Raw genomic sequence first — 72,089 nt, 5'->3', positions numbered from 1 at the left:
GACTGAACTCAGCCCAAGTAAATTCCCCAGCCAGTGAGACCACATAACCAAGCATCACGATAACTAAAGAAATACATCCTAATACTAACGTCCGTATTACACAAGGAGAAAGCTACTGCCCACAGAGTCAGCAGAACACAGGAATTGCATGCATCATAATACAAGGAGACAAGCCCGATATGGCTTTGGCTATGTAGTATCTAAAGCTTTACCTACAAATTCAAGGATACCATATGAATATTTTCTCAGGAAATGCCACTTCGTGTGAACCTGCCATTAGGATGAAAACTTAGCAATAGTATAATAAATTTCATGACTGGATATGAATATTCATGTGACCTTGACTATAAAAGGGTTTTACTCAGAGGGTCTATGCTAGGGCATATACCTTAAGGCAGGGAAACCTTAGCAGCAGCCCTCGAAATGGCCATGACTTGGTAATGTCTACTGCAGTTCTTGGGAGTCAATCAACGGTGACTACTTCCTCACATGGTCTGTTGCACAGATAAGCACCACATGTGATGTAGCTAGAAAGAGTGCAAAGAAGGGCAACAGCAACTCAGGCAGGGGGACAGCTTATAAAAGTGTCTGGGAAAGAAATGATTCACAAATTTCCTAAAATATAATTCAGGGACCTGCGAGCTTATGAAAAGAAACCTGTATAGTCCACCTGGATTCAGACGTTACACCATTTACTTGAAAACTGAAATATGTATCTCTTGTTTTAAGCGGAAAACAACAGGCACCAATTAAGTTAATGGAAAAAGAGGGCCTCAGACTAGTGCGACGACCCCAGTTGGACTACACCAAGTCCCTTGAGAAAGGTCCCAAACATAGAACTACAGGAACATGTTGAGAGACCACCAGTTATCCATCAAATAAGAATCTAAGCACCTATATTTAGTGCTTTCGAGCGCCTCAGTTTTTACCATATTTTGCTTCAATAAATGTGAACTACTGCTGAATTATTTTATAGCCCACTAGAAAAATGTTGCTCCATGATATTAAATTCACCAGCACAGAGATGCTTTCTGGAATATCAAGCAGGTACTGAGTCTTGAATTTGTGCCACAACATTGCAAACACAAGCCACAGTTTCTTCTGCTTCACACTAAGAAATCAGACGGTGCTGAGGGAGCAAATGCTCGTTCTTAAAGGACAATGTCATCTTCACAATGGAACCAAATAAAGGAAGCCCTTGATCCTATCTCAGAGTTGAGAAGTTCTAGACATTATTCTAGAACTTTTATATAGAACAATTATGTCTATATAATTTACATTGATCACAAGTTGCTTTCTGGACTACAAGGAGGATGCATGTGCTTTGAAGTAGTGGACAGAGAGAAGACATTGTAAGAGTCTTAGTGTAAATAGTTACGGCTGGTGGGAGTAGGAAACAGGTGGTTGGATAAACAGGACCTGAACTTTCTGACAGGAAGAGCAAGGAGAATCCCAGCCTTATTCACACGAAGTCAGGTGTCAGAACCTTGGTAGAGAGGAGGTATCCAGAAAAGGATATCCAGGTTCAGGAATATGACCCCTCGTAGCCAGAACAGTGTCCAATGATTTTTTTCTCCAAATAGGAAGGAGACCAGGACGAGGCAAGAGAGCCAAGCATTGCAGATTTACAGGGGGGAAAAAAACCCCCAAAACTGCTGACAGAGATAGAGATACCTCAGTATAATCCACACTTCCCCAATTTCCACAATATCCCACAGAGGAGTGCAACTCAAAGGTATGAAAAACAAAACAATTATCTTTGGCTCTCAGCCACCAACCACAAAATAGACTTTTTGTGACACAACCATAGTTGTATAGTAGTTACCTGCAACTGACAGATCACTAGATCAGATGGTTTCTGACTCAGAGTCTAAATGAGTGAATCAGTTTTGTCTATGCTGATATTGGGCAGTCTGTGATTATTTGAACTGTCCTTTGCCTCCAGCATTTAGTCAAGTGGAATGGATGATGTGGATAACAAGGATTATCACTTTGAAGAAAATTGCCATTAAGACTCACCGGGTTTCTTATCACTCCAGTATCAACTGTCCCATATTTAATTTCTAAAATCAAAGTCTGTCCAGGGAAGACAAGATGATGGTGCCTCACTTGGCTTCAGCTGTCTCAAGTAAACCGAGAATTCACAGGACAGTCATTAAGGCTGCTCCCTTACCCGTACCTCCCTTCACATTTTTTTTTTTTTTTAACAGATTGGTCTTTGCAAAAAACTATAGAGTTACCAGGGTTGTTTTCTGCCATGGGTGCTGAGGAATCCAACTTTCAAATACCCAGTACAGCGTGCAGATGGGCCAACAGCTCTGGAATGGCCAACTGGAAGATGTTTTCCCCCAAGGAACTAAATAATACCAGAACCATTAAAGTACTTCTCAGACTTAACTGAATATTCAATGTTCATTTGAATTTTGTTCATTGAATTTTGTTCAATGAACAAAATCCAGTGTTCATTTCAATGAGTATTTTTTAAAAATTGTGGTGAATTATAGATAATTAATGATAAAATCTATCATTTTAACCATTTTAAAGTACATCGTTCAATGGCATTAAGTACACTAACATTGTTTTATACGCTTACTTTCCATCTGAATATCTTTGATGAGGTGTCTGTTAAGGTCTTTGGCTCATTTTTCAATCGGGTTGTTTACTTTCTTGTTGAGTTTTAAGAGTTCTTTGTATGTTTCTTACTCCCACCCCTACCTCTGCCTCAGGTAACCACTGTTTGGATTATTTTTCACTGTGGATTAGTTTTGCCTGGACTTGAACTCGATATAAATGAATTATACAGTACGTACTCATTTGAATCTGCCTTCTCACTTCAACTGTAGCCTTGCCTAAATTTCCCATAATCGTAGTACTCATTGCCCTAAAATATCCCATATTGGGTATAAATGCTCTAACACAGTGAATAATAAGTGAATATCAAAGTAAGTCCTCAGCACTTATAAATTGGCTTGATAAATGAGACCTTATGGACTCCCAGTTAACATAGTTAATATGACCCAATGCATATTAAAACAGAGCCTTCAAGGATAAAAACTTACTATATAAAACCTCATTAACGGAAGGATGATCTTTCTCATGACTTCTCCATTTAACAGCCCAGTTTCACCTGTTCTTAAACCTGGAATAAAATAAAGGGCATCCCAAGGTGGATTACTACTTAATGCTGGCATCCTATCCATTAAGGCCTCATACTCAATACCCAATATTATTAAACTTACTGACTTCAGTCAACAACTATAAATATTTTGCTCTTATAGATCTGGCTAACATGTTCTGTTCAGTGCCTACTTCAGCAGACTCTCAGCTGCTGTTTGCCTTTACCTCCAAAGGGACATCATGCCTTTTCCAGGCTACCCGTGGGGTACCTGCAAAGTTTTGCTAAAGCACACAATCTTTGCAGACAAGGTCTTAACCATATACACCTTCCTCCAGGAGCAGAGGTATGAGAGTACATTGATGACATAATCCTCCAAGGAGATTCATTTCACACACTCACCTTTCTTTAATAAGAGACAAATTCTGAGGTGTTGCTACAGAGGCCAAGAGCAGGCCAGGATTTCAGGGCCACAGGTGGCTACTGCTGTAGGAGCAGAAACTTAAAAAAAAAATCCTTCCATTCTATAAGGAACAAAAACTCTTAATTCCTTGTTTTAACAAGTCAATGGTCCTTAGACTAGCCCCTTTATCACCTATTACCAGTTATATCTAGCCTCCAGCTAAACTAACCAGTCCCTTATCTGCCTTGATCCTATGGAGTGGGGGAGAGGAGATCAAAGGACAAATATACCATGCTTTAATATTTTTCAAAGTTTTTAGCATTGTCGCATGTGTAGTCATTCAGTCATCTGTTCATTCATTCACTTACATAATCATTCATTGACAGCTGACAGTGCTGGGTCCAGTGCTCGGCCCTGGAGTATGAACAGTGGATGAAGCACCACTTCTCTCTCTAGGAGCTCAGTTACCATTTGAAGGCTCTTCTCAAAAGAGGCAATGAAAAGGAAAGATGCTAGTTGTTTTTCCTCAGTTTTTAGTTTTATCCAAGTTATAACTTAAAAAGTCAAATTCTTCTATACATTTCTGCTTCTATCTAGTCATGACAGAGTAATGGGCACTGGACTTGCCATCCCACTGAAAACAAGGAGAAAATGGGACAAAATATATGAGACAACTTTTTCAGGCACTGAGGACAGGCAGAGCAGAATCACAGCCTCTGAGACAGGAACCACAGGTAGGTGAGCCTGCGGCAATTTTGCTTCTGTTGCACAGAGAGGTAAGTCCCAAGTAGAGAGAGGTGAGACAGGTGGTTTTCCTGAGCCGAGAAGGCACAGACTCAAGTTCCAGGTAGCCAAAGCAGCTGTAATTTATGGGGCGGGCTACTTAAGAGGAGGCTTCTACCCAACAGGGTGGGAGAAAAGGCCTGAGTGGGGGGTGCAGGGTAAGAAGTAGGGGTGGGGTTAAGACCTTCAGGAAAGCCACACCTTAGTATACAGACCACACCCTAGAGTAAGGGCCCTGCCCTAAAACTAAGTTCATAATGAAAACAGAACCGCCCAAACAATAAAACCAAAACCAACGAGATCAAAAGAATTTCCTAGTAATCTAAATGACTGTTGGGATAAAATGAAACACTCTTTAATAGAAGATGTCATAATCAAAATTCATTACAATGTTATCCCACACAATATGCAGCATAAAATCTTAAACACTGAGGTGTATACATATAATAAAATACTTGGTACGCTGAATGACTGAACTGCTGTTATATGCAACACAGGTGAATCTAAAAGACACTGTCTGAGGCCAGAATCAAGTGAGTACACACTGTATAATTCAGTTATATAAAGTTCAAGTGCAGGCGAAACTAATCTACAGTAAAAAAATAAAATAAAATGATCAAAACAGTGTTTACCTGAGGCAGAGACAGGGGTGGGACTAAGAATTGACTGCAAGGAGACATGGGAAACTCTCAGGAATGATGAAATTGTTCCATCCCTTCCTTTGAGCGGTAGTTACATGGGTGTTTACCTTTGTTAAAACTCATCAAACTGTTCACTTAAAAACTGCATTTTATTGTATGTGAATTACATCTCAAAAACTGATTTAAATTTAAAGAGAAAAAAAACAGCAAAGAAAAATATAGAACCATGTTTCATATAGCAACACTGAGTTTTTCATGCAAGTCAGAGAGGAATTTTTTACTTAGAAAAAACAGGTACATTTACTGAAGTCTTTATAAGTTGATTTACACTGCCTTGAAAGAAGTGATTGTTAAATTTTAGGAACTTTGGAAGCTAGCTGTTAAACTATTGCTAGCTCAAAATTGGCCATGGTAGAAGTCTTTACAACACATTACAAATCAGGCCTCCCCAAATCCACTCCCACCCCAAGAGCTGGTTTATTAGCACACGACTGGATTTATGATTTATATTAAAATAAAGATCTGCTTTGCATGTCATGTCTAGAGTTATGGTCAATAAACAAAGCAAATCTTTCTACAAAGATTACTTGTAATAATGGAGACTATCAATACCTCCTTCCCTGCTCCCCTTTTCATCTTATCACCACTACTCCCAAGCAATGATTTCAACTCTTTTGGCTGTTTACTTTTGGATTTGCCTTCATGTCACTAAATGATACGCTCATGCTGCTACTTATTTTTTCAGTTTTGGCATTATCTACTGACTTCCCAATATGGAAGATATGAATTTAGTCTTCTTTTCCACAAAACACCTGCCACCATCAAAAACACATTTCACACCACTCCCATCCTTGCAACATTGTGTTATACTTTTAGTTAGATCAATATTCAGTATTTACACTAATATGGTTATGAAAATATCCACAGCTGATCTGTCTAGTACTATGATTAGTATTACTTTTCCTTCCTTGCACAACTTTTTGTTTTCCCTGGAGTTAGTGATATCCTTGCAGTTTGCTTCTTTCATTTGCTTAGTTTTCTATGCACTTATCACTGATTTATACCAAAAAATTTATCCCAAATGTTTAAAACTTCTCTCAATAGTTCCAACATATCAGGTATTCTAGCAATTTAATCTTCTTGGAAACATCTCTCTGGAGGCTGCTCTCATTTGGATTGACTGCTCTCTAGGCTGGTACATAGTTATGATTCCGGAATTTACCTTCCCCGAATCTGTGAGATTCTCATCACCTCTCTTGTGAATTGTTAAACCAACTGTTGGATTGTTCATCCAAGTATCGCTGTTGTTGTTCCTTAAGCACAAGGACCATATCTTAGTCACCTATGCCACAACTATCATGATATCCTGATTAGTAGGTGCTAATTTTTCACTTTAAAATGTAGGGAGAGATAGTCAAACTGACTGTATGTAAAGGATAAGAAGGTTATACTTATTTGGACATTTTAATTTAGAGTTGACAAAAGCACCGAGAATATGTCTCTACTAATATAATTTATAAAATATTTTGAGAAAGAGGAAAGTAACTCAAAGCAAATCCGTTTGTGTAAGAAATATGCTATATGAGTACATACTATGTGTCAGGCATTGTCTGAGGCACTGGGGAGATTGCAGTGAACAAGAGACCAAAATCCCCTACACTCTACTCGGAATGATAGATGGTGAATATGACAGAATCCATAAATAAGTAAAATATATCAGATAAGTGCTAAGAGACAAATAAAGCAGAAAAGAAAGACAGGAAGTATCAGGGAGCCTACACCAGGGCAGTAGCCATGGTGTAATGAGGAGAGGTTCCAGATTCTGCATATATTTTGAAGGTACAAACAACAGGATTTGCTGATGGATTGGACACATGAAGTACTGTAAAATATTCAACTATTAGGATATTCTTGGAGTCAACAGACATTCAGCCCAGTTTCCCTTCATCAACAGCACTGCACTAGGAAATACTCCAATCACTTAATTCATAAAACAACATGAATTCTGACATCATGAATTCTATAGATGTTAAATGATAAGGAGATAGGAATTTTTAAGTAAAGCTTTAAAGGAAACACATACCTGGTGATAAAGCTGATTGGCAGGTCAATTACCAAAGATCCTAAGTAGAGTGACTTCACTTTATTTGATGGACCAATAATTCATGACTGGATATTTGAAGACTAAAGACAAAGACTAAATAATCAAGATTAACACACCCAGAAGTTATATAAATAATCAACAACTTAAACTAACATCAACTTTTCATGTGGTCTCAGGGTGAAAGTCTGTTACTTATATTTTTTAACTCAAAAATAAAGAAAATGTGTTGATTAACGAATAAGGCTCTTTTAAGTTTAGCAAAAGTAAAAACAGTACTGTAACGTTACTGAAATTTCACTTTTATGTCCCTTAAACTTTATATTTTCTCAAGGGTACATGTGACACTAATTTGAAAATAAGCATCAAATACATGGTATTTGAAAATTATGTATGGAGCAATTGGAAAATATATAGAGAGAGAAATTTTAAATTTATACTTACATAAATGGGGAAGGAAGGAGGGAAGAAGGAAAGGGAGGAAGGGTCACTCTTACAATTTTATCATCTTGTTCAAGGTGGTACCAGAGAAATCCAGCAGATGGCACTCATACATTTTTCTAAATATGATGCTGAATTAAAAACAGAATTGTTTAAACTTTGTATTTCAGACAAGAAAGACCGAATAAATCACAGTTGAAAGCAAACACATTTCAAAATTTTCTATTACCATGGAGAAATAATGCTTTTAAGCTACTCTAATGCACATTCATGGCTTGCAAGTAACTTACAATTTTCACTTCCTATTCTAGCAGCTGGTGGAAAGTAAGCATTCATAATCATTACCTGCCAATCAACAGCTTGATAATAGAAAGCTGTAAGTTGCCATTGAGAGACTCACAAACTTTTCCCATGATGGAATATGGGATCATTATTTTCTTCCAGTCTCTTTTCAATGCTTTTACTGGTTATTCTATATAGATGGGTTCTGAAATTAGGAAACATTATTACTACCATTTTCAACTAAGTAAACAGAGGCTCAGAAAGAGTAAGAAAATTAGGGGATATGGTAACTCAACCAAGAAAGAGAATCAAAAATAAATGAACCCAGTTTCTTTAACTGGATAATCAATAAATCCTCAATTAATAAACATGGGTTAAATGAACAAGTTAATTCAAGTCATACTTCAACGCACATTTATTGAACACTTCCTGTATGCTGACACTGTTCCAGGCTCTGAAAAAAAGTGGTGCGTAAGACAAATAATACCCCTGCTCTCATGGAACTTGTGGTTTAGTAGTGATAAATAGAAACAAACAAACAAGAAAGAGATCAGAAATCACAAATAGTATGAAGAGAATTAAACTAGAGTGTGTGATGATGTGAATACTTACTGACTGTTTAAAGGAAGGCTTCTCCTAGGAGGTGACATTTCAGCTGACACCTGGACTACAGGAACAGACAGCCATACAAAGATCAGGAGGAGAAGCGTCCCAGGCAGAGGGAACACAGCTTCCAAAATGATCCCAAGGCCAGAGTGAGTCGGGCCTATTTGGGAGCAGAAAGAACGGCAGTGCGGCTAGAGAGGGATGGGCAAGGAGGAGAGTGTATGGCGTGAGTTCCAAGAGATAGCTAGGAGCCAGGATGAATGGATGCAAGAATGGATGGAAGGAACAACACATAGGGAAAAGAAAGAAATAAGAAGAGTGCTACTTTTAGGTTAATCAGAGATTCTTTTACATGTTGATCTTTCTGGAAGTTCTCCATTAGTCCATATTCCTGCCTTAGCAGGTACTGAAAAAATGAATATAACTCTTATTATTTGATATTTTAAGAAGATGCCATCCCTCAGGTTACCACCTTAAATTATCAATGACCACAGGGTAGCACTGAAAAAAAAAAATCTGCAGAAAATACGAAGTAGGGTGAATAGGTATTAATTTCAAGAGATACCCAGAAGGTGAATTTTCAATAGTACTTGATTTGAGTCTGTTTTGTACTGATTTGCCTCTTTCTTCTCATGGAGTGTAAAGGATATTCTTAATTAATTCAAGATTCATTCACTGATTCTGATTAATCCATGTTTTCTGGTACCAAAAGAGTGATTTAAATAATTCTCAAATTTCTCTTATCTTCTAATATTTACCTGCTGTGTAAAAGTTTATTGTAAGCATATTTTCAAAAGCAATGTATTTCTAAGATTTTTGGAACTGAAGCCCAAGCAATTAGTAAATAAAGAGGCCCACTGCCCTCTGTGACCTCACACGAACCAGATCATTAATCAAAATCTCAGTTCCTCCTGAAAAAATCTGGGATATATGCTTGGTCTCCAACTAGAATCTCAACAGAGATCTTTGATTTTATTGGATAAAAATATTTTTATAAATGTAACCTTCATTTTATAAATTTTAATTGGCACCAGATTTTAGAGGTGACATTACACTGACTCTATGATTGCTCTCATGTCACCCATGCCCAACCAGGAGCTTCTTTGTCTAAAGTCATGAAAGCTGCCAACATCATGTCATGGTGGTTTGAATTTACACCTTCTCTCAGCAATCACAAAGCCCTATCCAGAAATATTTATTAGTAATTGTATTTGTATCTATTAAACGTAGATTGAGAGGATTTTATTTTAACAAGATTTTATTTACCAACTAATTAGAATGACAATTTATTACAAGTATGACAATAATTAACTTAGAATTAACAGAATAGTACAGCTTTTCTGGTTGTAAGAAAAAAATAAAATCATTTTTCTCCCCCACTATGGGCCTCATTTTGCACAGCTACTTGTATCAGTCATGGTTATTAATTTCACATTTTTATTTACTCTTTATTTTCCTAGACATTTGAATTCTGCTGCTGTCAATTTCACAAAGGTCTTTTAAAGATAAATTCGCTATGTACCAAAAGTAGTTGTTTAAATGAGCATTCGGTTCTGACAGCTTTGCTCTTGATACTTTTCATAGCAGCAGCTAGGAGAGCATTTTACCATCAGTCATGGTTTTCTTTGTTATGCTTTCTTTTTTTCCTCCAATCAAAGTAAATATGTTCTTACAAACAGCATTACCCTAAAAAATTTTCCTCATGTTTAACGAATGTGACCCTCAGTACAATGAATAACAACAAAGCAATGAAATCCCGATTTTCCCTAAGAGACAAGACAGTTATCACATTATTTCATTCATATATTAGTCAATGCTGTCTCAGTATTATTCTTTTGTCAAATGTCAAGTTAATAAGAAAATAAAGCTTCTTCACTGGTATGATGATTTTATCGTTAACAGGCCAAGCAAAAACTTATTTAAACTTGAAAATACAATGTTTAGAAAGCACAAATGCAACTAATTATTCATTTCCTACCTCCAACATTTTCAAAGATAACTTCATTCTTCCCATTCTTCCATAAAAAGAAAAATCTGTTGTCTTAAAAACTCCAAGACCTAATCCCTGCTTCAGACTAATGACAAAAAATATTTTTCATTTTTAGTTCACATCTTGAAAAAAATTCCCTTGACAGAAAATGCTCTGAACTAGACTCTGAAAGGCAAATGTATTTGCTTCATTTAAGTTTTTCAGGATGACAAAGGAGAGAAGAGGAGTCAAGAAGAAACATGAAAGTTGAACTAAAATAATCTGCTTCAAATATTAAAATATTTTTTAGTATAATGAACTTTAAATATCAAATTTCATACTATAAATAAATATTTGAATGACAGAACACCTTGCCCTTCTACATCCAGGGTTAAAAACCATATCATATTTATTTCTAATCATGTCACTGAACTGCTACTGTTTTCTGGACTGCAAATAAATGACATATTCATAACAATGTGACACAGTTATGTATGATTGATTGGTATGAAATAGAAAGGGACTTTGTCCTCAGCATAGATTAGAACAGGGCCTGTCTAGTGCACGCTGTCTGTATATCTGCAGCTACTGATTGCCCTTCTGGTAAAAGACTCAATAGATTTTTCTTAGCATAATTTCCACTCTACAATAAATTACCAAATCTCAATTCACTCTGTTTTAGAGTCATTTCTAGATTCTAATTCATTACAGTACAAAGACTTCAAACTTATCTCGGACTTTAAGAATCTCATCATGGTTTTACACGTTTCAAGAGAAAAAAGATAGGCAGACAATGTGCTCCTCAATTTTCGTTTCTTTTACAGAAGAAAACACTACTATTGATAAAACAGTGAGTACTTTAGAAATCTTCCTGACTCTACACACTTTAAAACTTCTCCTTTTCTTTGCTTTTTCCTCCCATTTCAATAATTAGGCCAGGGAATAAAGAAAGGAATTTCCAGTCCAGTGGTCATGCTCTACATCCTATCATTTTGTTGCTGTCTTCCCCCTAGCCAAATAGCTCCATTAATCAGCAGGAAAAATATGCAGCAAACTATCTATACATCCTAGTATTATCCCCAGTGGAAGGCTGATAATTAGGAAGTTGCTTCTGAAAGAACTTCCATTAGAGTAAAGAACTATGGTGGCATGCCAGGAACCTCAGAGATGTATCAGTGTTACTCTGGGTTAGTTAGGCTTTGGTTATAACTAAGTATAGGGAAAAGTTAGTGAATTTATTTAATGAATGAGCATTAATTTAAAATTTGCCTTTTTATATAGCCAAAGTCTTTACTTCCAGAGTAAAGTCAGTCTGAGACACACTTTTACTTAGATAATTTCAGCTATTTTTCCTACTTAAGAGTTGTATGAATTACGAATTCTTAAAACAACTAAAAGCAGACCTAATCTGCTGGTATACTGACAGTGTAGGTCGTACACTGCCATTTCTACTGGTTGTTGTCTTTCCTTTCCGCAGTGAACTCGCGCCTTTGATTGCATTGATTCTAACAGTCCCAGGTATTCCGGCTGGTATCACACGGGCAGTGCACGGTATTACTCTACCGTGCAGCTGCCGAAACAGTCATTCGATTGTTTGAAAAAAAATAGTTTAAATCTTAAAATATGCATGTTAAGCATTTTGAAATAATGAAAATACGTTATGAACCTCCCATTTTGTCTCAAATTCAATTCATATGAATTCTGATTCATTACTGAATATTAATCTAGATATTCTATATGATGTGAAGACATGACAAGACTGTTATATCAGTAAGAGTTTATTCTGCATATATGCCATTGTGTGTTAGTTGTGCAAATAACTGGCAGATCTCTAATTCACATTGATATTTTAGCTACAAAACCAATAATGAACAAAAATTACTGTGAAAAAGGCTTTACATGTAAACTTAGCCTGCATATTAATGATGTGATACACATTTAATAATAAATATTCAGAAGACTTAGAACTTAGAATGTGGTTAGATAAATGGGCTAAAATAAAACAACTGAAGTCAAGACTAATTCCAGTAACCATTTCCCACTCTGCGTTTGCATATAAAACAGACTGCAATTCTCTGGTACCATTCATTTTTTTTCTTAAGCAAAAGTAATTTACTCTTAAATATTTAAAGAATAAAAATAACTTTTGAAAATACAAATTATTTAAACAGATGGCAATTGGTACACATCTCAAAGGAGAGTTTTAACTTTGCTACTTTTTAAAAAAATAAGGATGTAAAGCAACCTATACAAAAAGCTATGCCTTAATAAGACTTGATTTGAAACAAGACTACCTTAACATTAATAGATCTAAGACATTTGTAAACATCTCATATTTGATATTAAACTAATTCAACTAGAATCATAAAAGAAAACATTTGCACTCAGAACTTTAAGTTATATCCTTAAAGTAGCTTTTGTTCCCCTCCCCCGCCTACCACAATTTAGGGCCTTGTTGAATAGTTTCAATATACTTTTTTAAGAAACGTGAAAATACACCTTTCTTCCTAGTTAGGACTGCTAACAGCAAAAAGAGATGTGATGTTGGAAATTTGGTGGCAATATCATGATTGATCCAAACATAAGTACACTGTTTTCAGTTGCAATATTTTAGGCCACCAGCAAAAATGAATCCTGATGGCCATAAGGAGACTATGTACCTCCCCGAGTAGATGACTTATTTCATTCTAACCAACACTGGCATTAGGAAGAAAACTGGCAGGCACAAAGTGCTGGAAAGTGGCTGCAGGTGTCCCAGACTTAAATCTGTAGACACATTTAAAGAAAAGTGGAGAAAACTGGCTTCTGTAGATGAAAGGCCTCAGAAGGCCTCTGTCAAAAGACATCTTATGATTACAGAAGGATTAAAATGAAAGTAAGCATCTTTGTTGGTGCAAATGGCACTGACAAAATTGGGTCAATAATCTGAGCTTTTCTTCCTACACTTGATTGGATCTGAGGCAGACTGCAACAAAGAAAGAACAACATCAGAAAGTACAGATCAGCTTAAGGGTCAGGGGGGGAATAACGAGCCTGAGAACACAATATCTGTTTCTCCTTTTTTCTTCCTTTAGAAATAAAATCAAACCACATAAAAACCCTTAAGTTTCAGCAGGTAACAAGACCAAAAAACTACTTTTTTTAAGTGCTAATATATCAACTCTAGATATCAACAACTTTGAACATTTTAAACCTCACGTTTTCCGCAAGAAATGGGCATCATTCATGCATCTACCACAAAGATCTGATACTAAGATGCTTGATCAAATATTAGATAGCTGATCACTTCTCTACAAGTTATTAGTTTCCTGAAGATCTTTCTGTGCCAATGTCTGAAATGAAAACATACAATTATTCATGAGAGAAATGAAATTCTTAATAAAAGAATTATATAAAATTCATGTAAATTTAGCACAACAATAACTGGGCATTTCTAAATTTTACTATTGAAAGTTTTTCTAAATATATAAATTCTATAAAATATAAATCCTAACATACCTATTGGATAATCTTAAATAAGAAAATATTTCCAGAAAGTAAATATGGAAGAAAATGTAGTGTATTAAATTAAACTATATTTTAACATACTTTAAAGCTAGCTATAAATGTCTTCTATTAAAATAGAGCATGACAAATACTGTGTTCATTTTATAAACAACCAAAGTAAGAGGTTAAAAGCAATCTGAAGTGCTCCCACACTATCTGAAAATAAGTTTCCAATAATTGAATCCAAAGTTCTGGAAATCATAAAAATTTGTAATAAGGAAGTTTTAGGATCAAATATAATCAAAGTATAATTTATGCCTATCAAAACCAAAAAGCTTTTAAGCATTATGATAGTTAAACTTCTTCAGTGCATTAATCCTCTAATAACAGTTTCAGTCAAGGGGATGTTGTGAGGTCAGGTTTGAATTTTTTTTAACTTCGTTTGAAATTGTACATATTCTCTTTATATATTGATATAACTTGCCTTATGCAGCATCTAATTCTCCAAGACTCAAAACATTTCACAGATTTATATCATGACCTTAGTTTTGTTTGTTGTTGCTGCTTTGGTTTTTATTTATTTATTTTTGGCTGCGTTGGGTCTTTGTTGCTGTGCGTGGGCTTTCTCTAGTTGTGGTGAGCGGGGGCTACTCTTCCTTGCGGTGAATGAGCTTCTCATTGCTGTGGCTTCCCTTGTTGCAGAGCATGGGCTCTAGGTGCACAAGCTTCAGTAGTTGTGGCACGTGGGCTCAATAGTTGTGGCTCGCGGGCTCTAGAGCGCAGGCTCAGTAGTTGTGGCGCACGGGCTTAGCTGCTCCGTGGAATGGGGGAATCTTCCCAGACCAGGGCTCGAACCCGTGTCCCCTGCATTGGCAGGGGGATTCTTAACCACTGCGCCACCAGGGAAGCCCTGTTTTGTTCTTTTGTATCTAGTGCAAATCCATGTGAAGGGTACAATACTAATTCAGTGAGATGTGTTCCAGTAAAACCATTCTTACCAGTAAGTAAAAACAAGTGCTGAACAAAAGTTAAACAATCAATTATGGCTTACCAACTGCAAAAATTCTATTTCTGTTTGGAGAGCATCATAAACACTTTGCATGTCATCTTCCTTATAAAGTTCTAATTCTTTTTTAAGTCTGTTTTAAAGGAAAAATTCACTCTATTAATTAGTTCATTAGTAAACTTTTATAATAATTCTTTATTACATGAATAGTGCCAGATTTGCAGCTTCTATTATCGGAATTTCAAGTTAACAGTAAAGAATTTGGAAAGAAATTTTAATTCTCTATAATTTTGTAAGGAACCAGCCATTAAAATTAGTTTAGGAAAGATAATTGGAGGAACAAGAATTTGAAAGAAGAAATAAAGCTATCTCGTTTTTCAGGTAATTTGAAAACATACTTGGAAAACCCATGAATCAGTGATAAAACCAACTCAAACAATAAAATAATTCAGTAGGGTGACAAGATACAAAATTAGCAAACAAAACTAAGTAGCCTTCATTGTCACCAGCAATAATTAACATGACTTTTTCATGGATAGGACATCATAAAAATGTTAACTATCCCCAGTTAAATAAAACTTAATTTGACCCTAATAAAAATACTAACACTTTTTTCCGCTGGTGCTAGGCAAATTTGATTCTAAAGTTCATATGAAAAAAGAAAAAGAACATTCTAGAAAAGCCCTTGAATTTTTTTTTTCCAAGAAAGCCCTGAAAAAAGAGAAAACAAAGAAAGGTGACTAGCCCTGTGAGATATTAAATCATACCATTAATCCTTTATAATTAAAAGAGTGCAGTAGTGGCATATAAATAGAGCAGTGGAACACAGAAGACAGAAATAGCTTAAAAGGGACAAGTGGACATTTAGCATATGCTAAAGGAGCTTCCTCAAACCACTGTAAAAGACTGACTTTTTAATAAGCTGTGTTAGAAAAACCGGATAGCTATGTGCTCTGTGGCTATAGATGGATTGTCAAAGCTAAAATTGGCTCTGTATCTCATAGCATACACCAAAATATACTCTAACTGGATCAAAGATTTAAGTGTAAAAAATGAAACTAAGGACAAAGTGAAAGAATAGGGAAATTCCTTTATAAGCTGGTTGTGGCCAAGAACTTTCTCACTATGGCTCAAAATATAAATGAAAAATGAGTACTCAATTCAACTACATTTAAAAAATTGTATAGCAAAACACATGAGTAAAGTCAAAAGATGACAATCTGAGAGAAAATACTTGCCACATACCTCACAGATAAAAGTGTAATCTCTCTAATATGTAAAGGGACTTTAAAATCAAGGGGAAAAAAGACCAAAACTCTGATTAAAAAATGGGGGAAAGTCATAAACAGTCACTTCACAGAAAAAAGTATAAAAATCATCCCTAAACATCTGAAAAGTGCTTAATATTACTCGTGATAAAAATATGGTCAATTTCACTCATAATAAAGACTTGAAAATTTACTACACAGGTATATAATTTCTCATCTATCAGATTGGTAAAACTCCAAAAACTTGATAACACACTTTCTTCATAAGGTTGTGGATAAACACCTGTACTCAGACATTGATGGGGGAATTTAAAATGGTTAAACTTCAAAGGAGGAGAATTTGGCAGTATATAACAAAACTACATTTATATTTTCCTTTTGACTTTGCCAATCCACATCAGTAATACACCCTATAAAAACAAACAACATATGCACAAAGTTATTGTTGCATTATTATTTGTAATCACAAAGTATTGTCAACAACCTGTGTCCATTCTTATGAGACTGGTTGAATAAACTATAGCACATCCATATAATGGAGTATTATACAGTATAAAAAGAATGAAGATAAAGATGAAAAGAAACACAGAAAGGATAAACCAGTAACTAGTGAAATGGTCACCTACAGCAGTGAGTGAAAATGGGGTGGAATAGATATGGAATGAAATGAAACTCATCTGGGTATATCTTTTTTATATACTCCTGACTTTTGAATCTTGATGATTATTTACATATTTGACAAATAAAATTAAATAAATAAAGTTGAGGAAAAGACCATGAAGTTTAACACAAAATAACAGTTGAGTTAAACACAAACAGAAACAAATAAACCTGTTTTTCAAATTTATAATCACAGATTAAAAAAAAAAGAATTCAAGTAATTTTCAAACATAGTAGTCTATAACCCTCAGTGGGATATGTTGTAAGGCAATAAGAATTATAAAGGAATCTTAAATTTTATTTACTACTTTTATTGTTAGTGAAGGTACACAGCTAGTTAATTCTAAAATTATTTTACAAGATTGTAAGAAATGGATAATTACATTGATGCTGTTAAGAACCAGAGTTTTCACTAGAAGAAAGAAGATATACATAGAAAATGGAGGGAAGAGGAGAAAAAAAACCTGTCATTTTGGATGTGAATGGAAGGGATCAGTATAAAAAAAATCATGATTTAAAAAAATGGTATTTTTATTTCTGTCCGTTTAAAGTATTCAGAAGCAATGACACCCAGTAGTAATGAGCACATCTAGCATGCTAATCTTAGCTTCTAAAACCAGTACCAACTAAAAGATACCAGGACTCCTTGAAATAATTGGTCCCAGGGCTGAGGTAGGTATTATAATATACAAGATGAGCCTAGAATATTCTGTTGCACAAGAAGGAAGGAAAGTGACCAAAAACTGATGGGAAAATGTCAAAAGACACAAAATTTTTGTTCAAGCGACTGCCTCTAGCCAAATCTGGGACAATTTGAGCATCAAAAATAGTGACAATAATGTATTATAACACATGAAATAAAAAAGAAATCCATGAATCCATAGAAAATCTTAAAAAGGAGAAATTAAAAGGATGGGGTAAGAGGAAGGGGAACTTCTGTCTTTTTTTCCCCCAGAATTTTACTAGCTAATAAAACACCATCAATGTGACATCTATGACTAACTTAACTGGATGACCTTTTCACTGAAGAGGCAACAGCACTGATTTACTACTTCATATAAATGCATTTAGAGTCTCTCAGTAGCAGGTGTATATTAACTTTTGTGCTGTTTCCATTGCAAACGTGCTGTTCACAAAACCACTCTATCTTCAAATGTTCAGAAAGAAAATCCCATGCTATTGACTTTGTGGCTTCATTTCTGAAACAAACTTCCTGCTGTATTAAACAAGTATAAACATTGGTTATAAAAAGTGTAAAACCATTCTAAGAAGAAGTGTTGTAGGTAAAAAAATGCCTGAAATGTTTCAAGTTGTCTGGTATGTTACTGTTGCAGTAAATAAAAAGTCATGATGAAGAACTGTATTTTGGTGACCCTGGTGTTGAGTAATAATAAAAAATAATAGGTGTTGGGAGTTTGAAGTGGTCCAGTATATACTGCTATTCTTGCCCACCTGAATTCTGCCCATCTGAGAAGTTAAGGAAGGTCAAGATGTCAAGTTTGCTACTAATATAGCAGTGACTGGAGAATGTGGCTTATATCTGCACGCAAAGGATTTACTAACACTGAACCCCAGACTTAGACTAATGTAACTCACACCAGTAGAGACAGAATTGGATGCCACAAGCTTTCTTTCATGGAGTCCTACCACTGTAAAACTTAAGGGATAGAGGAGCAGAGTGGAACATACACTCTGAGGCAGGCCATACTCCAGAGAGATAAGGAAAAGAAAGCTGGGCTTCGGTTTATCCTTCCAAACTCACCAATCAGACTGAATCACTCCTCTCCACCACAGAATAAGAAAGAAGGAGTTCTGGGAGGGACAACAAGGAGGGTTAAACCAGTAAAGCTTTTTCTTCATGGAAGAAAAAAACCAGGAGTGGAAAGAAGAATTCCATGGGTCTATCTCAGGGGTTAATATATACCGTGTCTTTGCAAATAACACTGAAAATAGATAAGGAAATTTTATCTTCTTTGTAGTAAAAATAAAATATGTAGACTCAATCACTGGAACAAATATTTATTAAACACTAAGTACCCTGGACTATGTTAGATTCAGACACTGATAGAAAAATGAAGAAGTAGTAGAGGGAGTTCCCAGTTAAGTGGGAGAAACTGATACACATAAATATCATAGAATATGATCAATGATATAACAGAATTATAAACATATTCTCTATGAACACAGAGAAAGGAACAGTAGAGGAATGCTTTCATAATTTATTATGTTTATTCCTTCATTTATTTATTCAATACCTACTATATGCCAACCTCTGTACCAAGGTATTAGATCATGAGTATACAATGGTAAACAAAGTAGACAAGATCTTTCCCCTAACTGAGCACATGATGACACAGACATAAATAAAATAAAGCACATAAATATGTAATTACAAAATGGAATCTGTGCTATCAAGGAAAAAATACAGTGTGTTATTAGGAAAAACAGGTTATAAAATTTAGATCACAGGGATCCTTCTCTGAGGAAATATTTCAACTGAGATCTAAAGGATACTGCATGTCCCATCAGGTAGGAGACAAGCAGGCAAGGGGCAAACAGATAACTTGAGGAGAAAGAAAGGCATAGATAAAGGTCTTAGGTGGAAGAAAGCTCGGAGTGCTTTAAGGAGCAGAGTGAGAAGGGGACCATGGTTGAAAATAACATCAGGGAGGTGGTCATATACCATATTGTGACGAGTCATGGACTTTAGGTTTTATTATGTTCATTATGAAGCCGTTGATGATTTTAATAAGGGGGCTGACACGATTCAATTTATAATGCAATGAAGGTTGCAAGAGTGGATGACGGGAAAGCAGAGAGAGATTGTTACTGTGATCCAGGTGAGAGAGAGTAGTGGCTAGAACTAGGATGGTAGCCATGGAGAGAGAAGTGGAAGGACTCAAGAAATATTTTGGAAGTAAAAGCAATAAAACTTGGTGATGGACGGGGGTAGGGTGAGAATGATGAGATTTCTGAACACACCAAACATGCCTGCTACATTTTGGGTTTACTCAGGAAAAATTACATGTGAGCTAGGCCTTGAAGACTAAATCAGATTTTGAACTAATAGAGAAAAAAGAGAAAGATACAGAGGTGTGAAGTCCTGTGGCGTATTTGGAATTCCACAAATAGTATTCTGATGAACTAGTGGAATAGAGTATGTGATAGAAATGCAGGGAGATAGCACAGATTATGTTTTTGTTTGTTTAATCAGGGCAGCATCACTTCAGATCTATTTCTATGTTTATATTAAATTCTTGGGAATTCAGAACTGGAGCTTAGGAAGGAGGGATTAGTGACAAAGATTTGGAAATTATCTATGGATGACAACTAAAACTTTAGACCAGATTAGATAGCCCATGGAGAGTACAAAGTAAGAAAACAATCAATGACTAACCTTTAGGGAGACTACACTTAAAGGACAGGCAGGAGAAAAAAATGAGAAAGAAGCCTGAAAGGCATGAAATTCACATGGATAATATGAAATAAAAATGAAATCATAAGTAATTATACAATTATAATTATGTCTAATAATTATAGAGCATTTACTGTGTACCAAGCACTGTTGTAAGGGCTTTATATATATTAAGACATTTAATTTTTGCTATAGTCTTGTGAGGTAGGGCCATTATTAACCTCATTTTATAGATGTAGGGAATGAGGCATAGACAAGTTAAATTGCTTGTCCAAGGTCACTAACCTAGTAAATAGCAGAGGTGGGATTCAAAGGTGTTTGTAATCTTAACCTCTATGCTTACTGCCTCTCGAGACCCTGAGATTTCTATCCTCCCTGGACTACGTGAAAAAACTAGCTTGGTATGTTATACAATCCTCAGGGACGCTTCTTAGAAATTAACACAACCTCTGGTTTAGGTATTAATCATAGCAATATTCTATAAGTTAGTTGCTTTAACATGTGTTAATTAATGAGCCCACACTCTTCACATTAGAATCTTTTAAATAAACAAACATCTTGTAATTTATAAATAGGGGAAGATTACTTAAAGCAGGGACCATTAAACTGTTGTGGATATAAAGTACTGGTTCTCAAATGTAAAATAGATAGCTAGTGGGAAGCAGCCGCATAGCACAGGGAAATCAGCTCCATGCTCTGTGACCACCTAGAGGAGTGGGACAGAGAGTGTGGGAGGGAGATGTAAGAGGGAGGAGATATGGTGATATATGTATATGTATAGCTGATTCACTTTGTTATAAAGCAGAAACTAACACACCATTGTAAAGCAGTTATACTCTAATATAAAGGTGTTAAAAAAATAAATAAATAAAGTACTAGTTCTCTCCATTAATGGATGGCATTAAGTTAGAGTCCAACAAGCAACCTGGACATGACAGGTTAACTTTATAAAAACATAATCATTACAAAAGAATTTCAATAATATAGACAGAATAAAATATGCATCAAAATTTTCTAATTACAAAAAGTAGAAACAATAAGTTCATAGAGATGAAGTTTTAATTTTTTGTAATTAATTTTTTGTAACCCAGTAATTGCTTTCTTACTGGTTAAAGTTTAATAAAAGTAGAAGTACAATTTTAATAACTTTAAAATAAAACTGGTTCTGAACTGGGGACAATTTTGCCCACCAGTCTCTGCCCAGGGGGCACTGAGCAATATCTGGAGTCATTTTTGGTTTGTCACAACTGGGGGTGGGTGGCGCTACTGGCATCTAGTTGGTAGAGGCCAGGAATGCTAATAAACATCTTACCCTGCATAGGACAGCTCTCCCACAACAAAGAATATCCTGACCCAAAATCTCAACAGTGCCAAGGCTGAGAAACCCTGCTATAAAAATAGCACCTATACCAAGAGTCGTTAAACTTGAAAATTTAAGATAAAGGCAATTACTATAGAATTCAGTATACATTTGAACACACAGATGAAAAAGATTATTCTATTCCAAAATTTAGGAATAAAACCAACTTAATTTTGGCCTTAATGATGTTCAGTAAATGTCAGATCATTTTTTGCCATCATTAGCTCCTTGTTATTGCGCTAATTATAAGACTGATGGCCCTCTTTTCTAAAATCTTTACACTTAGTATTTTGACTCTGCTCTTCACACTTGAAATAACTTTTATGGAACATACCAGAAGGGAAACTAAGCTACACATATTAAAGAATTTAAAGTGGGAATTGATAAACATTGGCATTTCATTCAATAACTGCTAAGATGCAAAGAACGGACTAGGTATATTGATTGATGTTTCTTTCTATCCAAATTTCTTTTGTCACCATCTGTGAAGGAAAAGCTCTCTCTAACAAATTTTGTGTGCTTAATTTTAATCCAGGGCAAATTTTTATGACCGAGTGATAAACAAAACTGGAGTTCATATTGGAAGCCCCTTTACTACTAACTATAATGATACCAGTGGGCATTACCATTTTTAAAAGTGTAAAAAAATCAATGAGCAGACTGTCATTACAGAAACTCATTCTGCATCAAACGTATCACCCAAGAGATTGATATTTCATGCTTATAAAACAACATAAAATTAAATTGCAGATATTTTCTCACAATCTACTAAAATTATGGCCTAAGGCAATACACTGCTAATATGAAGCATTTGTTCAGCTCTAGTGGACTTATTTCCTATATGATTTATGTGAAAGAAGTCTTCATTTGCCTCTTCGTAGATCTGGCAATGAGGTTTCTGTTTCTTACATTAAATGTAGAAAGTATAAGAAGTTCTTTAAAATTAAGCCAGCAAATATAACACTGAATTATTAATAAATAACAGTGAAATTAATAAACTGGGGGGGTGCTCCTTTGGTATATAATTATGTCATTTCAAACCTCAGCCATTCTTTCATTATCCAAGTGCATTAAAAAAATCTAAATATTCCATACAGAAAATACATTTTCAATCTTTAGGCCCCAAACCAGTGTGACAGATTTCAAGTAAAACAGTAGACTGTGTTTTTTTCCCCTGAAATCTAGAAGGACCAAAAATAATTTCAATCATTTCACTCCGGAAAGTTAGGGATAATAAAAAAGAGAGTTGTGGAAACAATACTATATCTTAATCTGTTAGGATATGAATAACTCTGAGACCATGAGGTATATGAAAAGATAAAATTGATTTCAACCTTATCAACCTGATGCATCGTGAAACTTATGTGTAGCACTTTCTAGCCAGTAAAGTGTTTGCTTATTAGTATGTTTCAGAATACACATAGAAGGAAATAATTTCTTAAACGAGCTTTAAAAAAAAAAAGCAACTGTGCATTTAGTTTTATGCTGAAATCACTTGACAACTTGGAAAATTATCAGATTTTATACCAAAGTATAATAGGCAATTCTTACCTTAAGCATTCAGCATCATTTTGAGGCTTTTCACTAATTTTTATTTTTTCTGCCTCTAGGTACTTGGTAGTGCAAACGGCTTCCTTTTTTTTATCTTCAAAACCTAAACAATTAAGAAAATTCTTACAATCTTTAAAAAATTAAACATAAAGGTTATCTTTATTCATTCATAAGAACAATACTCAATTTTGGTGCTTCACGTAAAATATATGTACTAGTGATTTTTATTTTTCTACTTTAATGTAGCAATTAAAGGCACACACAAAAAAGATCTTAACAAAATTTGTGACATTAAAAATACCAGATCTAACACTGATCAATTCAGCACTTTACCTGTTCCTTTTTTACGTCAATAGCAGCACTACATCCCAATAGGTGAATACATTTTGAAAGAATAATACTACCCTATAGTAGATATATAACAATATTCATCAGCAAAATAAACTAACTCATAAAGGTAATACCTTTAAGCTCTCTCTGCAAAGTAAATAATTCTTGTATCAATTCACTCTTTTGTTTTTGAAGTTCATTTAACTGGCCACTATCATGTTCCACTGACTTCATTTCTAGAAACAAATAGACAAAAACCAAAAAACATATTTTAACTATTTTAAGTTTTGCTTTATGTATGTCAGGAATGATTAAGTTTTTCTTGTGTAGTAAAAATTTAAGCAGTATATGGTCAATTTTAAGTCCCAACAGCTTCCCTTGGCCACATAGGAACTGTTTCTTCATAAACTGACCAGCATTATTTAAGCAACAACTGGATTCAAAAGAACAAGTTAGTTGAAGGTTAGACTGCTGAATGAGAATTCAAAATAGTGTCATATTACTAAGTAAAACAAGCTTCCCAATGAAATTAGAAAACTCTACTCACTTTTTGGTTACCATGAACAATGCTGCTATGAACATTCATGTACAAGTTCTTACGTAGACATATGGTTTCAATTATCTTGAAATACCAGGGAGTGGAACTGTGGGTCATAGGGTAACTCTAGGTGTAACATTTTGAGAAACTGTCAAACTGTTTTCCAAAGTAGTTGTATAATTGTACATTTCTACCAGCAATGTATGAGGTTTCCAATTTCTCCACAGCCTATCCAACACGCTTATCTACTCGTTTATTATAGCCAGGCTAGGGGCATCTCATTGTGGTTTTGATTTGCATTTTCCTATTTTGAACGTCTTTCATGTGTGGCCATTTGTATGCTTTTGGATAAATGCCTTTTTAAATACTTTGTCCATTAAAAAAACTGGGTTATTTTTCTTTTTATTGTTTAGTTGTAAGAGTTCTTTATATATTCTGGATGCTAGTCCCTTATTAGATACATGATTTGCCAATATTTTCTACAATTCTGTGGGTTGTCTTTTCACTTTTTTGATAGTGTCCTTTAAACTCGAGTTTTAATTTTGATGAAGTCCAAGTTATCTATTCTTTTGTTGCTTGTGAATACCTAGAAAACCATTTCCTAATCCTAAGTTATGAAGTTGTTATTTAGCAGGCAGTTAGGTAACATGATTAGGTCCAAACCTTGCTTTTAAGATTTTTTTTTAAAAGAGTGTGTCCAGAAGAGCCTTAAGTCTAAGGCTAATTTAATCTTGCTATTAAGGCAGGACTCTTCTGTTTAATGAGATCTTTCTATTCTGACAGGATGGAAATGAATGTCTCCCAGTCCTGTGTGAGCTCTTAGAATTGTCGACCTTATGACTCCTCAGCAGTTTTTCTTCACTCAGCCTAGTGGTTTTCCTGTACGTATGCACAGAGTAATATACAGCCAAAGGCTCAAAGCAACCTCTATGAAGATTTCTGGAGGTTTTTGTCTGTGTAGTTCTTTCCTCTCAAGTACATTGTCCCGAAAATTTCAGCTAACTTAGCCTCCCTGAACTCCAATCTTTGTATCCTCAACTCAATCAGACCACTCTGCTTTGCTTAAGTTCCCCCTTTCAGTCCTGCTGTCAAAGAATTGCATCCAGGTTAAAAAGCTAGGGTAATCATACCTCATGTGTTTCCCTTCTCTCAGTAATCATAGTCTTGAACAGTCTCTTTTCCTCAATATGTAAAAATAGTTTTTAATATATTTTCTTCAGTTCTAGCTGTTTGTGTTGTGCTCCTTCCTGATTATAAGTGAAAGTTCTCCACATACTATTTAAAGTATCCTTTTACTTGTCTATCTCCCATAGTAGACCATAAGCTCCTTAAAAACAGGAGCTTTCATTTATCTTTAAACTCCAATTCTTGTACAGTGCTTGTCATATATACACAGAACACATAGCATGTGCTCAAGAGAGTGTGCTGAACTGAACTCAAATAAATCATATAATTAAAAATTTTTATTATCCATGTTTTTGTCAATTAATTTAAAATTAACAGTTCTTTGAAAAAAATTAATAAACTCACATTTATGCTTCTGCTCCTTTAATAAATGAATATTTAAAATACAAACATAACTACATGCTAATAATTAAGAGAAGTATTCCAGGATACCATTACAATCTTTAAGAGATTTAAAAAGTGAAACTATATTTTATTCATTATTAACTGATTTATCAGACATTCTATGATATGATTTATGATTTAAAATGCCTTTGTAAAACTTGGGCAAGAGTGATAGAGAAATTTTGGACTTAAATATTCCTGAGGTAGAGAATGTATTATTTTTCTTAGTCCTAACTCTCTAGGCTAAATGGAAAAGGCATGGTTCCAAGATTGTTTCTTCCCTCCCAAAAAATAAGACAAGTGCATCAATTCCTATGACACTTACACAACAGAAAGAATAAACACAATGTTTGTGGTAATAACTTTTTTCCCACTTTTCTACTGCCTCATTTTTTTTTTTTTTTTTTTTTTTGTGGTACACGGGTCTCTCACTGTTGTGGCCTCTCCCGTTGTGGAGCACAGGTTCCGGACGCACAGGCTCAGCGGCCATGGCTCACGGGCCCAGCCGCTCTGCGGCATGTGGGATCTTCCTGGACCGGGGCACGAACCCATGTCCCCTGCATCAGCAGGCAGACTCTCAACCACTGCGCCACCAGGGAAGCCCTCTACTGCCTCATTTTAATTTTGTTATTACTTTTATTTTATAGCTTTATTGAGGTATAACTGATGTGGTGATAACTTTTTACTTCCTTCCACTGCTTAAAATCCAAGAAGTTCTAATCAAGCTAGGTTTTATGGCTATGAATATTAAACCAAAGTAAGACAATGAAAATTCATTCCCATCGTTTGACATGTGAATTGTCTTTCTCATATAACTGCACATACATTGCCTATCTTTAAAGAATACTAGCAAGCAAGGTGTGTAATATGCTTCCTCTTATCTAACATCCAAGAAAAACTGATTCACGAACTGGAAGAAAGAAATAAGGGGGACATTTTGAGAAAAATGTTGTGACAATCATTATAGTCATTATTTTGAAGCCAAAAGTGATGGACCCTTTTATCTATGAATTATCAGATGTTCAAAATAAATAAACATTTATTAATTTCACAAATATATACTGAATACCAAATACCAATGCTTCTAGTTGCTCAGGCCAAAAAAACTTGAAGTCAACTGTTAATGCCTCTCTTTCTCTCACACCCCACATCTAATCCATCATGAAATCCTACTTGTCCATCTTCAAAATTTATCCAGAATCCAAACACCTCTCACCATTTCAATTGCTTACAGTCTTGAACTAAACCATCATTATCTCTGGTCTGGATTACTGCCACTTTTCCCTAGGTTTCTGTTTCGGCTTTTACCTCCATTAAGTGTATTTTCAACTGAGGCCAAAGAAATCCTATTAACATATGTGAGACCCTTCACTCCTGTGCTCAAAATTCTCCAATGACTTCTGATCTCACTTGAGTAAAAGCCAAAGTTTTTCGAATGGCCCACAGGTTTTAAATGATCTGAGTTCTTATTTTTAAATTAATTTTTATTGGAGTATAGTTGCTTTACAATGTTGTGTTAGTTTCTGCTGTACAGCAAAGTGAATCAGCTATACATATACATATATCCCCTCTTTTTTGGATTCCCTTCCCATTTAGGTCACCACAGTGCATTAAGCAGAGTTCCTTGTGCTATACAGTATGTTCTCATTGTCTATCTTATATACAGTATCAAGAGTGTTTATGTGTCAATCCCAATCTCCCAATTCCTCCCACTCCCCCTTTCCCCCTTGGTATTCATACATTTGTCTCTATTTCTGCTATGCAAATAAGATCATCTATACCATTTTTATAGATTCCATACATATGCATTAACATAAGATATTTTCTCTTTCCGACTTACTTCACTATGTATGACACTCTCTAGGTCCATCCACAACTCTACAAATGACCCAACTTCATTCCTTTTAATGGCTGAGTAATATTCCACTGTATATATGTACCACATCTTTATCCATTCATCTGTCAATGGACACTTAGGTTGCTTCCATGTCCTGGCTATTGTAAATAGTGCTGCAATGAACACTGGGGTACATGTGTCTTTTTGAATTATGGTTTTCTCAGGGTATATGTCCAGTAGTGCGATTGCTTTGTCATATGGTAGTCCTATTTTTAGTTTTTTAAGGAACCCCCATACTGTTTTCCATAGTGGCTGTATCTTGTCACCTCTCTGACCTCACGACCTCTCCTTCTACTCTAAAGACATTAGGCTCTTGGGACTTCTCTGGTGGCGCAGTAGTTAAGAATCCGCCTGCCAATGCAGGGGACACAGGTTTGAGCCCTGGTCCGGGAGGATCCCACATGCCGCAGAGCAACTAAGCCCATGCACCACAACTCCTGAGCCTGCGCTCTAGAGCCCACAAGCCACAACTACTGAAGTCTGCGTACCTAGAGCCTGTGTTCTGCAACAAGAGAAGAAGCCACCGCAATGAGAAGCCCACGCACTGCAATGAAGAGTAGCCCTTGCTCACTGCAACTAGAGAAAGCCTGCACGCAGTAATGAAGACCCAATGTAGCCAAAAGTAAATAAATAAAAAATAAATAAATTTAAAACAACAACAACAACATTAGGCTCTTTGTTTTCCCTCAAAATCAGATTAGGCACAATCTCCCTTTGTAGGCTTTATATCAGCTATCCTGCTGTCTGAAATGCTCTTCCCCTAGATATTCATTTGGCTCATTCTCTTACTTCTTTCAGGCTTTATTCGAAACACACCTCATCAGTGAGGGCTTCCCAGGACATCTATGTAATACTGTAACATATACACATGCACGTCTGTCTGCACACACACACATGCATACACATAACGTATCCCTAGAAGGTGGAGAACCACTGGGTTGTGTAGGGCTGGCAAAACAAGTTGAGGAACTTGGTTTGCCATGTTTATCATGATATTTTAAAACATAATGTAACTAAATTAAGAGGCTCATAGTGATAGTCCAGAACTAGTAATTCCTTCTAAAAATATATGGTGTTAATATTTTGGCAACTTGAAGGGGTAAGAATAGCATCCACATCTGAAGTTAAAAACTAATAAATCAAGGAAGATATCAGACAGTGGAAAGAAAACTCTAAGTAGCAGAAAATAATAAAATAGCTATGGAGAGATGAAGATGAAGATTATTCAAAACCCAATGTAACTGGCTGACTAACCATAGTTATGGTCTAAAAGCTCAATGGGAAAGGTCAGAGGGGACAGCCAGCAGAAGAAGGAAGAGAGAAGAGAAAAATCAAGTATCAGGAAATAACAGATATGGTGGTACAAATTAGAAAAGGGAATGGAAGAGCAACCACTCACGGGACAGAAGACAAATGGAAACTAAAACTGCTCTGAGAAGAAAATGGCTCTAGTATGCTTAAAAATTGAGTAACTCCTTTCTCCACCAGCACCAACAGGGAGAAACAGTCACCATAAACAGTTTCCCAGGTGAATTCTTTTGAACCTTGAAGGAGTTGATAATTCTAGTATTTACATTTTTTCCAGCTGGAGAAAGAAGAAAGCTTTTACATTCTTTCTGTTAAGTCAATATAACACACACAAAAAGATTAATCTCACTTGTAAATACTGATGCAAAAATCCTAAAGAAAACATTAGAGACCACAGCTAAGTAAGGTTAATAATAGGATATTTATTAACAAAGTTCACTATGTTAATAGATTAAAGTGGGAAAAGCATATATGATCATCTCAAAAGGGGGAGGGTAGGGAGGGAAAGAAATTAGAGGGGAGAGAGAGAGAAGGAGAAGAAAGAGAGAAAGTTTCAATCTGGTGTCATGATTAATAGTAAAACTCTTTCTAAGATGGAGACAAAAATCCAGAAGCCATAATGGAAAAGATTGATGAAGATGACTGCAAAAGTTTAAACTTTCTATATGGCATTCAGACATATGCAGACACACACAGAGACACATACATACATACTACAAGTATAGTCAAAGGTAAACAATAAACTAGGACACAAATTTATAACACATGACACAGGGCTAACTTCATTAATTTACAAAAAGCTCATATAAATCAGTAAGAATAAAAATACATAAAGATGAACAAAGAATATTAACAGATTGTTCACAGAAAAAGAAAAATACAAATGGTCAATAAATTCAACATGGTGAATAATCAAAGAAATGCTAATTAAACCAACAATGAAAATAACATCTTGACTTGTCAGATTGGCAAAGATTAAAGTCATTGATAATGCCCAGATTGGTAATGGTAGGAGATAATAATTTAGGAAAACAGGCACTCCTATGCAGTTGGTAGGAAAATTAATTCAGTGCTATAAGGAGTGTAATTTAGTATTAAGTCTCTTAATATTTCCCTTTGATTTAGCACTTTCATTAGTAGATTTTTACCACACAAATACATTCATAAAAGTACAGATAACATAGTCAGATTATTAGAGGCCCTTGTCGTTGTTCATGTAGGTTGTTTCTTAACTTTTATTTTTATTTGATTTTGTTTTCTTCTTGAATCACCACCAGTCCCACCACCTGTGTACTGTTACCCATATTCACTGGGAATTTAGCTTCTTTCTGTAATTTTCAACTCTACCTCCCTACTGGCTCCAATCCATCAATATTTAAATATGTTCAAATATCTCCCATTTCAAAAAAGAAAAATGAAAAATGGACAATCCCACTTTCCCACTAAAATCCCTCCCCTGACCTTACATCCTCCTGGGTTACTGGACTTTCTATCTTATCTGCAGAGAAACTTCTTCGAAGACTTATCTATGCTCATGGTCACAAATTCCTCTTCCTCACTGCTCAACTGATTACAACCCGGCTTCTGCCCTTCTTCTCTAATTATCTCAATCTGTTGCTTTTCCTAAAGATCACCAGGGACATCCAACTGCTGCTTCTTAGTCCTTATGGTTGACAGTTTGGCAGCTTTGCCAAATATTCTCAAATACAACCTCAAATACTCTCTCCCCTAGGTGATCCCAACTTCACAGAGCAATGTATCCTTTCTTGAATGTGCCTAAATTTCTCGAAGCTCTTTCTCACACTCTGCTGGCTTTCTTCTTCTTCTTGAAAGTCATGGTGTTTCTCAGAGTTCTAGTATTTTCTTTCAATACATTCTCCCTGGGTGATTCCCCAAATTTAATAGCTCTAGCCCAAACCTCTCTCTGAGCTCTTAAGTTAAATATCTAACTATCTGACATCTAGACACAAACCTCTCATTTAGCTAATCCCTATGACACTTCAGATCTCAGTCTGAAAGTCACTTGCTCAGGTAGTCCTTCCTCAACTACCTAGTCCAGGTTAGGTTCCCTTACATGTTCTCATATCAGTTTGTACTTCTTTTGAAGCAGTCATCAATTTATAATTATCTAATTTATACTGTTGGAGATAGAGCATTAAACAAAATGAAGTACCTGCCATTATGGAGATTAAATTTCATATGGAAACCCTAGACACATTTTGAAAGTATAAAGAACCAACAGTATCAAGCACCAGGAAAGCAAATCTGTTAAAATAAATTCATATCTCTGGAAGAAAGAACACAAAATAGGGGGCTCCTACATTATTTGTGGCATCAAGGACCTTTTTTCTCTATCATTTTTATAGAGGAGTTCCCTTCTATTCCTGGTTTTCTGAATGTTATACAGAACTGTACAGATACACTTACCAGGCCCCCTTTCCATTTCTTTATGTTATAGTTGTCATATATGCATATGACATAGATGTATACAAATTGCCTCTACATTCATTATGAACTCCACAAGACAATATATTTTTTGCTTTAAGAAATCATATGTATTTTTTAAAATTAAGAGAAAACATAGGTACTTGTATTTTATTTGCCATTTCTGATTATTTTAATTAAGATATGAGTTTGTCTCTGGTGTCATTTTCACTTCTACTTGGAGAGCTTCCTTTAGCATTTCTTGTTGTTCAGTCATGGTTGTTCAGTCATGGTGGCAAAGAATTCTCTTAATTTTCCTTTACTTGAAATGTCTTTATTTTACCTTTTGAAGGATTTTTCACTGGATATAGAGATTTACTTTTCTTTCAACACTTTCATTATTCCACTATCTTCTTGACTTCATGGTTTCTAGTGATAAGTACATGGTCATTTGACTAACTGCTCCCTGTTTTCAAGATTTTTTTATCTTTTATTATGTCCCTATGCATGAATTTATTTGAATTTATCTTGTTTGGATTTGAGCTTCTTGAATCTATGAATTAATATTTTTCAGCAAATTTAAGACATTTTCTGCCATGATTTCTTCAAATATATTTTCTGCCACATTCTCTCTCCTCTCTCCTTCAGAAACTCTAATTATTTGCATGTTAGACCTTTTGAAATTGTCCCACAGGTCCCTGAGTTTCTATTTTATGTTTCAATCTTTTCTCTCTTCTTCAGATTGGGTAATTTCTATTAATCCAGCTTCATGTTCATTGGCTCCTCTGTCAGCTCCATTCTGCTATTAAGTGACATTTTAAATTCAGATATTGTATTTTTCAGTTCTAAAATGTTCATTTGATTCTTTTTTACATTTTATATTTTTCTGCTGAGATTACCTATCTTTTCATCTATTACAAGTGCATTTTTCTTAACTCATTGAGCATAGTTAATAAAGCTGCTATCAAGTTTTTAACTCCAATATCTAGATCACTGTGGTTTTGGCATCTCATTATTTTCTTTCGACATTAGGTCACGTTTTACTGATACTTCACAGGTCAAGGAATTTCGGATTGCATCCTGCACAGTGTGAATATCATGTTGTCGAGATTTTGGCTTTTTTTTAAATACCAGCCTTCCTAAATGGGTGTTAAGGAATAGCTCATTGTGGTTTTGATTTCCTTTTCCCTAATGACTATTTAGGTTGAACATCTTTTCATGAGCTTACTGGACATTTCTTTGGAAAAATGGTCTATTCAAATCCTTTGCCCATTTTTTAACTGCGTTTTTTTTTGGTTTGGTTCGGTTTTTTTGGTGTTGAGTTATGGGTTTTTTTTAATATTCTGGGTATTAATCCCTTATCAAAGATATGATTTGAAAATATTTTCTCCCATTCTGTGGGTTGTGTTTTTACTCTCTTGATAGTGTCCTTTGATGTACAAAAGATTTTAATTTTGACCAAGTACAGTATATCTATTTTTTCTTTTATTGTCTGTGTTTTCAGTATCCAAGAAATCATCACCAAATGCAATGTCATGAGGTGTTTCCCATATGTTTTCTTCTAAGAGCTTCATTATTTTTTTAAGTTTACGACTTTGATCCATTTTTAGTTAATTTTCATACATAGTGTAAGGTAAGGGCCCAACTTCATTCTTTTGCATGTGGTATCCAGTTTTCCCAGCAGCATTTGTTGAAAAGATGGTCCTTTCCCATTGAATGGTCTTGGCACCGTTATCAAAAATCATTTGACACAAGGGTTTATATGTGAGCTCTCTATTCTATTCCATTGTTCTATATGTCTGTCTTTATTCCAGTATCACACTGTCTTGATTACCACAGCATTTTACTAAATTTTGAAATCAAGAATTTTGAGTCCTCCAACTTTGTTCTTGTTTTGGCCATTTGGGATCCTTTGGGATTCCATACAAATTTTAGGATGGGGTTTTCTATTCATGAAAAAAATGTTGTTGGGATTTTGATAGAGATTGCATTGAATCTATAGATTATTTTGGATAATAATACCAGAGTAGCAATATTAAGTTTTCCAATCCATGAACATGGGATATCTTTCCATTTATTTAGGTCTTCTCTAATTTCTTTGAGTAATGTTTTACAGTTCTCAGTGTACAAGTCTTTAATCTCCTTGGTTATTTTTTTTCTAAGTACTTTATTCCTTTTGATGCTATTATAAGTGGAATCTTGAACGATTGCTCTTTGCTAGTACATAGAAATGCAACTAATTTGCAACTTTGCTGTATTTATTAGCTTAAGCTATTTGTTTTGCTAGTTTGTTTGTTTTGTTTTTTTTGTGGAATTGTTAGGTGGTCTACCTATAAGATTATGCCATCTGGGAACAGAAATAATTTTACGTCTTCCTTTCCAATTTGCATGTCTTTTGTTTCTTTTTTCTGCCTAAATTATCTGGTCAGAATTTCCAATACTATCATGAATAGAAGTGGTCATATCCACGACTTTTTAAAGAAAGGTAGTTTTAGAGTATCTCCTAATGTTAATACCTATTTAAACTTGTGTTCTACACCTGTGATCATTAAATAGCAGCAAACATGAATATTATCTAAGGGACTTAAAAAATTATGTTCCATATCCTGATTCAATAAATCTGAGATGAGACTCAAGCATTTAATATATTTTTTTAAAACTGCCCAGATGTGTGCCTATAGTTAAGAACTTCTGTCCTACAATCTCTACCCAAAGCAATTTATCTCTGAGAACCTCATTTCCTTCATCTATAAAATTAAACTAATTAAAAGTATAATCCCTATATTTTTAAGGATTTAATTATGTTCCCGGTAGCATTCTATGTACTTAAATATTATTTCATTGAATCCTCACAACAACCTTGTTAAGGTCATTATTGTTATCTTCCGTCTTTACAGATGAGGAAACTGAGGCAAAGAAAACTTAAGCATCTTGCCCCAAATCACATATTACTCTCTGCTGGTTCTCTCCTTGCCTTCTTTGACATCTCTGTCTCATTCTTCTTCTCTTCCTTTCCTTAAATGCTATGCTTTCCCAGTTTCTGTCTTTGGTCTTCGGTCCTCCTCTATGTTCCCTCTACATGTTCCCTTTGAATTATGTCACCAACTCCTCTGTATTCCCAAACCCAATACTCTAGCTCTGATCTCTCTTATCAGCTTCACGACCAAATTTCCACCTGCTACCTGGGCATTTCCACCTGTTTATCCCATAGACATCTCTAACTAAAACCACCTGAAATAAAACTTAATCTTTTTGTCCAGAAAAGGCTATAGTTCACCTCCACCTCTGCTCTTCCTCCTGGTACCATATTCTACCCAATCTCTTAAGTTTGAAAACTATGATTCATGCTTGACTTTCTATATACCTGTTTACATTAATCAGTGATACAGTCCTATCATTCTTCCTAAACATCTCTTTAATTCATTGTCTCCTCTCTTTGGTAACTTCTTTAGTTCAGGATCTTATCACAAACTGCAATAAGGTGCATACTACTGTTTGAGATGAAATTCTCCCCACCTCGCTGTGTAACCGTGTTTCCTAGTTTAAACTGGATTGATGGTAAAATGAGGATCACAGCAACAGTATTACCCTTATTATAGCTTCTATCACATTTTACTATAAACATTTGCTTATGGATTTGATCCCTTCACTTTTTAGTTTTACATCTCCAGGACCTAAAAGAGTAGCTAACACACAACAGATAGTAAACAGATTTGATTGCTAAATAAACGACCAATGCTCATGTCACATCTACTTCTAAAGAATTTGAGACTGCTCACAATAAAAGATACATACCATTAAGATAAAAGTAAAAGAATAGCTATGCAATAACCCAATTTACTTATGAAAAAGTTAGATTTCTGGAAAAACCATTAATTCAAAATAAGTTACTTTCAATAATACTAGATAAATGAGGTGGCACTATGCATTCATACCCATTTTCAGAATGTTTGCCTCGTTTTCTAAGTCAGATATTTGAATCTTGACATTTTCTTTCATCAAAAGCTCTCGTTTCTTTGTTATTTCATACTCATTATTAAAGTCTGTAATTTCCTTAATAAATTTATCTTCCTCCTCTGTCACTTTTCTTTTTGTATCTTCCTGAAAAACGGAAACAAAGGAACAAATATAGGTGTTAATTGCAACAATATTTTTCCTTAGTGATTTAAAATGCAATCATTTGGAAATATTAACAACAAAATAGAAAATTATACTTCCTGGGATTAAAATGCTTTACTACTCCAGCAATATTAATTAAAAAACTGAAGTTATTACATAGTAACAACCAACTATATTCATGTGAAAGATTTACCCTTAATGTTTTAGGACAATTATTGAGGTAGAAATTCTACCACCCATCATTATGTTTGCATTTGTTTGTGAATTAAACTTACAGCCATGTATGCCGTTTTTTCATTGCAAATGAAAAAATTCTACCACCCATCGTTATGTTTGCATTTGTTTGTGAATTAAACTTACAGCCATGTATGCCCGTTTTTTCATTGCAAAATGGGTGGTAAAATAATTAAATGACCAAAGTTGAAAATGAAAGTCTACACGCAAAGGAATTACTGTCTTACAGGATAAAAAAGAAAAACAAAAAAGGAAATCCAAGAAAACGTTTTAAAATTTAGACAATAAAGGTAAAATTATATATTCATTTCAAATTCAGTTCTAAATAATAGCTACATTTCATGCAATGTCAATATGGAGTAGAAATAAGAATTTACAAAAACTTTAAACAATGCTAGTACCTAAACCTTTTGACAATGGTAGAACCTAAACATTACTACATTTTCCTATTTTTTTTCTAAGAAATGTAACTAATTATAAGCTACATTTGGAAACTGGCCATGTCATTCATAACCATTTGGTGGTTGATTCTGACTTTAGATATATATTTTAAAATGCATTTTTTTCAAAATGTCAGTTAGTTACAAATCATATTCCTAAACTGTCCTTATCATTTAAAACTACTGAGTCTGTTGGCTCTGACTTATGATAAAAAGATAAACAAAATCTATCTTTTCACCCACATCCATTAATATGCCTAAAGTGTGAACCTCTCTGCCTTCCAAAAGCATTAAAACCAAGGTCTTGAAGCCTGAGCAATTCAAATCAATTTCACTATTTCTTGTATGCTTATTACAATTGCAAATAATTTCTATACTGCATGCTGCCAATAAAATTCTTTCAAACTATATTACTCTACCAACTGGTTTAAAATAGCACTTAATAATTTTCCATATCTGAACAGGACTATCTGCCAATATGCATACGGATAATTTTTTCTAAAAGTACACCTAAGTATATTTTAATACTTTTTGATAGAGTTAGTGAAATAAATTTTTCTAAGTGGCTGGAGACTTACAAACGTTTGGAGAAGCATATTCCTTTGGCTTGTAATTTCACTGCACTGTCTTTCTAAGGCATTTTCATGAGTTTTCAAAAGCTGTAAGAGGAAGGCTTTTTCAGAAAACTGCTGAATCTTTAAAGTAAAAAAAAACAGAAATCAGAATGAAACAATTAGACATCTTAGGGTACCTCAGTTAATAGAACAGATCTGTATAGTATAAAATTTTTACATTAATCTTTAAAACGCAAAATAAAATTCACATTAAACATCTTACTTTATATGCTCTACCTTAAATTATTTTATAAATGCTTTATAATTATAATTTTTATAATCTCTTCCCCTAATAAGACTATAGGCGCCTCAAGGGCAGAGAATATGTTTACTTTTTCCTTTCTAATACCTAGCACATTTTGTACCTTAGGTACTAAAGCTTTTTGATGACACACATTGAAATCTGCTTTAAGACAGCTTGTTTTAAAGAACAAATTTCTATTCTCATCACTTACATGAAAGATATGGATGAATAAATCATGAATAATCAAATTATGAGATAAAATCTAAAAACCACAGGCAAAAACCTAGTCCCATGACTATAGTTATACCAAATAAAACACAAATCTGCTAAAGTCTTCAAATGGGTTTTGAGAACTCATTTTTTATTTTAGTACCTCATTTGGTTCTAACTAGCAAAGGATAAAATAAACATTAATATTAGATATGTAACTGTTATTTCATTTGGGCTGTAAAGAATAGCATCTCTTGAGACCATGAACATTGAAATGAAAGTCAGGAAGCTTTAATATATAAAAGCTAAAAATGATGCCAGACTGGAAATAATCTTTCCACTACATTCAGTACTGGCCCTCATAAGAAACCATCACTTCAAATCTGGGGCTGTTCCCATCTCCACAGAGAAAAGGAAAAGGAAATAAATTCAACTGAAATTGCAGAAAGCATGATTTATGTTAGCTGTTAAGAACTTCCTCAAGGTTAGAGACAGGTTGTGAAATCTCTGTCCCAGAAGATATTGAATAATAAAGAGCTTAGGAATAGTTTAGTCCAGAGGCAAAGGGTTGGCCTAAAAGACATTTTGAAATGATATGGCTAAAAAGCCCTAGAAATACTGGCATTAAAAAGAAAGCTGCTGAAATAAAACAGAAAATATGATCTTAAATTTATTTAATATCATAGCCCATCTGCCCATACCTTCAGCACTTGGTGCTGATTTCATCAACTTTATCTTAAGAAAGACATCAACAAAGATTAGAAAGGTGCAATTTACATGACCAAAGGAATTCAGAAAATACTTTCAAAATTGGGGGAAGGGAGAATGGGCAGTTAGTATTTTACTGTCTGAGAAGACAGAAATTAGAAAACATATGGTCTGATCTATAAAATTATATAGGAACTGGTAACAATGGTGAACAAGAGTACGATCATGAATTTTATCACATTTATTTTGAATAAGAAAATACTTCTGTGCTATTTAGTATATATTATATAAATGAAAATAAAATGAGTTCCAGAGAAGTAATACCTTAACAAAGGTTATATAATTAATTAGGGGCAAACCCAGGACTAAAGTTCAGGTCTCTGACTTTATTGCTTCTAAATCATGATACTAATATGTAAATATTAGAACTATTTCAAAGTAGTAAAAAGATACTTTTGGTACTAAAAAGGGACTTCCGTCTCTGACAACAGCATAAATTGAAAGTATATAAGTTTAAGAGACAGAAAAATTACCAAATACTAGGTCCGTCAGAATTTATTGAGAAAAGGTTGCTTGCAGTATATTTCTAACTCTCAGAGTTGCAATTATGAACAATACCATGAATGTTTACAAAAATGCTTTGAGACCAAATATCAGGCTAGATAAATTTTGGCTTAATCCAATTAGGTATTTCATGTAATATGCCTTTCAGAATCAAAATTCCTAAATTCTGATTCTGTTTCTACCACTGATCTGTAGTCAAACCTGCACTGAAAACCAAAAATGGAGAAAATATTATTTATCAAACTAAGGAATTTTAAAATAAGACAAGCAAATTTATCACTCGAATTCACAAAAGCCTTATATTAAGGACTCAGAAATTAAGGTGCTCTGTTTCCAGCTATCACTAAGACCTATAATTATCAATGAGCTCATGTCTTCTTTCTTAAAAGGGAAAATAACAATTATTAAGGAGAGATATTAGACATATTGACATTTAATTGGAATGTTTTACCATAACCTGAAAAGATGAAACCTATATACCCCAAATGAAAATCAGACTGCTGTTCAAAAGATCTATAAGAAGGGTAGAGCTATAATTTTCCTCCTCCCTAAAATTCTATGTAAATTATCCATTTTGAGGTCTTTTCTACTTCTTTGTTTTCATTCTTATTATTGGTGTACTCTTCATTCTTACTGTTTTACACTCTGTCTTTATCTTTTACTCACACATTTTCCTCTTTTAATCAAGACCTAAAAAGCCCCAGAGAATCAATAACTACAGAAAGATTACAGTAACATTAATTTTTAAATTTACTTAGGATCTGTGATGAAAACATTTAATGCATAATGGAATTGGCAAGTAGGGAAAAGAGAGTAATAGAGAAAGAAGCAGGACTTTGGAAAAGCTCAAGTTAGGAAGGTCAAGAAAGAATAGATTGCCTACGCTGACTCACAAGTTGAGGAAGGCAGTTAAGTTATGGTTGCAGAAACTACATGGGGTCTAATATTATTAGACCTTCTATTTTAATGGAACTAATGGGACAAACGCCTTAGGATTTATCCAGTTCCACTCTACTATAAGTTATTAACTCTCACTACTAAAAAAAGCTTTTCAAGATCACCTATTTGCAGAATGTGTTTCTCATTGTTCCTTTTGTTTTTCCTGTTATCACAACTCATTTCTTAAATTATTTTTCACATTCTTGCTTTTGAAAACCAGACCTACTGATGTATAAATATTCCAAATATAACCTGAAGATGTTGATAGGATCACAAGATGAGGTCATTTCACAGAATAAATTATCATCAGAAATCTCTCTCACCTTTGTTTTGCCTCAAAAGTGATGGGTAGGAATCAGAATTGGGAAGATACTAGAAGAGATGTAAAATTGTGATTTAAAAAGATATTTTTGAACTTATCTGAGTCAGGTTTGAATTGAGGCACTATCTTATATCCATGGTAGCCTGGACATCCATGATAAATAAAAACTTAAGAAACTACTGGCTGTATCTGCTAAATTACCCAGGGATCTCAAGGGGCTACAAATGATAAAAAGAAAAGGATGGAAGGTTCAAATTTCTCTTTCTAATCTCTTTCCTTCCTCTGACTACAAATGAAATGAAAATATTTGCACGCAGCCTTAAAGTTATATGCTAGAATCAAATAGCCAAGCGTTGTCAGAAAATATTGTTGTTTTGGAAAATTTTAACTATAACAGTGCCAACACTCTGGTTAATTTTACTTCCCCTTAGAAATAAACATTTCTTTTTCCCTTTCCCTGTCTTATTTTTCCTGGGATATTTGATTTTTCAAAAGAGCTTATAGTTTCCCCAGTCAGCTGACTTATCTGGTCAACTAGGTCAGTTTTCAGCATAGCCATGATTTGTGACTCTGCACCACTCTTGCTGCTTGGGCACCCTTAGGTATTTTTCTACCAGAATAACTTGAAAGTTGAGAATGACTGAGGATTTGAAATTAATGTTTGGGTCTGAGTAAGCAAAGTACAAAGTACAATCTACACTTTGTCGTGGCTGCTGTTGCTTAAAATAATTTCAGGCTTTAGGAACTGGTATTTTGCTGACTAAATGCTCTGCCCAAGAGTAAAACAGGCAACACTACATAAGAAAACATCATGAAAGTTAGGTGGAAGATTTCACATTCGTAATCACAGCAACTGGGGAAAGAATGCGTTTGTTATGACTAAGATAAAGATGTTTCAACACTAGAGTACATCAGTGAACACTGTATCAACTACAGATATTAACTTTTTAAAAAACAGATCTATTTTTTATAAATATATTTCTTAACCACAGATGCAATGCTTAAAGAATAACTCACTATGACACAGTAATCCTAATATAGTAAGCAAGGAAGGTTCAATAGTAGTAAATATTAGTCCTTTTAATGGCTTATAAGGCTTTACGTGATTGCACTCTTATTCCCTCTCTAATCTAATCTTCTACCAGTTTCCTCCTCAATCACTCCTCTCTAGCCACACTGGCCTCCTTGTTATTCCCCGAACATCCAGCCTCACTCTCTCCTCAAGGCCTTTGCACTGGATATTCTATGCCTGGAAATCTCTTTCCCCAGATTCCTCATGGTTCATTCCTTCATCTCAGTCAGGTCTTGGCTCATCTCTCATCTTTTCATTAAGGATTATCAGGATGCCTGATAAGACCACTGCTATTTACATCTGTCCTGGCAGTTCTTAATAATGCAATATGTCAAGAATAGGAACAAGAGATAACAATTATTTAAAAAGCTGGCACACAATTCTCACTCTTTTGTTTGTTTGGGCAAATGTGATTACTGTGTACCTAATAAATCCAAGAAAACCTACTGAGAAACTTAGAAATAGAGAAGAGTTCAGTAAAAAGGTTAGTAACAAAATAAATACCAAAAACTAGTATTTTTTCTATTTATCAGCAATAAATAGAAAAAAGCATGGAAAAGATCCCATTTACAACACCAAAAACTAAACAAAACACAAATAAACTTAACATGAAGTATGTGGGACCTATATGAAAAAGCCTGCATTGAGGAACATAAAAGAAGGTATAAATAAATAGAAAGATATGCTATATTCTTTTTTTTTAAATAAATTTATTTATTTATTGGCTACATTGGGTCTTTGTTGCTGCACGTGGGCTTTCTCTAGTTGCAGCGAGTGGAGGCTACTCTTTGTTGCAGTGCGCGGGCTTCTCATTGCGGTGGCTTCTCTTGTTGTGGAGCACGGGCTTTAGGTGTGCGGGCTTCAGTAGTTGTGGCACGCGGGCTCAGTAGTTGTGGCTCACGGGCTCTAGCACACAGGCTCAGTAGTTGTGGTGCATGGGCTTAGTTGCTCCGTGGCATGCGGGATCTTCCCAGACCAGGGATCGAACCTGTGTCCCCTGCATTGGCAGGCAGATTCTCAACCACTGTGCCACCAGGGAAGCCCTTATGCTATATTCTTGAATGTGAAGATTCAGAGTTGTAAATATATCAGTTCTCCCCAAATGAACTTAGTATAATCTTAATTATAACCCCAATACTTTTATTTTGTTGGAACTTGAAAATATGATCTCAAATTTATCTAGGAAAACAAAACAAAACAAAAAAAAGAATCAGGAAATTCCTGAAAAAAAATTGTCACTCCACAGGGTCAAAGATATTTTAAAGTTAATGTAATTAAGTGAATATGATACTGGTGCCAAAACAAATAGATTAACAGAATAATATAGAATATCTAAAAACAAACACAAATATACAGTTTCACACATATATATATATACATTGCACACACACACACATATATATCATAGTCAATGAGAAACATGTGACATTTATCCAGGCAAAAACGGAGAATCATTTTAATTTAAAATATTAAAGAAAAAAAACTGTAAAAGTACTGGAAAAAGACATTGTTTAAACAATGAATTTCAAAAACAAACAAAAGGATTAAAAATTCTAGCAACATAAACATTCTAAATTTTGATTAAAAAAATCATAAAAAACCAAGCTACAAATAATAAAATTTGCAACAAATGACAAAGAAAGGGTAATATCTATAGCACATAAAAAGCTAGAATTCAGGGCTTCCCTGGTGGCACAGTGGTTGGGAGTCCGCCTGCCGATGCAGGGGACACGGGTTTTTAGGAAAAAAAAAAAAAAAAAAAAGCTAGAATTCAGTGAGAAAAAGACAAGGAAAGGATATAAATAGGCAAAGCACAAAGTAAATATGAACAATCTGAACAAATGAAAAAATATAAGTAAACTAAAAAGTTCAAATTAAAACCATAAAAGATGCCATTTTTCTTGTATTTGTAAAAAAATCAGTAATTTCTATTGTACAAATAGTGATATTGTGGGAATATAAACTGGAACTTTTCTGGAGGACAATTTGGAAATTATCAAGAGCTTTAAAAGTACACTTGATCCTTGAACAACACGGAGGTTAGGGGCGCTGACCCTTGCTGCAGTCAAAAATCTGCATATAGGGACTTCCCTGGTGGTGCTGTGGTTAAAAATCCGCCTTCCAATGCAGGGGACACGGGTTCGAGCCCTGGTCCAGGAAGATCCCACATGCCACGGAGCAACTAAGCCCGTGTGCCACAACTACTGAGCCTGTGCTCTAGATCCCGCCAGCCATAACTACTGAGCCTGCGCACCTAGAGCCCGTGCTCCACAGCAAGAGAAGCCACCGCAAGGAGAAGCCCGCGCATCTCAACGAAGGGCAACCCCCACTCACCACAACTAGAGAAAGCCCGCGCGCAGCAACAAAGACCCAACGCAGCCAATAAATAAATAAATTTATTTTTTAAAAAAAACTGCATATAACTTTACAGGTAGCTCTCCATTTCCACAGTTCTAATCCACACATTCAATCAATCAGATCATGTAGTATTGTTGTATTTATTTTTAAAAATCCTCACATAAGTGGACCCATGCAGTTCAAACCTATGTTGTTCAAGGGTCAACTGTATCTACCCATTGACATCGCAATTTGATTACTAGGACTTTATCCTAAAAACATAAGTGCACACAGATGTATGTATAAAAGTATCATCACAGTGATATTAATAATAGTAACTAGTAATAGTAAATATTTATCAATAGAAAACTAGTTAACTAAAATATGGTATAGCCATTTACTACGCTACCATTAAAAACTGCTTATTTAGATATATATTTACTAATATACCCAGGGTATAGTGAATGGAAAAAAGCAAATCACTTAAGAAAAAAAAAAATACATGCATTTAAACAATTCTGAAAGAAAACCTATGAAAATATTAACTATATGGCAGAACTATAGGTGGTTTTCACTCTGCTTTTTGCCTATCTCTATCTTTTGAATATTGCAATAAACAGGCATTACTTTTATGAAGAGTTAAAATAACAGAGCTAGTTCAATTCAGCAAAAAACAAACAAAAAACTGCACGTTCACCAAATATAATGGTGTAAGATCCTCAGAATTTCCCAGGAATATAATCCACTCTTCCAGTGGGGACATAACCAAGCACTGAGAGGAGTGGGAGCTCAGAATAAAGAGGAAAAGAACATTTTAGAGTGACAGCCTGATCTACTTTCTTACTGTGATGGTCACATATCTCCCATTCCTTCTGCTTTTCTGTCTTCTCTTGAGGGAAATTGATTCGAATTTTAACCAAGGGAAACTGGACTATATTTTAAAGTCATGGAACTAGTTTTAATCAAAGAAGCTGAGGTAGGCAACCTTTCAACTTATCTTGAAGTATTAATTCAGGCAATAACAATTCATAAGACCACACAAGTACCAAAGGCTATATGAGAAATTTTTCCTGCAGCATCAAGATCACAGGCACAGCTGTGAATAGCCAGTTTGCCTTTGACTGTTTCCATACACCTTTGCTGAACCCATCTGGTGTTCCAAAGTCTACAGATAACCTACATCTACCCTTCTCAAAGTAACCCTCCATCTCCAAAATTTTTCTTCGCCTTTTCCTCAGAAAAAACCCTCCCATTTCTAGAGAACTGCTGATTCAGCTAGATATTAATCTGATTACGGAAAGAAGGGTAAAGTACAAATACTAATAGGCCAAGAACATTCTGTAATGATACTTTTTTTTTTTTTTTTGCGGTACGCGGGCCTCTCACTGTTGTGGCCTCTCCCGTTGCGGAGCACAGGCTCCGGACGCACAGGCTCAGCAACCATGGCTCACAGGGCTCAGCCGCTCCGCGGCATGTGGGATCTTCCCGAACCGGGGCACGAACCCGTGTCCCCTGCATCGGCAGGCGGACTCTCAACCACTGCGCCACCAGGGAAGCCCATGTAATGATACTTCTTAATCTGAAAGACTCTCACTGGGGAGCTACTTTGAAATAAGGTGACTTCTGTGCAAATTTGGCAACTTAGGGGGCAGGACCTCACCTTACCTATTACTACATCTTCCTGTTCTGTCGGGATATAAAACAATGTAATGCTGAGGGTAGTGATTTTTCATGTACTGCTTTTAATGGAAGATCTATAAAAGTCACAGATTCTTTAAAACATACATTTTCCTCCTCATAATAAGAAAACTTGGCACACGAGCAAGAAAAGATCACACCTCAGTCCAGTATTCCATAATAACACTAGAAATTGGGTTGGGGATATTCACATCAAGCTGTCAAACAGTTTTAGTTTTAAGAAGACAGTTCATTCTTCAAGAACTCAAGAAAACAAGAATGGGACAAAGAACAATTTATATATTATAACTGTTGGCAAAACGTAAGTCTGAACACTTCTCACAGAATAACAACATACACTCTACAAAAATACCGTCACAGAAGAGAAAAAGAGAAGCGCCTGACAGATTATGGAGAAAGAGTATTAATACACCTATAATAATTTTACTACAAAGTACAAAAATTTTTTTTGTTAATCAACTACTTGATGTCAAGAGGATGAAAACAAGGATAAGTCCACTAAAAGACAAGAGCAAGCAAGGACGTAAGAGAATAAGAAAAAAATACAAGCTGAGATAAAAAGATAGGAAATTTAAAAAAATGTAAAAAAGACAGCAACACAGAACTTAAATTTTCAGAGAGTATTAAATAATAGAACTAACACTGCAAAAGATGGAATCGGTGATATAAAGTATAAAAAACTGTCCAATACTGCTGAAACTAGCAAATAACAGAAGATAATAGATTCAGAGAACAGAGAACAAAGATCCAAGCTATAAGAAATAAGCGTACTTGAAAAATAAACCAGAATATAACATTTACAGTTAAAATGGGAGACTTATATCCTTGGACTAGACAAAATTGACAGATACACAAATTTGTTTATCTGTGCACACATTTGGAATCATGAGGATAAAAAAACAATTTCTACAGCAACCAGGGAAGAAAAAAGAAACAAAACAGGTTCATGCACATATTCTTTCTGAAAAATTACTTGAACAATTACACAGATTGACCAAAAGATAAATAAAAAATAGGAACTCAAGAATAAGGAAGTTGAAGCACTAAGGTATTTTACAGTGAAGAATTCTGGTTAATGTGACAATCCAGACAAATATGGGAAAGACCAACTTTCTATTCAAAGACAGAGAAATGCTGGATAAAACATAACTAACTTAAAATATATGTCATTTACATAGGTAAGCTAAAAAGCAAGAGACAGAAATACTCATGCCAGAAATCATCACGCTAGAATTCAAGTCCAAGGGGTATCTTTGAGATTGGATACAGGCAACAGAGGCTAGGGTTTTAAAAATGCCCAAATAATACTCAAAGTCAAAGCCAAAGGGAGATACTGGGCTCATTGGATAAAGTTAGGAATAAAATAAACAAATGGGACCTAATTAAACTTATAAGTTTTTGCACAGCCAAGGAAACCATAAACAAAATGAAAAGACAACCTAGGGGCTGGGAGAAAATACTTGGCAAATGATGTTACCAATAAGGGATTAATTTCCAAAATATACAAACAGCTCATACAGCTTAATATCATAAAACCACCCAATCAAAAAATGGGCAGAAGACCTAACTAGACATTTTTCCAAAGAAGACATACAGATGGCCAACAGGCACATGAAAAGATGCTCAAAATTTCTAATTATTAGAGAAATGCAAATTAAAACTACAATGAGGTATCACCTCACACCAGTCAAAATGGCCATCATTAAAAAGTCTACAAATAATAAATGCTGGAGAGGGTGTGGAAAAAAAGGAACCCTCCTACACTGTTGGTGGGAATGTAAATTTGTGCAGCCACTATGGAAAACAGTAATGGAGGTTCCTTAAAAAACTAGAGTTACCATATGATCCTGCAATCCCACTCCTGGGCATATATCTGGAGAAAACTATAATTTGAAAATATACATGCACCCCAATGCTCATAGCAGCACTATTTACAATAGCCAGGACATGGAAGCATGTCAGAATGAGATTGATAGTTATGGTTACCAAAGGAGATAGTGGGGAAGAGGGGAGAGATAAATTAGGAGTTTGGTATTAACATATACACACTACTATATATAAAATAGGTAAACAACAAGGACCTACTGTATAGCACAGGGAACTATACTCAATATCTTACAATAACCAATAATGGAAAAGAATCTGAAAAAGAATATATATATATATATTTACACACACACACACACTTGAAACTAACACAACATTGTAAATTAACCATACCTCAATAAAAAAAGAAAAAAAAATGCCTGGAAGGAAACTGCTGGCAGGGACTACCTCTCAGCCTGGAAATGGGGCAGGGGAAGGAGTATAAAGACTTCAACGACTATCACTCTTTTAAACTAAACTGCTGCTTTTGTTTTTTGCAAGAAAAAAAAAAGTGCCTATGCTGGCTATGCAAGCAGAGTAACAAAACTCCATCCACTGGCTTGGAGATGCAGCATAAAAGTGAGCTGCCTCCATTGATCCATAAGTGGAAGAAGAATCATACCCAAGAAACCCCAAACCCAAGCTTGAATTGTTCATGGATGTGACATTCAAATGTCTCCTAGCCATGCAGTGCAGAAATCCTGAGCTCAAAAATTAACATGAAAACTGGTCCTGAACAAATGAAATCTGCAAGGTTCTAGCAGCTGCAGTGAAACTGCTCCTTAGGAACATCTTTTTTATCAAGATGTAGGACTCCCAAGAAAGAAAAGCCCTGCTAAAGATAAGTTCACAATAAAAAATTTTAAAGCTCATATGCAAATGTACCACCATGTGAGAAGGTCATCAGATGAAACAAGCAGAATTCACAGAAAAGGAAAACAGAGAATTCTAAGAGAAAAAAATTAAATTAATTTATTCACTCAATAATATTTATTTAACACCTACTGTGATTCAGGCACTGTTCTAGATACTGGGAATAACGGTAGTGAATAAAATAGATGAATATGTATTCCTTGTGAAGCTTACATTCCACTGGGCAGAGACAAACAGTAAACAGATCAATACAAATACATCAAGAGAAATTAAGTGCCACAAAGAAAAATAAAGCAGAATAAAGGATAGAGATACTGATGGCGTGAGGTCATATTATTTTATATATGGAGCTAAGGGAGGGTCCTCTACAGCAGCCGTTCTCAAACTTTCTGATCTTATGCCTTTTGGTCTTTATGGTCTTAAAAAATTATTGAGGACTTTTATTTGATGATTTTTGAGTTATATCTATAAATATTTTCAGTATCAAAGATTAAAACAGAAATTTTGAAAACACTTTATTCATTTAGGAATAACAATAAATCCATTGTATGTTAAAAAATATTTTTATGAAAAAATAATATTTTCCAAAACAAACCAAAAAAGAAGAGTTGCATTTACATTTTTTGCAGATCTCTTCTAACAAAAGACAGTTGGGTTCTCATATCTGCTTCTTTACTCAAACTTTTGCAATATGTTTCTTGGTTGAAGTATATGAAGAAAACCTGGTCTCACATAGATGTATAGTTGGAAATGGGAGGGTTATTTTAATAATGCCCTTTCCAAACAATTACGCATATTCTTAAGGAACTTTATAAGTGTTAGTTCCTGAAAGGTTGGTTGCAATGTGGAATCTGAAACCACTTCAATAAATTTTTCATACTCTGTTACAATAAAAACAATTGGTCTATTTTGTGCTTTGAGTGGATCTTTTATCCATGCACAGTTCTGTAAAATTATGTGCTGGTTATTTGGAAACTATTCCTTCACTGAACTATTCAGATCCTCCAAATGTTGATACACTTCTTAATACAATACTAAAAAATAACACTTATTAATATCACCAACAAACTCCTTAGAAAAGTCTTTCAGTACTGGGAAACTATCAAGCTTACAATGACAAATCTGAGTCTTCCAAAACTCTAATTTTTGTTTGAAAGGTTGAATATTATCATTGGCAAAATAATAATATCAGTTTTTTTGCCTTGAAATGTCAGGGTCATTTCATTCATTTTTGAGAAAATTTTGCCAAATACTCAAGTTTAAATAACTACACTTATCTGTCAACTATTCAAGTAAAAATGGTATTCCAGAAAAAGAATAGCTAGTTCATATACTGCAACTCAGACAATCATACAAATACTCTCCCTTGAGACCATCACTGTACTTTGGAATATAGTACTTTATGTGAACTTTCCATTTCAACACACAATATTAAAATCACATACACACCATGGTCAGTTTCAAAACAATATTTTTTACACTTTAATCAAGGGCATACAGTGAAACTGGTGGGTTTTGTTTTTTTAGTGTGAGTGTGTGGCAATGAAGGATACAATGACTACTAGTAGTTTGTTTCCACTGCCTTAATTTGTGCTAAGGTGCCAACAGTTTTACTCACCATTGCCACTGCACCATCAGTGTACATATCAGCACAGTGAAAATGGTAAAATAATAGCTTTGTATCATTAAGAAAATAGCTTGACCTCACAAAACTCGTAAAAGAGTCTTGGGGACGCCCGTGGATCACAGATCACACTTTGAGAACTACAGCTCTAAGTGGCAATTGAGCCTAGACGTAAGGTAACCAACCATCAAAATTTGCATGGGACTGTCCCAGTGTTAGAAATGAAAGTCTCACGTTCTACTAGAATGGTTGGCCACCCTTCTGGGAGAGAGCTAAAAGAAGTGAGTGTGTATAAAACACTAACAGCTGAGGGAAGAAACATTTCAGGCAGAGGAGAGATCAACTGCAAAGGCCCTGAGGTCAAATAATGGTTGGTATATTCAAGAATAAAAGAACCCATTGCAAAGGTACACACCCTAGAAAATCAGATTATCCCCTGTCAGGTGGGCTACTAGAAAATGCCCAGTGCTACACTCAGAAAATATATGATGAACTCATCTATTTCCACATTTTAGATAATTATTCATGACAAATGTGATAAGGCTTTCTTTGTAGAATTACATAGAGGAAGTTTAAAGTAATTACACAATTTTAAAAAAATGAGAACATCAAGAATTTTGAGTTCACAGTTAGGTTTATATAGTTGAAGTTGCTTCATGTCAACTCTCTAAGGCAGAAACTTGTTATATAATTTATTTGCCAATTACTCTTGGTGTTGTTTAGGAGTTGCTCAATGAATGTTTGTTGAGTGAATGAATAGGAGAAGAGAACATAGCTAACTGATTTTCCAAGAAATCACAAATCAAAAGGTAAACTTTTAAAAAGGCATTCTTTTGTGCTGTATATTCTTACGGGGCTAGCAAACTAAATGTTAATCTCATGCTTTCTGCATACTGAGCCTCAAACTTACTGTCCTTAATTAGAAGACCATTCTCTCAGTTCCTGGAAAGGAAGCTTTTTTTTTTTCTGTTCAAAACTTTTCTAACATTTTAGGGTAAACAATTTATTTATAGTAGCTCTTTTTAAAAAAGGAATAGAAGCACACTAGTAGATTTAACAATTAGAAACAGTGCAGTAGATTTTCCACTTTGTGGATCCAAGCCAGGAAGTGTGCAACTTTTGTGATTTATAAGCACTTGCATACAGAAAGCCTATCTGGCATACTGTTACACAGTTTGCTCTAAACGCTATTACCATGAAATGTTCTTCAGATTTATTTTCTTAAGATCATGAAAACAAATTTGAGAAAAAGGGAGTCCAACAAATGCTATATGTAATAATTTTTTACTTCATTTGGAAATACAATAATTTCAGTTCTATTAATATGAAGAGAGATTACTACTTCTCAGAGACAAGGCCCCTCCATAAAAGAATTGCAACCAATTATATGACCAATAATTAAGTAGCTCATGTTAAGAATAGATGTGCCAAATGGCCAATAAGCATCTAAAAAGGTGTTCAACATTAATCTCATTGGGGAACTAGAAATATAAACCACAACGAGATACCACCTCCCATCCACTAAGATGGCTATCAAACGAACAAACCAACCAACAAAAACCCCCAAGAAAATAAGTGTTGGTGAGGATATAGAGAAACTGGAATCCTTGTATATTGCTGGTGGGAATGTAAAATGCTGCTGCTGTTATAGAAAGAGTCTGGTATTTCCTCAAAAAGTTAAACCTGGAATTAACCATATGACCAAGAAATTCTACTCCTAGGTGGAATACCCAAGAGAATTGAAACATATGTTCTACAAAAACTTGTACACAAATGTTCACAGCACCATTACTCATAATAGCTAAAAAGTGGAAACAACCCAGTGTTCATCAACTGATGAATGGATAAACAAAAGTGGTGCATCCATACAATAGAATATTACTCAGCCATAAAAAGGAATCAAGTACTGACACATGCTGCAACATGGATGAACCTTGAAAACATGCTAAGTGAAAGACAGTCACAAAAGGCCATTATTGTATGATTCCACTTATACGAAATGTCCAGAGACACAAAGTAGACTAGTGGTGACCAAGGGCTGGTGGGGTTTGAGGGGGATAGGGAGGTGACTAATAGGGGTACAGGGCTTCTTTTGGAGGTGATGAAAATGTTCTGGAATCAGATAGTGATGGTTGCACAACCTTTGAAATGGACTAAAAGCCATTGCTCTGTAACTTTTAAAATATATCTTTATTTTTTTTAGTAACCTAACAGCTATGTCCCCCAGCTTAAGAAATAAAACATTATAGAAACAGCTGGAATTCTCTGCATACCCTTCCCTGATTACGTTTATCTTCCACTCCCATGAGAGATGATCACTAAGTTAATGTACTGTTATCATTCTCATGTGTGTCATTATACTTTCACTATTTATTTTCCCTTACAAGATGTTTAAATGGTATCATGCTGATGTAACTTTTATAGGTTTTTTAAATCACAATATTATGTTTCAGTAATTGATTTTTTTTTACATCATTAAGTGGCTTTTTTACAATGACACCTAGCACTTAGAATTCTGAGGTCATACTCCCAGGAATAATAACTAAATCAGTTAAATGTCTCTGCCTAGTTTTTTTATCAGTTCAACCAGGTGATTTCTCCAAGCATCCCAAACTATCATTAATTGAGCTCTTGTTCAAAATAAGGGAATTTAAGGTGCATTTTATAACATGAAAGCTTTACTCCTTTTTGACTGAGGGATAACTTAGAGGGGAAAAGCTTGCGCTATATTCCATCATATATGATAAATCATAGTAAGATTAAATGATAAACATAATAATTAACATGAAACATTTCAACCAATTACAGGGAGTCTCTACATGCCCATTCTGGTTTTAACCACTAGAATCTTTGTAGTAGATACTGTTGTACCTGGTTGTCTCCCTAATGTGCATTCCTCCCTTCCTCAGGCGGACCCTCAACCACTGCGCCACCAGGGAAGCCCGGTAGTTAATTTCTTAATTATTTTTTGGAAACCTGCACCATCTCCAGACAGCCCACTGAATTTGGGAGAAGTTACTACCCCTTGACCACAGTTATTGGTTCAGGGATAGTCAAATGTCACAGTTTGTGAAAATGACATGAAAGAAGGTATCTGACAAGAACAATTACCCTGCTTTTCAGAGAAAGCTTCTGGAAACTTCCCTCTTTCTCTCCCTGATTTTGAAAAGAAAGCAGATGACTCTAGGAGTTGTTAGTAACTACCGGGAGAACACAAGGACAACCAGCCATTCTACCATTCTTCTTTACTAATAAAATTCCAGTTTTATTCACAGCAATAATGCATCCAGTTATAAATATTCACATTCCCAGATTCCATTTCAGGGTTGACCACTTGACAAAACTGTAACCCTTGAGATGCAGGCCCAAGTCACTGGAGAGGACTTCCCTTCCACCAAAACAATGATAAAGCCACACGAGAAGAAGCCTTTTGATTTTCATCTTTTTTCCAGCTAGAATTCAGATGTTATGACTAGGGATGGAGCAGCACCTGTGACTACAAGGATGAAAGCCACATGCTAAGGATGGTGGAACAAAAAGATATAATGTGCTGGGGTGTTTTAGGATTCCTTTGAGCCACTTTAATAAATGGCCCTTGCCTGCCAACCTCCAAACTTCCCATTACGTGAGGAAAAATAAATCCTTATTTGGTAAACCCACCACGGCTAGACTTTTATTGTAAGCAATCTGATGCAATTCCAACTGATATAACTGCTGAATCAAATGTTGGGTTTTCAAATATATAAGTCGTTTCCCAATATTGTTTAAGCCGTTTTGAACTGAATTTCTGTGACTTGCAATCAAGAGCACCCGGAACTGATAGAGCCTCATCTCTAAGGAAGGGATAATTCCTCTGATTTGACTCTTAAGTCTCTCAAAGGCAAAGGCCATGTACTGTTCATCCTAAACTGCTGCCTGTCTGATCTGGGTCTTTAGCAATGAGTAGCCACGTGATTTTCCAAACTCAAGGTACTAACTTTGTTGTAAAGGTCATCCAACTGGTAAAGCAGAAGAACAAAGAAATGAAGCATTAATAACTTCATTAAACATATGTAACACATACTCATTAAACTAGTTGAAATAATAGAGCCAGGAGACTTTATGTGAATCATACCTTCAGTTTCCTGTTACTAAGTCTTTAAACTTTTGTATATTCTCATCCTTTCCTTATTCCTTTCTTTTACACTACACTATAGCTGTTAAGAGCAAGGGCTCTCTAGTTACCCCAATATAGATTCAAACCTTAAAGCTATTACTTACCACTTGTGTGACCTCATGAAAGTTAGTTAAATTTCTGAGTCTTGATTTTCTCAAATGAATCAGAGTAAAAATACTACCATCCTCATAGGGTTCTTGTTAGAATTAACTGAGATAATGTTTGTAAAATGATTAGCATAAGGCCTGATATATAGTATTTACTAATGTTACCTATTTTGTTTAGTTTTTACAACAGAATAGGTATCCCTCCTCTTGTCTAAGGCCAATTCTTACCTTATGCTCTGGATCCCATCCTCCTTCCAGCATTCCTTCCTTCCATCTTTTCTCTCTAGTGTTTATCTCCAACCTCTCTCTATAGGGCCCTTCCCACTAATATGCATAAAAACAGTAATAATGATGAAGATGCTGATGATGACAATAATGATGATACAAGAGATGATGGGATTTGAAGCATAGGTGGAGGAACTGTCCACTGTCAGAAAAAAAAAAAAGGCACCTTCTCCATAACAGGAAAGAGAAAGGAGAAGTTTCTCCACTTAGGCAGGTTTGGAGATCTGTATGTGGGAAAATAAAAGATTTCCTTTTGGATGATTTCTATTTTCTCTTTGAAATAAAAGGCAAAGTTATCATGAGAGTTAAGTAGTTGAGAAGAGAGGATAAAATACATGAGAAGAGTAAAGGTTTACAACAGTCACTGCAGAGAGTGAGAAAGAGAAATGCAGCAGTTTTCCTGGCAGTGTGGAGGTCACAGCTGAGGCTGAAGCTAACGTCCATATGTGTATACTGGATCCAAAATCTCCTGGAATCTCCTGAGTGCTGCCATAGTAGCAAATAACTGACTCGTCATTATGGAAATAGGTAGTTGAGGTAGAATGGAGAAAAAGGTCACTGAAGATCTGGAGACCAAAGAACTAACAGGCCATGTTGGTAGCTGAATAGTACATATAGACGATGACATCATCCAAGATAATGGCAAGAGTTGAAACAAAGTGGAAGCCTGAGAGCCACGTGCTAAATTCTAAAGAACAAGGGATAATTATCCTTTGTGAGGATAATTATCCCTTGTGAGATAGTAGGATGACAGAAAAGAGGAGGGGGGAAAGTTGGCAGAGTCTAGAATATAGCATTAACTATCACAATCAAGTAGAGAAATAATGTCCTGGAAGCATCTATGGGGAGTGAAGAGACCATCCGTCAAACCATCAACTATGAGGTATCTTGGGTGTGAAAGAAAAATCATCTTCCATAGAAGAGACGCCAGACTCAGATATACATTGACTGGCTATGGAATTGTACAACTGACCAAGGCGAATGTAAAAGGGGAAATATGCCTAAACCTCTTTATTACAACTTTAAAAAATCAGCTATACATGTTCAAGACAGGAGAAATTTGTAAAGGAATTTCATGTGAAAAAGTCATAGAGACTAAAAGCAATTAAGTACAACTATCCTCAAAAGTGTCTTGGATGACACAGTAGACCACATAGATTTAACTGATATTTACAGGACATTCCATCCAAATACAGCAGATTACAGTTCCTTCTCAAGTGCACACAGAACATTCTCTAGGATAGATCACATTTTGGGTCACAAATCAAGCCTCGGTAAATTTAAGAAAATTGAAATCAGAGCAAGCATCTTTTCTGTCCACAGCACTATGAGATTAGAAATAAATTACAGGGAAAAAAACGTAAAAAACACAAAACACATGGAGGCTAAACAACACGTTACAAATAACCAAGAGATCACTGAAGAAATCAAAGACAAATGACAATGAAAACATGATGATCCAAAACCTATGGGATGCAGCAAAAGCAGTTCTAAGAGGTAAGTTTATAGCAATACAATCCTACCTCAAGAAACAAGAAAAATCTCAAATAAACAATCTAACCTTACACCTAAAGGAACTAGAGAAACAACAAACAAAACCCAAGGTTAGTAGAAGGAAAGAAATCATAATGATCACAGCAGAAATAAATGAAATAGAAACAAAGAAAATAGCAAAGATCAATAAAACTAAAAGCTGGTTCTTTGAGAAGATAAATAAAAGTAATAAACATTTAGCCAGACTCATCCAGGAAAAAAAAAGACAGGACTCAAATCAATAAAATTAGAAATGAAAAAGAAGAAGTTACAACAGACACCGCAGAGATACAAAGGATGATGAGAGACTACTACAAGCAACTACATGCCAATAAAATGGACAACCTGGAAGAAAAGGACAAATTCTTATCAAACCTGGCACCGCTAATTAGGACCAATCACACACTGGCCTCCTGATGTGTTCCATTACGAAGGACACAGCATCACCTATCATAGAGTCTTTACAAAACATTTAATTCTAATCAAGCCTTAAAACCTAACCTCTACTAAATGGGAAAGCAGGGGACAGAGGAACAAGTTACACATCACCACGGGGAAACAATCGGACAGAAAGAATGTGGCACCTTCTAAGACAACCGGCCTGGTCTTTTCCAAAACAGAAAGTCATAAAGAAGAGGGAGGGTCCCTGACTTCAGACTATACTAAAAGCTACAGTAGTCAAGACAGTATGGTACTGGCACAAAAACAGAAATATAGATCAATGGAACAGGATAGAAAGCCCAGAGATAAACCCACACACTTATGGTTAACTAATCTATGATAAAGGAGGCAAGGATATACAATGGAGAAAAGACAGTCTCTTCAATAAGTGGTGCTGGGAAAACTGGACAGCTACACATAAAAGAATGAAATTAGAACACTCCCTAACACCATACACAAAAATAAACTCAAAATGGATTAAAGACCTAAATGTAAGGCCAGACACTATAAAACTCTTACAGGAAAACATAGGAAGTTTGACATAACTCACAGCAAGATCTTACACAAAAATAAACTCAAAATGGATTAAAGACCTAAATGTAAGGCCAGACACTATGAAACTCTTACAGGAAAACATAGGAGTTTGATATAACTCACAGCAAGATCTTCTTTGATCCGCCTCCTAGAGTAATAGAAATAAAAACAAAAATAAACAAATTGGATCTAATGAAATTAAAAGCTTTTGCATGGGGCTTCCCTGGCGGCGCAGTGGTTGAGAGTCCGCCTGCCGATGCAGGGGACATGGGTTCGTGCCCCAGTCCGGGAAGATCCCACATGCCGCGGAGTGGCTAGGCCCATGAGCCATGGCCGCTGAGCCTGTGCGTCCGGAGCCTGTGCTCCGCAACGGGAGAGGCCACAACAGTGAGAGGCCCGCGTACCACAAAAAAAAAAAAAAAGCTTTTGCATGGCAAAGGAAACTATAGACAAGATGAAAAGAAAACCCTCAGAATGCGAGAAAATACTTGCAAACAAATCAATAGACAAAGGACTAATCTCCAAAATATATAAACAGCTCATGCAGCTCAATATTAAAAAAACAAACAACCCAATCAGAAAATGGGCAGAAGACCTAAATAGACATTTCTCAAAAGAAGACATACAGATGGCCAAGAGGCAAATGAAAAGCTGCTCAACATCACTAATTAATAGAGAAATGCAAATCAAAACTACAATGAGGTATCACCTCACACTGGTTAGAATGGGTATCATCAGAAAATCTATAGAGAACAAATGCTGGAGAGGGTGTGGTGAAAAGGGAACCCTCTTGCACTGTTGGTGGGAATGTCAATTGATACAGCCACTATGGAGAACAGTATGGAGGTTCCTTAAAAAACTAAAAATAGAATTACTATATGACCCAGGAATCCAATGACTAGGCATATACCCAGAGAAAACCATAATTCAAAAAGACACATGCACCCCATTGTTCACTGCAGCATTATTTACAATAGCCAGGTCATGGAAACAACCTAAATGCCCACTGACAGATGAATAAAGAAGATATGGCACATATATACAATGGAATATTACTCAGCCATGAAAAGCAACGAAATTCGGTCATTTGTAGAGATGTGGATGGACCTATAGACTGCCATACAGAGTGAACTAAGTCAGAAAGAGAAAAACGAATATTGTATATTAACGCATATATGTGGAATCTAGAAAAATGGTACAGATGAACTGGTTTGCAAGGCAGAAACAGAGACACATATGTAGAGAACAAACATATGGACACCAAGAGGGGAAAGTGGGGTGTGGGGGTGGTGGTGGGATGAATTGGGAGGTTGGGATTGACATATATACACTGACATGTATAAAATGGATAACTAATAAGAACCTGCTCTATAAAAAATAAATAAAATTTTTTTAAAAAGTGTCTTGGTCACAACTAACAACTATAGGTATGTATTAAATTGTGATAAGGAGAATTTCTACTTTTTTAAAATTAAGATTAAATAATTCACATGTATTGTTATTTAAACAAATGTAAATTAGAGAGGGAAAAAAAATGCCTTTCTTTTTTTTTTTGCGGTGCGCAGGCTCAGCGGCCATGGCTCACGGGCCCAGCCGCTCCGTGGCATGTGGGATCTTCCCAGACCGGGGTACGAACCCGTGTCCCCTGCATCGGCAGGCGGACTCTCAACCACTGCGCCACCAGAGAAGCCCCAAAATGCCTTTCTTTTATCTACGTTTTTATGCAACTTTTAATCAACAGTAAAATTAAACTCAAGTAGGACGTAAATTTTTCTTTGATTAAACTTTTAAAAAAAGGAAAAAATCTCAATTACAAAGCTCTATTTCAATATTAAAAATGATAATAATTTGTGATTTTGTTCTTTCCCGAATTGGGTAATAGAGTACTAACGGATATGACTTTGCCTGCTGTTCTGGGAGGGTTCCTAACTCTTATTAATTAAAAAAAAAATGAATGAGTATATTTTGAAGTGAAGTAAATGAAGCCACCTTAAGTTACTTGTTTATTTCAATATCACTTTCCTTTAAAAATTCATGGACTATTATTTCATTAGTGTTATGATGTTTATGCAATAGTTTAAAACTGGAGAAGAAAAAAAATAAAACAGCCTCAGACTTTCCTCCATTTACTTCTTCTTGAGGGAGTACGGCTTTATGTTAGGTTTTATGTAATATGTTTATAAAGATTAAATGCCCCAATTTTAACTATATGCTACTATTTTTAAAAAGAAAAAACTCGGGCTTCCCTGGTGGCGCAGTGGTTGAGAGTCCGCCTGCCGATGCAGGGGACACAGGTTCGTGCCCTGGTCCGGGAAGATCTCACATGCCGCGGAGCGGCTGGGCCTGTGGGCCATGGCCGCTGAGCCTGTGTGTCCGGAGCCTGTGCTCCGCAGCGGGAGAGGCCACGGCAGTGAGAGGCCCGCATATGGAAAAAAAAAAAAGAAAAGAAAAAACTCTTTTAGATGCTAAAAAGAAACAACAAATGTTCTGTGAGTCTTTAATTTTGATTTTCTCTGTCACTGATACTATAAAACCTTTCCTTGATGATCAGAAGCTTTAGGTATATTGGTAAGCATTAACGCAAATCCTGAGCATGTTCTTGTCTTTCTGTTTTCATATTACCAAACCTAACCAGGTATACTATAGCTCTCTAATTCACAAAGTACTCATACTGTATAATCTGAGACTTTTGCAACCATATATTTTAAAGGACTCATTGAGCCCTGAAAGGCAAATGCTATCATTTAAGTTCTAATTACATGCTACCTGGGTTTTACAGAACAGAAAAAAATACTGTACTTCCTGAATACATTTTTTGACCATGAGCAACTTCCAAAATAAATGCCCAAAATATTTTCTGAATGTATCATTGTGTCCGTGGCATGTGGGATCTTCCCAGACCGGGGTACGAACCCGTGTCCCCTGCATCGGCAGGCGGACTCTCAACCACTGCGCCACCAGAGAAGCCCCAAAATGCCTTTCTTTTATCTACGTTTTTATGCAACTTTTAATCAACAGTAAAATTAAACTCAAGTAGGACGTAAATTTTTCTTTGATTAAACTTTTAAAAAAAGGAAAAAATCTCAATTACAAAGCTCTATTTCAATATTAAAAATGATAATAATTTGTGATTTTGTTCTTTCCCGAATTGGGTAATAGAGTACTAACGGATATGACTTTGCCTGCTGTTCTGGGAGGGTTCCTAACTCTTATTAATTAAAAAAAAAATGAATGAGTATATTTTGAAGTGAAGTAAATGAAGCCACCTTAAGTTACTTGTTTATTTCAATATCACTTTCCTTTAAAAATTCATGGACTATTATTTCATTAGTGTTATGATGTTTATGCAATAGTTTAAAACTGGAGAAGAAAAAAAATAAAACAGCCTCAGACTTTCCTCCATTTACTTCTTCTTGAGGGAGTACGGCTTTATGTTAGGTTTTATGTAATATGTTTATAAAGATTAAATGCCCCAATTTTAACTATATGCTACTATTTTTAAAAAGAAAAAACTCGGGCTTCCCTGGTGGCGCAGTGGTTGAGAGTCCGCCTGCCGATGCAGGGGACACAGGTTCGTGCCCTGGTCCGGGAAGATCTCACATGCCGCGGAGCGGCTGGGCCTGTGGGCCATGGCCGCTGAGCCTGTGTGTCCGGAGCCTGTGCTCCGCAGCGGGAGAGGCCACGGCAGTGAGAGGCCCGCATATGGAAAAAAAAAAAAAGAAAAGAAAAAACTCTTTTAGATGCTAAAAAGAAACAACAAATGTTCTGTGAGTCTTTAATTTTGATTTTCTCTGTCACTGATACTATAAAACCTTTCCTTGATGATCAGAAGCTTTAGGTATATTGGTAAGCATTAACGCAAATCCTGAGCATGTTCTTGTCTTTCTGTTTTCATATTACCAAACCTAACCAGGTATACTATAGCTCTCTAATTCACAAAGTACTCATACTGTATAATCTGAGACTTTTGCAACCATATATTTTAAAGGACTCATTGAGCCCTGAAAGGCAAATGCTATCATTTAAGTTCTAATTACATGCTACCTGGGTTTTACAGAACAGAAAAAAATACTGTACTTCCTGAATACATTTTTTGACCATGAGCAACTTCCAAAATAAATGCCCAAAATATTTTCTGAATGTATCATTGTGCAGATAGCTCAAGCACTTGCCTACTCAAATTATGTTCTAGTTTCTCCTTATGCTGCTTCTACTTGATAAATTGGTCAATAAATGCCAAGTCAAATACTCAAGTAAATATATTTTCATTGTTATTGGCAGACATATAATTAACTCTGAGAATAAAAGAAACAAGAAATCAATTTATGATTACTTCTTCAGTTCTTCTCATTAGTCAGTTACACTGTAATTGTGGCTCCACTTTAAAAATCTTTATACCCACACACACACACACACACACACACACACACACACACACACATACCCCATGTTGACTATATTATAAATCAAATTATTTCAAATTATTTCAATTACAAATTAGTACTGTAGAACTAATTAGAACTCCACATGTAAATTTTATTAGTAGAAAGCAATTGTATTACTAACCACATATATGAGCTGATTAAATGCACAAATATGCACATATATGTGCATTTTATGAGCCTATATTAATTAGTAATTTCAGCAAATGCTTTAAACAATGCTAGGGATTTGTTCTGTCTTCTCTTAAGTATAACTATTTGAATCAGCTTTTTTATGTATGTGTATATATCAACAGACTACATTTCCATTTTCAGGAAGACAGACTGTTAACTGAGAAAATATTACAAAGAGTAAAGCTACTTTTTTCCAAAGAAGATATTCGGAAGAGTAAACCTTTTTTTTTTTTTTTTTAACATTTGTTATCTATCAGGTCAGTATCTTCACCAATCTGGGGAAAATACATTTGCACAAAAAACTTACATAACTGCACTTTTAGAAATACTGCCCTTGACTAGAGGCAAAAGCTTCAGAGACACTATTATATGTGAATTTCATGAAGAAAAAAGTTTAAGATGAGCCCCCAAAATCTGTTTTAATAAAATATGCTGTCATTACTCAATTGTTACTTTCATTACTGCCATTTGTTTTTAGATTATAATACCATGGACAAGTCATTTAACCTCTCATTTTCCTCCCCCAAAAAGGGGGATTAACAATGGTGCCTCATCACAGGATCCCTGGCAGGATTAGAAGAGTTAATACAAATGAAGCACTTAGAACAGTGCCCAGCACACAGTAAGTGTTCAGTAAGTGTTAGCTATGCATTACCTAACTGCCTATGTTTTGCCTATTACTTATATTAACTTCTAGTTACCAATCCCGAAAGTATCTTAATTCTTTTTAAAGAAAAATTTAAGCTACATCATGACATTCTTAATGCTTTGCCCATGCCATCAGCTTTTAGCATTGTTTTTAGCAGCTAGTTTATCTGCTACTCACAGGCAAAACAAGACCTAAGGTCTCACTGAATATTTCCAAATTCTACTGATATTTTAAAAGACAGCGCTCTCCCTATTAGTACTCATTAATTCATTCAAAACACTAATGTATACTGTGTGCTAGGCACGGAATACAGGCTGTGGGAATAAAAGATGGTTAAGAAAAGAATTCCAAATACATTGCTCACAAAATAGTGAGGGATACAAACACAAACACAAGCATGTACTGTTGTTTAATTGTAAGGTGGTATACAAATGCTATGATAAAACAAATTTTCCAAGATGTACAAGGGAGGGCTCACAGGTGATGTTTGAACAAGACTTGGAAGGAAGAACAGAAGAAGCTTGCAAGGTGGAGAAAGAATCTATGATTATTTTATCCAAAAAGAGAACTGGAAATTTCTCACAGTGGTAAGTCTATTTGACTTATTTTAGCAAAGAGACTTCCTCAAACAGATTTCCCACTGTACACTGCTCGCATCGTTTATCTTTAGGAGTTGAATAAATATTTTTGTATGGCTGTCTGCTGCCACCCATAGCTAGACCTTCATTGTGACATACCTGGATGACGTTCTTAGCTCCCATCCTCCCAGAGCTCAGAGAGATTTTCCTAAACCCCTTTTATCACACCATTCCATTGTCAAAAACCTGCAACGGTTTCCTCCTATTAATACCTAGGTATCAGCCCTCTGCTTTGGGAGATTTCTCTTCCCAACATGCCTTGGCTATGCCTCCCTTTTGTTCATATTCTCCCGGTGCCCCAAATACTTTTCTCCTACTACTTCTCTTTGCTTCTCAAAAAATTCTACCCACACTTCAAAATCCTCCTTCAAGAAGCCATCAGATTCCCTTGTTTCTATGTAAAACAACAGAACTTTACAAATGCTGCAGAAAAAAGTGAAATACTAGTGGAAAAACGATCCTTTTGGACGAAGGCCACGTCCAAAATGTGGTAGAAGACTGAAAAACAGATGGCAGAGACTCGTTTGAAAGTTACATTCAACTGTTATATCAACACAGAACACTTCTTAAATTACTTATTATTCAAAATTTATTTCCCGCACCAACTCCTTAATTGAATAATTCTTTTTTCAATGGCATTGCGCTCTTTTGAAACGTTAACCATCCCACAACACGGACAATGAATTCTTCATTACTTAAACTGGTTTCTTCAGGACAAATTCATGTTAGGACGGAAGGCGTCACCAGCTTCAGAACTTTAATTACCAGACAACAGGGAACTACGCTCACTAACACAATAGCGTGCTTCGTAATCGACGGACAACTAGTTAAATATCAATAGCAACGTATCCTCCAAAAGTCAAGCGAAAACACTTTTTCAAGTGATAATGACCATGCTCTACATGTCAATACCTTAGATTCCAACTTGATTTTCTCTTCATTCAGCTCCTCTGCTGCTTTCTTAATTTTTTCACGACATCTGTTTATTTCCGACCTGACTGTAAGACAAATTAAATGCTAAAACACGTCCATCTTTCTAGAGTCCCCGTTTCTGGGGCCTGTGATAAGACACCTTTCAGCTTCTGATTCCCTCCGCCTCCAAGCCCCCGGCTCCAAGACCAGAGGCCCCCGCGAGCGCCCGACCTTGTCGCATCAAGCGGCGATTCTCCTCCGCCAGGTGCTCGGAGAAGATGATGTGCTGAAACAGGGACTCCAGACTCATCTCGGGCTGGGCTTAAATATTTTATAACGGAGTCTGAGGATCCTGAAACGCACAATAAAGACTTATTCCAGGACCACTCCTAGCTCGGCCTCCAGGGGCCCGTCCCCCGCCCACACCAAGGACTGGGCCCACGCGGGGTGAGGTGAGGCCTCGAGGCTCCGGGCGCCGCGAACCCCGCTCCGGGCCTCCGTGGCTTCCGTTACGAAGGGCAAACCCGCTTTGTTCTCCCCGGCGCCCTTGTTTCTCCTGTGACCTGCTTCAGGCTGCCTTTTTCCCCTGGCTGAGCGCAGCTCCCCTTAGACGACGCCTTGGCCCCTATGCGGGTTCTTTTTCGTTTTTGTGGCAGGGAAAAACAAAATGGAGGCCCTGAGGCCTCCGCTTGGGAGCGGTTTCGAAAGGGCAGCAGCCCTGCCCTTTCTGCGGTCGGCCTTTTCCTCTCATTCCACCCCCGCCAAGCCCCCTGTTCGAGGAGAAGGCCCTCAAAGTGCACTTTATCTCTGCAGAACATGTACTTGAAACAATTCTGTGGGCGGCAGAGCTTGCAGAAGTCTGGGGCCAGCGCCTCAGTCGCCGGGTCTGGGTCTGGTGGGAAGTGACACTACGGCGTCTCCTTGGGTCCATTGCGCGTTCGGGGGTTTTGCTTTGTTTTGCTCTGGCCATGTGGCCCCCAAAGGTCTTTAGGTCGTGCTTGGAGTTGGGCGGGAATCTATCGCCAAGGCATGAACGCAGTGTTATAATAAAGTACAAAGTACCCGTGATCCTAAATATTAACTTTTGCAAAGTCTTATCCTTTGACCATGGGAAAGACTGCTATAAATGTGCAATGTCTGACATTCGCCTTAATCATTCCTTTGTAATCAGGGCATACCTTTTTTGTCTGCTTTGAAATTAATCATTGCCTTTTGTAATCAAGCTGCAGTAATATTAACACTTCAATATCTGCGCAGGATGTGTCAGAGACCAAACTGGTTGCTAATTAAAGCTTAAACATGAAAGGCACGTTTGGGACTTTGGTATGGGATTTTTTAATTAAAAAATAAAATATTTTTAATTTTTAGCAGGTCAAAATATTAAGATTATAATAAACATTTGACTTTATATCTGAATGTTAAATTGAAATTGGCTAAACTTTAAAAATATATAGTATTAAGTAAAAAAAATAGTAAATGTAAATTCTGTTACATCATCTGTATAATAAAAATTAATATTTCATTAATGCTGTAGTATAGTCGGTTATAAATGCTAACCTTTTCCAAATTTCCACCTAAATTTCCATCAAGCCATGTATGCATAAAACTTAATTTTTAAACTTTATTGTAAAAGAATGCATACTGAAAAGTGTAATGAAGTAGAAAAGAATTGCCCATGAATATATCATTCAGAAGCAAATAGTAATAACATTTTGGTTGTTGCCTTCAGGTAATTCTCCTCATCTTGCATTTTTTCTTTACAAATATATTGTGAATATATTGCAAATAAATAATAACGGTAGTTATTATTTTATTTGCCAGGTACTATTCTGAACACTGTAAGCCCTTTTGAGATGATTTTTACTGTAACCTTCATAGCATAGTTGAGGAAACTGAGGCACAGAAGTAAGTATCTTGCCAAGGTCGCCTGTCTAGTATGTGGCAGAACAGGATTTGAAATCAAGCAATCTGAGATCAGAGGCCATGGATTTGATTTTGGATTCTGCTCTTTTTCACTCTTACTATATCACAAGCGTTTTACCATCTCATGGAAAACTCTTCATTAATACATTTTTGTAACTTCATAATCCTCCGTCATATGGATGCATATGTAAAATTTAGATATGTTGAAATAAATTTGACTCTTTTATCTGTTCAAGATTGGGAAACAAAGCTGAAATTGTGGTGTGAACCATTTTCTTTGAGCACTCGTTTGCAGGCTTATGAACTGTGCCACAGCAGCCATCAAAGGAAACAGCTTCCAGAAGATAAATTATATTACTAATTAATATTACTCCTTTCAGAATTATTTCCCGTGGACTTGCACAGGGAGCATCCTCACAAGGAAGCTGGTTTTCAAAAGCATGCAGCTCTTTAACATTCCAATTTTTTTAGTTACACTCAAACTCACATTTATTATTTAACATGCTCTTTCTGTACTGAAACTTGGCAGAGTGAAATTTGGGCAGCCTTTAGGGAGCCCAGTTGCCTCACTCACACAGGAGTATGGAAGAGAGTGCTGCTGGGAATTCTGGGAACGGGGCATGGGAAAAATGGCTTCTTCATCCTGCGTAGTCTTCTTCATGTCCCACAATATTTTGGTGCTTTTAAATCCCAAGTTTGAGTCTTCTTAGAGGTACCACAACTATAGGCATTAGCAGGATTTTTTATTTATAGAAGCCAACATGTTTATGCAAGGTCACAATTCAAATTTTAAAAGTGTTTCATAATAGTAAAAGTAACATATTAAGATGTTGCTATCATATATCTAGCTTTATGCATACATTTTCTGTAGTGTTAAGATTTTTTTTCTTATAGATATACATGCTGATTATATTCTATAATGTTCAGAGCAAGAGTACATTACTTAAATTTATGCCAAATAAAAATGGTACAAGACATGGTAAAACTAGGACATTCTATTTTTTGAAAATGTATCTTATAAGCCTCAAAAAAAGATGCTTCATTCAACAACTGTTTAACGAGTGTCTGCTATTCATTCAACAAATATTATTGAGCATCTCCTATGTGCCATATTAGAGAAACAACAACAGGATTTAATAAAAACAAAACTACATAAAAAGTATTTTTCTTCCCCCAGATATTTCTAACCTCATTGGAGAATTATTATATTTTTCAGCATTTTGGCAGCAGTATAAACAACTGCTTTCAGAGTTTCAACAGATGTTCTTTAGAAAGAAAGCCAATTATTTGCATTATGATACCCACATGATTCTCAGATCGAAACTTTCCGTCTGTACATGTTTCATTGAACTGCGTACCCATGGAATATAAAAGTCGAGATCATTCACTGTCTCTCAACCTCGTATTTTTGTTCATAATAACACTAGCACCTGGGTTATTGAGCCGTTGATAATTGCTTTGCTAGGAGGCCTTATATAAGGCTATATTGCTCTTGTGATTTAAAATGCATTTCCTTTCCTTTCTTAGATTGATGACTTCCCTAAATTCTAAACCAGGCGTACAAATACCCACTAGCCCAGGGCATATGTATTGCAATGAAAAGAAGAAAAGTAATTCATTTATTTTATGATTTTTTTAGGGCATCTGCCAAAAAGAAAAAAAAAATGTGGGTTCAACCAAGTTAACAACCACTTATTGACTATCTACTAAGCGTAAAATCTCTGGTAGGTACTATGGAGGACAAAATTGAAAGATACAGGCCCTGCCCTCCTGGAGGTCATAATCTACCAAATGAGACATAGCATGCACGACTCCTAGTGGGCTGTGTATAAGAGCTTCACGCTGGTGCTATGGAGATATGGCAGGGGGAGAAAGAACTAGTCTGATGTAGGTAATCTGGGAAGGCTTTTCAGGAGGGGATAAAACATGAGCTGGATTTTAAAGGAGAGTGAAACTTCAGTATAGCAAGTAAGGGAGAAAAAAAGCAGAAAGTCAGATGATGCCAATTTTTGGAGTGTTTAACATTTTTATGCATATGATGGAGATTCATGTAATGTTTGCTAGCTGGTGAGTGGCATGTCAGAATTGCTTTATGCAATGGATTAGAAACACTAGAAACAAAGAGACTAACAGCTAACATCTATTAATAAGTATGTTCCAGCCACTGCCTGAGACCTTGACATGTCTTCATTATTTTAATAAATCCAACAGTCCAATAAGATCAATGTTTTTATTATTTCCACGTTACAATTAGAGAACCGAGGCAGAGGGAGCTCAGTAACTTGTCCAAGGTCACATATACTAGCTAAGAAGTGGCAGAATCAGGATTTGAACCCTGATAGTCTCTTAAGGCAAACCCTTAACCACTTCATCTACTGCCTCCGAAAGCAAGAGGCTGGAGAAAATGAGACTATTTAAGCAGCTGTGTTATATTTCAAGACATATACATTTCCTAAAAAAAGTTTATTACCAACACATTAAGGTCTTTTTTAAAGACATTTTCAGATTTCTGGAATTTGGATTAGTAACAGAATGTATCTTTAACAAATTAAAATCAAATGTGATATAAAGAAAACTAATTGAAAATGGATCATGCCTTGTTGTAAATGCTTATTTAACCAGCTACATATTAGTATACAAAGTACCATATTAGTTTCTTATTATTTTTATTAGGTTCCTAGGGCTGCTATAACAAAGTACTACAACTGGATCGTTTAAAAACCACAGAAATTATCCATTCCCAGTGCTGGAGGCCAGAAGTCTGAAATCAGCGTCAGCAGAATTGGTTCCTTCTGGGCCCTCTGCGGGAGCATCTTTTCTGTGCCTCTTCTTAGCTTATTGTCCTTACTGGTAATCTTTGGCATTCCAAAACCTTTGACAGATGCATCGCTCCTATCCCTGCCTCTATTTTTCCTTGGCGTTCTCGCTGTGTCTCTGCCTCTGTGTCTGTTCTCCTCTCCTTATAAGGATACCAGTCATATTTGACAAAGGGCCTACCCTACTTCAGTATGACCTTATCTTAGCTAATTCCATCTCTAACAACCCTATTTTCAAATAAGGTCACATTCTAAGTTACTGGGGGGGTTAGGACTTCACGTATCTTATTGGGGATCACAATTCAAACTGTAACAAACCTTAAAAGTTAAGTCGTGGGAAAGAGTTATGATTTTTTTTTAATTTTAAGATTTATTTCTATTGATATTACAATCAAAGCATTTTTAGTGGTTTAATGGACTTTAGAAAATATCTTGCACAGTCCTTTTATTTTTTAGACGTTAACACTGAGGCCTGGAAGATGATGGATTTCCCCAACATTGCACAGACAGTTAATGTCAGAGCTAAGTCTAGAACTCCCTCCTAATTCCTTCTGCTGCAACAAAAGATCTTTTTTGTTCACCAGTGGCTTTCACCTACTTCAGTTAAAACAACTCCTCTTTTATCTTTTTTCTGTATTGAACTTTCTAGTAAGAATTTGAAGAAAAGGTATAACAACTAGGGTACAGAGCAGGCCTCAGGCAATTTAACTACTGCAAGAGTTCCACCCCATTAAGGAGATTAGATAGATAGATAGATAGATATAGGGAAATAGACAGAGAAACAGAGACAGACACACACAGAGATAGGTAGATAGATGTAGAGAAAACACATATGCAGACATACATATACATACATATATAGATACTCACATATATATGATAAAATCATATATATATAATATAAATGCTTAAAGGTGTGAATTTTATTTTCAGACACTTCTACAATAGAAATGAAAGTAAACTGTCAATTCTTAATTACTGATTAAGAAAAGCAAACTTTTTTCTTTGGTTGTAAAATATATTGCATGAAGAAATTCCATTAACACATTAGGAGTCATTCAATACCAAAGTCTTTGGAAGAAGAAAGCTGTAGTTTAGCCAGTGAACTTGATTTTCACATTGTCAGAGCCCAGAGCCCAGCACAAGACCCAGGAGGGCTACTCCATGTGCCCTACCCAAGAGATTAGACTGTCAGGCCCAGGAAATGAAAATAAAACAAAAGTTAGAAACCACTGTCCTCCACCTTGTACAATTCATTTCTTTAATAAATATTTACTGGGTATACACGTAAGGCAAGTAAGAACTTGGGATTGCAAAGAAGAATAAGCAAGGGGCTTGAAATCTGGTTTTATCAAGTTGTAGTTTCCATGACAATAAATTTAAGTGGCCGGGGATTACGTAGGAAGAATTAAAAGATAAATGTAAGACTTTTTGTTTGCTTGCTTGTTAGTTTTCTTACCAGTTACTTTAGTCATTAATGTATTCTTTGCCTACCTAATAAGTGCATGGCTACTTAGTAAGTAATTGACTCTTTAGTTATTAAGCCGAAATTTAAACCAACAATCAATATATTCTACTCTAATCTCTTTTTACAATTTTTATGAAAATTTCTATTAATTTCAGTGAGTTAATCATAGTGACTATTTGGAAATGTGGCATAAATTTCAATATTTCTACTACTTTTTATGAATTATTCACAGTGACTCTTTGGAAAGTTTGGAAAAAATGTACATATATACATATATTGTACATGTGTAGGTAGAGTGAACCATAAACCCTATATCTTCTTAAAATAATTTGAAAAACTGCTCATTTATCAGGATAAAATTACTTGATGTTTCCAATGTTTAAAATGAATTTAGTGACCTTAGTGCAAAAATATTACATTTTAAAAGCCAAACACTGCCATTATTTTCCCTTCAGGATGCCACAGACAGTTCGGAATGTTTTATCATTGCTTACATGTCTCAGAAACCTTATCTTTTATTTGACATTGCAGGTGCGTCGATGATAGGATTCGGAAACTGTGTAAGATGGTTAAAGGAAACAATTAATTAGCATTTAAAGAAAAGAGCTCCCTAAGAAACCTTTTAAACAGAGAATAAGCTGATGATGTAACAGGTGATAGTAAGCAGTTCTGGAATAGAATTGAAGGAGATGAATAAAGAGAGTGAAAGGAATTTAAATATCGGGAAACAAATGAGGAAATATTGCAAAATATTAGAATTACTGAAGTTGTGTATATATCCTCATTTGAAATTTGACAGTCTTGTAATTCTGTACTTGTTATATCTCATTATTCTACTTATAAAACGTGTACCTGCACGGGTTTCCTAAGCCGTTGGATAATCTACCTTTACCATTTTCTTTCTGAAGGTGTTAACACAGAGAAAAGCAGGAAACAGCCGAGATCCTGCTCTCTGTTGTGGCTTAGCCTCAAGTGAAGAAACGCAAGTATTGTGCACGCAGGATCCAAACGCTCACAAAAAAGATTCATGGTGATATTCTCAGAAGAAATTAATACAGCCTCAGAGAACTTGTGAGAAGCATGTCCGAAAGATGATTTTATTTTGGTAATTGTTGTATTTTAAATGCTTTCATTTTCTCCTTTTGATGTCTTTTATCTTACTTACAGATGCTATTACTCATAAAATATGCTATTTCAATCCACAAGGCTGTAGCTGTGAATGAAACCTAATATTCTCATCTAGAAGTAGATAAGGAGATGCAAATCTCCTGCTTCACAGTGTAAGCTGATTACCGCAGGGGTCAGAAAGCTAGTTTCCACTTCCTTTCAGTACAAGCTATGATATTTTCTTTAACTGACCAGACATCTTGTCTTTCCTTTATTCAGTCCAGGCGTCTGATTGGCAGCCTGTCTCAGTGGTTTACATGGTGGACTAGGAATTCTGTGGCTTGCGCGTGGTGGCAGGACTTTAGGGTGAGGCCATGAGGAGTGACCACAAACATCATTCACTAAGTGTTTACTGAATAACTACTATGTACGAGGCTCTGCCACAACAATGAGCAGGACGGATGAGCTCTCTGCATGCATGCACCCATAGGGGCCACAGGAAGCAAAGCACACACATTCATTAGCTCAATACCCACAGAGTGAGTGATGGTGTAAAACCTATCAGTGTGAGACTGTGGGACACAGACCCTCTACAGGCTGTGGACAGCACATTTATGCTTCATCAAATCCCTCAGGCTGGACAGAGCTGGCATCTGGAGAACAGAGAGGAAGCCAGTGGGATCACATCACAGGTGGGGTTGGTGAAATGGTCAGGGCGCAATCCTGCCGGGCCTTCAAGGCAATGGAAGGAGTTCAGATTTTATTCAAAATGCGGTGGACAGCCATAAAATGGCTCTGCAGGGGAATGATTGCATTTTACGAATAAGAAGATGACCATTAAGCACTGTTGCCTTGGTGGAGGAGTGACTAAACATCACTGGATGGAAATGGAGACTGCTGACCCGGGTGCTCCATTTGGCTGATAACACACATCAATAGTGATGTGACCCTGAGAAAGTCACTGACTCTCTTTCCCCCTTATTCACTTGTTTTCAAATGGGGATAGAGAGGCAGAGTAAAAGAGAGAAGGAAACAGGAGAGATTAAAAAAAGAAAACCTCAATGCTTACAGATGAAAATTTCAGACAGTAAATTGAAATAACAAACAACTGAGAATTCAGTAATAAAAGCCTTAAAGCAAGACTTAAAGCATCTCAGTCCACACTCAGGAAAAACCCCACGGAGGATACATAGAAAAGAATCTAGAAATCTGTTAGAATCATTGCCTTGGTTCCTTTGGTTAAGGGTTAATATCAGGGCCCTAGGGAAGAAAAATTCACGAATGATGCTAGAATCTACTCTATGTCCTTTAGATTTAGTTGTACATAAGTGTATGCACAGCAAAAATTCACTGGCACACATGTTCCAACTGCAAAAACATTGAAATACTCCCACAGTGGCTGGTAAATAACCATGACCCCAGCCCTCCAGTGTCAACTCCCACCACCAGGACCATGCAGGTCTTCCACAATCTGGCAACTAAAGGTTGACACCTGGCTTAGCAAAGTGTCTCAAGGAACCTGCTCAGTGTCATTTCTGATTTTTTAGTGCCTGGACCTATAGGCGTATTGTCCTATTGCTGTTATAACAAATAACCACAAACTCAGTGGTGTAGAATACAAATTTGTTATCATACAGTTCTGGAGGTCAGAAGTCCAAAGCCGGTCTTAATGGGCTAAAACACACAAACAAACAAAGAAATACTCAGCAATCCTTCTGGAGGCTCTAGAAGGAAATTTGTTTCCTTGCCTTTTCCAGCTTGTAGAAGTTGCCTGCATCTTATGGCTCCTGGCCCCTTCCTCCATATGCAAGGCGGTAATGCATCCTCAGATCTCTCTCCTTCTCTGGCCTCCCTGCTGTTCTCTTACAAGGACACTTGTAATTCCCT

General features: G+C 35.7%; 1 protein-coding gene across 1 annotated transcript; it reads right to left on the bottom strand.

Moving 5' to 3' along the window:
- Nucleotides 1-13,631: 13,631 nt before the first annotated feature.
- Nucleotides 13,632-63,198, bottom strand: CCDC172 (coiled-coil domain containing 172). Its single transcript, XM_024755906.1, has 8 exons — nt 63,120-63,198; nt 62,889-62,974; nt 36,525-36,641; nt 35,089-35,254; nt 23,552-23,653; nt 23,088-23,190; nt 14,879-14,966; nt 13,632-13,673 (listed from the first exon to the last, which is right to left on the bottom strand). Exons 1-8 carry the CDS (start codon nt 63,196-63,198, stop codon nt 13,632-13,634), a joined length of 783 nt encoding a protein of 260 aa, XP_024611674.1.
- Nucleotides 63,199-72,089: the final 8,891 nt, after the last annotated feature.

This window comes from Neophocaena asiaeorientalis, unplaced genomic scaffold (assembly GCF_003031525.2).
Source record: "Neophocaena asiaeorientalis asiaeorientalis breed wild unplaced genomic scaffold, Neophocaena_asiaeorientalis_V1.1 scaffold85, whole genome shotgun sequence".
Lineage (NCBI taxonomy): Eukaryota > Metazoa > Chordata > Mammalia > Artiodactyla > Phocoenidae > Neophocaena > Neophocaena asiaeorientalis.
This window is presented reverse-complemented; position numbering and strand designations above follow the sequence as displayed.

Excerpts from the sequence above, each read along its gene's own strand:
- CCDC172 (XM_024755906.1), bottom strand. The coding sequence starts at position 63,198 with ATGAGTCTGGAGTCCCTGTTTCAGCACATCATCTTCTCCGAGCACCTG. Across the intron at positions 62,975-63,119 it reads TCGCCGCTTGATGCGACAAG|TCAGGTCGGAAATAAACAGA; the intron begins GTCGGGCGCTCG and ends TTTGTCTTACAG. Across the intron at positions 14,967-23,087 it reads AATGATGCTGAATGCTTAAG|ACTTAAAAAAGAATTAGAAC; the intron begins GTAAGAATTGCC and ends CCTTTAAAACAG.